Raw genomic sequence first — 72,089 nt, 5'->3', positions numbered from 1 at the left:
ATCTATACTAATATTATAAACCTGAAGAGTTTATTTGTTTGAACGCGCTAATCTCAGAAACTACTGGTCCGATTTGAAAAATTCTTTCGGTGTTAGATAGCCCATTTATCGAGGAAGGCTATAAGCTATACAACATCACGCTAAGACCAATGAAAGCGGAGCACTAATAAATAATGTTTCAAAATCGGGGTTTTAATCCCTTTTGAGAGCTTCTACTGCGTGCATTTATAAAGATACCTGGAAATCCGCTGACGGCGTCACTACTAACCAAATAGACCATGTCCTCGTTGACAATAGGCATAAAAACTGCATAATAGACGTGAGGAGTTTCAGAGGAGCTGACTGTGACAGTGACCACTATATGCTAGGAATCAAAATTAGAGCAAGAATTCAAACATGTAGAAAAGAATCCAGAACACAAAACGAAACAATAGAGCTAAAAAACCTTAAAGATAAAGAAAAGTGTAAATCTTTTCAGATTGAACTACTCAATAGATTTGATACTTTGGAAGTTTCGGATAGTATTGATGAAGAATGGAAACTTATTAGCAACACAGTTAGGGATATTGCATTGAAAACTTTAGGGAAACGAAAAAAGCGTAATAATAGGAAATGGTGGACAGATGAATGCACCAAGATGATAGAAGAAAGAAGAAAGCTAAAAATACAGGCAGAGCAAGATAGTAAGTGGAAGGATGAGTATATGGAAGCTCAAAGAAAAACCAGACAAGTTATAAGAACAGCCAAGCGAGAGCACATGAATGACATCATGAAGAATATGGAAAACCTGATAAGAATGAATGAGGCTCGAAAATTCTACCAGGAAATAAGATCGGTAAAGAAGGCATACCAACCAATCGCACAATTTCTTGAAGACGAAGACGGAAATCTTGTGACTAACATTCGTGAGATCAGTGTAATGTGGCGTCAGTACTTTCAAAACCTTCTGAATTGCCCTCCACCGACGGAAGATTTAGATGACAACCCCCAAGATCCTGCGGAGGAAGAAGAAGTGGAGCCACTGAACTTCGAAGAAATAAAAAACGCTATTATGAGGCTTAAGAACAACAAAGCGCCAGGTATTGACAACCTACCATCTGAACTGTGGAAATACGGCGGAGAAGCCTTGCAGTCCAGATTGTACAATCTTATTAAAATGATATGGGAATCTGAACAACAACCTGTCCAGTGGTATTCGGGGGTCATCTGCCCCATACACAAAAAAGGCAGCCGGAAGAAATGCAGTAACTACAGAGGAATTGCTTTACTACCTACAGCGTACAAAATACTGTCATACGTTTTACTAAGCAGGTTAGAGCCGTATTCAGACAAAATCATTGGGGATTATCAGTGCGGCTTCAGACGTAATCGTAGTACAGTCGACCAAATCTTTACTCTGAAACAGTTAATGGAGAAAAGATGGGAGTATGCACAAAGTATTCATTCGCTCTTTGTTGATTTTGCTAAGGCCTACGACAGCATAGATAGACCGACTCTATATAGAATCCTCACGCGCTTTAAAATCCCACAGAAACTTGTGAGAATGGTGGAGGTTGCTACTAGGGAAAGTAGAATGACGGTACGAGTTGGCGCTTCTCTCACTGATGAGTTTGACGTTGTGACTGGACTCAGGCAGGGGGACGCTCTGTCACCAATGCTGTTCAACCTGGCACTTGAACACGCCATACGGAAAGTGAACACACTTAGTGGCGGAGTGTGGCTCAACGGACAGCATAGGGTGATAGGATATGCCGATGACCTCGCTCTACTTGGAGAAAGAAAGCAGCACGTTATAGACGCACTCAACTGCCTCCAACAAGAAGCCTCTCGGATTGGCCTTCGCGTGAGCCACGAGAAGACAGAATATCTTCACATGCGTCGATACAAAAACGTAAGACGGAAGCGAGAAGACCTAGTGGTGGGAAATACGAGGTTCAAAGGAGTGGCTAAATTCCGGTACCTTGGCTGCACTGTAACAGACACCAATGACAGGGAAGATGAAATCGAAATTCGTATACAAAATACCCTACGATGCAGTGCAGCCCTACACCCGGTTCTCTCTTCGAAGCTACTAAGCAGGCGCACCAAGATTCGGATATACAAGACTCTAGTCAGACCGATCCTATTGTATGGATGCGAAGCATGGACGCTCACACAGAAAGAAGAGGCAAAACTTCTCGTGACGGAGCGAAAGGTATTGAGAAAAATACTAGGACCAGTTCGGAAAGAAGACGGTTCTTGGCACGTCCGGAAAAATAAGGATGTGGAGAGGCTTTTTGGTGAGCCAAATATTCTGGGGGAGATGAAGGCACGGAGGCTCGGATGGCTCGGACATGTAGTACGTATGGAGCAGGATCGGGCTGTGAAACGGGTGTACACGGGTGTACCGGAGGGACGCCGCCCCGTAGGGAGGCCCAAGTACCGCTGGTGTGACGCTGTGGAAGGAGATTTACGGGAGCTCCAAGTGTCGGACTGGCAAGGTGTTGCGCAGCGCCGGGATGAATGGCAAAGTTTATTGTCGGAGGCCAAGACCCACTTCGGGGTCATAGCGCCAGCTCAGTAGTAGTAGTAGTAGTACTGCGTGCGCTGCGGAAACGGTTAAAGTTTTGCTAAAGTAATGTATGGGAGAATTGTTCCCCTTTAAAAGATCTAAAAAAAAGTGCGCGACAACATAATTATGTCTATATAATATTAAGGTTGGCTCACTATAACGTTTCTATGTTAAGCAAATTTGTTCTAAAAAAAGCATTTTCTGTGAAGGTGTTTTCATAAAAATGATATTAATCCTTATCCAAATAAATACGTTATTTATTACAACATTGAAACACCCAAATCACTTCAAGATAGGCTTTGACAATCATAGATTTTTCTGAATTTCTCCAAGTACCCATCATCAGATCTTGATGTAAACAGGACCATTCGGGAAGTCTATCCTTTCGAACAAAAAAAAAAAATTATCAGAATCGGTTCAAGCATTCTCGAGAAATCGGTGACCATACATAGATAAAAAAATATGGTGGAATTGATAACTTCCTCTTTTGAAGTCGGTTAAAAAGCGTGATTTTGGTACCTTAAATAACTCCTTAACATTATATTATTCAAAAATATTTTCACTTTCTACGTAAATGAAGAGGCGGGTAAAATTTAGCGTTATGCCAAAGTGACTATTCCACGCGGACGAAGTCGCGGGCAAAAGCTAGTGAATAATAAAATATAACAAGACATAACATAAATATTTGTTAAAAATATTTCACAATTAAAGGCACATCATTATTAAGGGGATCTCTACCCTAAACACTTATTTCACAATATTAGAGTTTGTTCAAGCTCACTTTGAATACGTAAAACACAAACAAACCGCTTTAGTTGTTTTTAATTAATTACGCCGGAGGGTTGAAGGGTTTTGTAAAGATTCTGTGACGGGGTCAAGGTGAAACGAACTTACGGGTACAAGCAACGCGACGCTAAGCCTTGTTTTAAACGTATATTTTTGGTGACAGCCTTTGTTTTTGCTATTTCGTTATTAATTTTTATGACACTCTGATAATATAAGATTTTTAAGAAAATTAATCAATTAGATATCTATGCTTTTTTTGTAGGTGACGCATACCGATTCTAAAAAAAAAAAAACAATGATTTTTTGATTCTTTTATTGCTTAGATTGGTGGACGAGCTCACAGCCCACCTGGTGTTAAGTGGTTACTGGAGGCCATTGACATCTACGACGTAAATGCGCCACCCACCTTGAGATATAAGTTCAAAGGTCTCAGTATAGTTACAACGGCTGCCTCACCCTTCAAACCGAAACGCATTACTGCTTCACGGCAAAAATAGGCAGGGCGGTAGTACCTACCCGTGCGGACTCGCAAGAGGTCCTACCACCAGTAACATGCGGCCAAAGTCGCATTATTTCCACCGACCTCACTTCGCCTAATACGACGCTACTACAACAAAGCTGTGTACCTGTGAATTGTAATTGCCGTTATTTCAAAATACAAGTTGAAAGGAAATCGATAAAATATTCGTATTGGTACACCTTTGCTCGTCTCCTCTTCCTTAACACTATAAAGATATAATTCTGAATTACTACATTCCGAAAACCTTGTGGCTCGCTTTTTTTTTTACTAATAAATTAGATTTCATAAAATCTAGCTCCAATAAAACACTCCACGATGCCTAATAAATATACTTGATAATGGAGAAACGATGTCCATTACATCGACAGAGTTTATCTTAGAAACTGAATTTGCTGAAGGAAAATTCCCTTTTATTTTTGTTATAGTGCGGTGTATTTTTTAGATAAAGGCGGACCGTTGATTTATAGTGTATCTCTATAAAAAACGACCTCGAAACGGGATAAGCTACAGATTTCTATTAACTCAAAAGGATACCTACTTCATTTAGTAATGTACTCTTTTAAATAAACAAGTACATACAAACATCCGAAGTATTCTGCACAATTTCATGCAAATCATCTCCGAGCTCAACGTGATAAGAGAGACATACCGAATGATCGTAAATTTACATCTAACGAGGATTGCAAGAATTAATTTAGTTTCGCGTACTTCTTAAGAAAGAAATGAATGTAGCTTATCGAAATCTTTAAATATATATATTTTTTTTTCTAAAAGAAGATTGCGTTTCCTTGTTCGTGTTTCATAATTTGATATATATAACGTATTTTCCATAACTTGATACGTTTTTCTTAATATACAGGATTTATGAAGTGAAACTTCTTTAGGCGCATGAGGGTAAATTTTTTACAGATGTAACGTCACGCAGGTATGCAACGGAAGTGTCAAATTTTTTTAATACAGCGCCATCTATCAGATTTTTTAATACTAACGTGCGTATAAAACCTCTTGTAGTGAATTTCAATTTAGTATTATACGTGACGTTAAAATATCGATTCACAGAGGGCGCTACCTCATACTATAAAAGATGATTTACAATTATTTACTAATGACAAAATTTTACATATTATACTTAGACATTTAGGATAATTGTATTTTAATTTTTGACCTTTGAAGGTTTCACTTCTAACACGTGTGAATTTCACACGTTTCTTTTTCTGTTACGATTATATTAAATAACAATAATAAAAAATATTACTATTAATTCGTTTTACTGCAGGACCTATTCTTGTTTACCCTTTACACCTTATTTCTTTTCCTACCTGAGCTGATAGCCTGTGAGGCTATTTCAGCGTAACCTTAACTGGTAGGTTAGCTCAAGGGGCTCAAACCTGACGACGTTGCTAACACGAGCCCTAGCAAGAGCCGTGCTCCGCGGAATCTACCACTGGATCGGAAACGCGCCCACTGAGAAGATCCGGCGAGAAACTCAGTTGGCTGTGGGCTAATTTACTCGTCGAGCCCTTCGTCGCAAGCGACGGGTTCGATGTAAACAATGACTGGTTCTTGAGGTACCTAAAAGCACCGTTAGTGGATCGGGAGGATCCGAAATGACGTGTCCTTTACACCGCATGATGACCCTCTGCTATGATTAAGACTTTCACAATGAAATTCTTAATTTTGATTATTTAAGATTTATACTTGTTAAGATTCTGTTACTTTCAAATCAAAATATTTTCCCGAGAAGTACCAACCCGCATTTATTTTTCAAGAACTGATTTTCTCTAGTCAAGGAATAGCCGTCCAGATAGTTATTTCTTAAAGACATGAGACAAAATCTATAGACTATTCTTCGATATTTTCTGGTTTTTAAATATACCATAAACAATTTATATCAAACATACCATAAATATACCAATCATTTTTGTTTTCACTTGAACATATATAAAATAGACAGGGTATTTAGTGAAAACAAATCATCATAATCAATGTGTTAGACCACATCATGAAGACGAAAACGATTTAATGGCAACAATATTTCTTCAACGCCATTATTACCAATGCATTTTATACATTCGTCTATAACTCTGAACCTTCACAAAGAAAAACCCCTTTTTATTTATTTTAACTGATGTTAAAATAAAATAAAAACACTTTGATAAGTGAACAAGAGGTTTCCATGGCACTGAAAAGAGCAGCGTAATCCTGATGCGCCGCCTAAATCTTTCTGACACATAATGAGTAATAAATGACTTAATGTAAAGACCATCTATACTAATATTATAAAACTGAAGAGTTTGTATATTTGTTTGTTTGAACGCGCTAATCTCAGGAACTACTTGTCCGATTTGAAAAATTCTTCCGTGTTACATAGCCGATTTATTGAGGAAGGCTATATAACATCACGCCAAAACAAATACAAGTGGAGCACCAATATGTTTCAAAATCGGGGTTTTTTTCCTTTTTAAGAGCTTCCGCGCGCTGCAAATACAGTGAAAGCTTCGCTAAAATAATGTATGACAGAATTGTTTCCTTTTAAAAAGATCTAAAAAAAAGTCTACGACAGCATATGTCTATATGTTAAGGTTAGCTCACTATAACGTTTTTTATGCTAAACATATTTGTTCTAAAGTAAAGCATTATTTGTGAAGGTGTATTTATAAAGATGATATTAATGCTTATCCAAATAAATACGTTATTCACTGCAACATTGAAATACCCAAATCCCTTCAAGATAGGCTTTGACAATTATAGATTTTTCCGGATTTCTCCAGGATCCCATCATCAGATCTTGATGATTACAGAATCATTCGGGATCATTTCGAACCAAAAAAAAAGAATTATTAGAATCGGTTCAAGCATTTTCGAGAATTCGGTGAACATACATAGATAAAAAATTATGGTCGAATTGATAACTTCCTCTTCTTTTGAAGTCAGTTAAAAAGCGTGATTTTTGTACCTTAAATAGCTGCCATTCTATTATTCAAAAATATTTTCAATTTCTACGTGAGTGAAGAGGCGGCTAAAATTTAGCGTTATGCCAAAGTAACTATTCCACGCGGACGAAGTCGCGGGCAAAAGCTAGTATCTGATACATCAACAACATTTGCATTGAAGAGCTATACAAAAACACAAAGTGAGAACTATGAATAGCTCAAACAGTCTTTAGTTGATGAAACAATATTCTTCACGAGGGTCCTGTATTAGCATAACATAATAATTTAATTAAGGACAATAGAAAAAAAACGAAGATTTACCCAAATTATCTCGAAAACCAACGTTCGTAGAACATTGGCTAGCCGCCATTAACGAGAGCTTGTTAAAATAACAAATTCCGCCTTTACGCTTTAAACAGATTCCATTATCGCGGAAAAAATCTTTAACATTCTTAAGTTAACCATCTGATTTTAAGTAATTTTGATCATACCGCAACCAGATTTTCAAGGCGTAATTTCATTAAATTATGTAAAGTAACTCATTTAAAAACGTTTTGTTCTTTCATATATTTTTTTTGCATTACCTTATCGAATTATAACAAGGTAGAAACAGAAAAAGTGTTGTTTGAATTTCAGGCAATGTTTTCGCCTTAACGTATTGTATATCATGAACAGATAGCTCAATATTAAAACTCCAAAAGTTTCTGCTTCGGTTTTTACTCTGAATGGGGTTTTCAAAATAAAATATGTATAATTACATTTCAAAAGTATTCCAATTTAAGGAGTAATCGCCTAGAGCAGCCTTTCTCAAAGTGGGCGATAACGCCCCCTTGTGGGCGCTGCAGTCCTAAAGGGTAAGAAACCCAGAAAAAAAATAGAGGCGTTGTGTAGAGGCTTGCGAGGCGATTTGTAATTTCATCTAGGAGGACTCTTAGACACCGACTGAGCTCTCGCTGTAATGGTTTATAGTAGGTGAAAAAATGGGGACGCTAAAAAATAATTTATTCTCAAAGTGGGCAGCAGACAAAATAAGTTTGGGAGCCCCTGGCTTAGAGCAACGCCTTCCAGGGAACTTTTTACAGAGGACATAGTGATAATATCGATAATTGCAGTAAAACAAATATGATACGACAAATTTTTGACTGCAATGAGAGTAAAGAAATGATTGCGCGAGTCCACGACCCCATCTGTTAATTTTAAATATTTTTCTTATTGCTACAAAGGGTCATCGGAGACATCAACCACGTTAATGCCACCCTCATCTTGAGACATTAGTTGTAAGTGTAGCGGCAGAATAACCCTTCAAACCGAAACGCATTACTGCTTCGCGGAAGAAATAGGCAGGTTACTCACCCGCGCTGGCTACGAGTAATAAAGTGGACTCAATGCGGTTTTTAGTAAAACTATGAGATGAGGAACAGGAAGGGACCGTAGACTAAACTCCGTGCACCCAACAGTAAGTGCGCACACGTTCAGAACTGAGTTCGTAGTCTCAGTGACTTCGAAGCTTTACGGCCAAAATGGGACGTGATACTAACATAAAAAAATACCTCTTTACAACGTGAGCTAATAAAAACAGATACTTCATGATTTTTCCAATTCATCCGTTGAAGTCTTTCGTTACAAGGTTTCGCTTTCCGTGTTCATTATGGCCAGCACGAATGCGCTAGAAAAATAAACATGTTCCGAGTTTTAATGCAAAAGCTGTGTTTACGTCCTCAAACATTACATCCTACCCGTGGTTCTGTTGAAATTTCCTTATGACTATTCTATTCTATTTTACGCGACAAAGCAGAATTTTATGATCATAAAGTCCTCCAAGTAGCTCCGATCCATTTATATAACCTGAAAATTGGTAATTTAAAAAAAAATCCTCATGGAAATAATCTATTAATTTAAAAAAGTCTAGGTGATAATTCAAAGACCTATTTTTGGGCCGAGTACCCATTCTTCTACAAAGCTCCCGCGCCGAGAGGGCTATTGGGATTTTCAAAGGTTCTAGATTTCATGTTATCCAGTGTTTTTTAAAGATCTTTTTGTAAGGCAGCTTATCGAGCTTTTGGGCCAAATAGTATTAAGTAGCTACAAGGGATAACAGCCATTACAAGGAGAATGAACTTTGCCCCCTACCTTGAGACATGAGGTCTTACTTGTATATAACGGCTTCCTCACCTTTCAAAACGGAACGTTCGACTGTTTTTTTTTATTGCTTAGATGGGTGGACGAGCTCACAGCCCACCTGGTATTAAGTGGTTACTGGAGCCCATAGACATCTACAACGTAAATGCGCCACCCACCTTGAGATATAAGTTCTAAGGTCTCAAGTATAGTTACAACGGCTGCCCCACCCTTCAAACCGAAACGCATTAGTGCTTTACGGCAGAAATAGGCAGGGCGGTGGTACCTACCCGCGCGGACTCCCAAGTGGTCCTACCATCAGTAATTACGCAAATTATAATTATGCGGGTTTGATTTTTATTACACGATGTTATTCCTTCACCGTGGAACTCAATCGTGAATAATGTTTACGTTAGTATAATGTTCGTTGATAAACTGTGTAGAATCGGTCCCAATTTTGAAAACCTCTTTCTCCTTTTTTTTTATTGCCCTTGTAGGCAGACGAGCATACGGCCCACCTGATGGTGAGTGGTTACCGTCGCTCATGGACTTCAGCAATGCCAGGGGCAGAGCCAAGCCGCTGCCTACCGCTTAATACTCTCCATAAGCCTCGTTTGAAGAAGGACATGTCATAGCGCTCGGGAAACACCGTGGAGGGGAGCTCATTCCATAGCCGGATGGTGCGTGGCAAAAAAGATCTCTGGAAGCGCACTGTGGATGACCGCAGTGGCTCCAGGTAGTATGGATGAAGTCTACTCCGGTGGCGGGCGGTGCGGTGGTAAAAACGAGATGCCGGTATCATCTTGAATAATTCCTCAGAGCATTCCCCATGGAACATACGGTACAAAATACAGAGGGAACCGAAGTCCCTCCGCAGACCCAGAGGTTCCAAACGATCCGAGATCTCCTTCTCACAAACCGAAATTATAATGTGCGCTTGCGAATATTGACATAATTGATTACGTGCTTCTGGCAGAAAACTACATTTCTTTTTTTTACCCTCTATTTGTCTCTTGTATTGAGATTAGCTTTTAAAGAAGCAAAGTGCAGATATTGGCTATTTTGAAAAGTGTTCTTAAAATTCAATTGCTGAACTAAGTCCGAATTGTGACGATATATCTTGCGATGTGTGACTGGTATTGTCCAAAACCGTCAGAAAAAAAAATCTCACTGAAGCTGTACATGATATTTACAACAAAAAAACAACAGCAAAACATTTCCTAAAATATAATGTGATATTTAAAAGTGCTTTGTCGACTCTCCTTTCTGGCTCAGCCCATCAATCTTCCCTATTCTGACGTAATAGGTGCCAAGGTTAATACCCGCATACTGCTTTATAAATCTTCGGATGTGTTGGCCTTAGCATCCATCAATCATTTCTTAGGTTACAATATAAATTGGATGGAATATAATACACTACTGCCGTTTATTAGTAACAAATAAATTTGTGTTTTCGACATTGATAAATGATATCGTATGCTTGCAAAACTATTTTCGATATTAAATCTCACATTTTACATATTTACTTCCAAGCATCGTGTAGACATCGTGTAGATAATCACAGCTTTAAATAGCAAACTCACCTTCATGACCTCGCCAGATTCTACATGGTAGTAGCCTGTGTTTATTAATCAATAGATACGTGTGTATGTTCTTGGTCAACCTACTAATGCTACCAAATAATACCTGCTTATAAGCCGTGTGTAGTCAAAAACTTTTTTATGCCATCCTCTTCTCCTATTACTTTAAGTACTGTTAAGATTACGTTCTGACGTCGATTGATGCCACCGTATTAAGGTATGCCAGGAGTTAATCTAAAATTGCGGGTCAGTAATAATCACGCAATAATGTCTACAAAAAGTAATATTGTGGAACCTAGTCGACAAAGATCGTATCTACCTACCTATTAACGCAAATAAAAAAAAATCGGTTGTCTGTAAAGTCGGTTTAGTGACGACAGTTGAACGTGACAACGTCATAAGAAAATACTGATGGAATGGTTTCATTTTTCAATTATCGCAATTATCGTTGCTATAAACAATTGAAACCACATTCACTTTTCACTGAACTTCATACTTGACAAAAACATCTAAATGTGTTATTGTATAGCAGCTGTCCTTTTTTTTTTATGTTTGAAAGATTACTGGTGGCCCGGAGGCCTTTCCAGCTTCACCAGGACAGGTGGGCGAGCAAAGGCTCAGCCAGGAGGGGTGGGATTTGCTAACAACTGCCCGAGCGCCTCCGAAGGAGACCTAACAACTCAAGAGCAATTGCTTCGCGAATGAATCTACTACCGGATCGGAATCGCGACCCACTGAGAAGATCCGGCGAGAAACTCAGCGGGCTGATGCATGGGTTAGGTTGCACGTCGACCTCTTTGTCGAGTTCGACGAGTACGGTTACTGGGGTTCCTTAGCCTGCTCCTAGTGTTAGAGCTGAAGGTATCTAATGCAAGAGTTATTGGATCTGATGGATCCGTAAGGACGTGTCTAGGGCGACGACGGTGACTTGCTCCTGCGTGATCAGGATTCGGGGAGTAATCAGCGGCGGCAACGATAAGGCGATTATCATGACGCATAGCCTTATCGAAGTAACGTTCCGACACTGACTTCATATGTTTACGGATCGATTCGAGGCCCAGGTCGTCGTGTAGGTCGACGTTCCTCACGAACCACGGAGCCCCGACGGCTAACCTGCAAAAGCGGGATTGTAGGGATTGGAGGGTGTCTATGTGTGTGCGGGCCGCGTGAGCGAACACCACACTTGCGTAAGTCATGACGGGCCTTATGCAAGTTTTGTAAAGTGTCACCTTGTTCCGAAGGGACATTTTACTCCGCTTACAGATCATGGGATAGAGTCTACCGAGAACAAATGCGGCACGGTCACGGACTGTTTTTATATGCGGGCGGAATGTCATGGATGCATCCAGGGTGACTCCCAGGTACTTGACCTTCCTGGTCCAGGGTATAGGTTGGCCAAAGAGGGTGATCGGGGGTGTGATATTTCTCCTCCTAATGCGGGAGGAAATAAGCGGAGAGTTTCCCCTTTGAAATAACACTGCTGTGCTTTTCGCTGGGTTGATGTCTATGCGCCATTTTCGGAACCACTGTCCGAGGGCTAACGCTGCACTCTGGAGCTTACTCGCGATTAGGGACTTGTTTCTACTTGAGTAGTAAACGGTTGTGTCGTCAGCGAATAAGGCTAGCTGGGTCGGCGGCGACCGGGGAATATCATTGACAAATAAACTAAATAGGAGCGGAGAAAGAACAGAGCCTTGCGGGACTCCAGTCGAGAGTGGTCGCGGGGAGGAACGGGTTCCCTCTACTCGATATCGAAAAGAGCGGTTAGACAAGAAGTCCCGTATGATGAGCACGAGACTGTCCGGTACGCCCATGTTAAAAAGTTTGAAAATCAAACCATTGTGCCAGACTTTGTCGAACGCTTTTGCCACGTCGAAGAAGAGGGCTCCCGTGTAGATCGGTTTTGGTCGGTTAAGTCCCACGAGAATGTGCTCCGTGAGGCGGTGCACCTGTTGTACGCATGAGTGATTTGCACGGAATCCGAATTGTTCATCGATGAGAATGCCCTTTGATGAGACGAAGTCTCTGAGGCGTTTGTAGAGCAGACGCTCATACAGTTTGCCCAGAGACATGAAGAGGCTAATCGGGCGGTAACTCGTCGGATTATTTTTTGGTTTACCGGGTTTGTGTATGCCGATAACGTTCGCTTGTTTCCACACCGCGGGAAAGATACAGTTAGCCATAGCGGCATTGAAGATAGATGCTAACATCACGATGAGTTGGATGGGTAGAAGTTTAATAACGCGGTTAGATATACCGTCGGAACCGGGAGCTTTGCGAGGACGTAGGTCTTTGATCAAATCTTTAACTTCCATCGGGGTGACGGGTGGTAACGCATCCAAGGGTGGCAAGGAGGCTCTGCGTTCTACCTTACTGTCTACTAATTCTACATGAACAGGGTCCACGGATTGAGTGCTGGGCGTGCACTGTTTGTGCGTTGTGTGTTGTGCTGGTTTGCAATGTATCGGCCAGCAGCTCTGCTTTTTCATCATCATCGAACGCCGCGAGTCGGCCTGAGGGGCCTACGAGGGGGGGCATAGCTACTACCGTATCCGATTTGAGAGTACGAGCTAAGCGGTAGTAAGATCTTTGAGAGGGCGCGAGTCCTTCTAAGAAATCAGACCATCTGGCATCTCGAACTTCGGTGATGCGAGACTTTACGTCGCGTTGTAGGGCACGCATTCGAGTACGATTTTCCGCGGTAGGATACCTATCGTAGGCGCGGATCGAGGCGTTCTTAGCTCTAAGGAGTTCCCTAATATCGTCGGGCAATTTGAAGCGGTGAAGGAAGTCCTCCGCCAGAACTTGCTTCGATGACCTATCTAATGTCGAGGTGATGTGTGACGTTACGATGTCTATGGCTTCAGCGGTATCCTGAGGAGACGGGGTAGAGTCCGGGCTAAACGGGAGCGATGGTGGATCAGATTCAGCCAGGCTAATGCCCAGCGTGTGCCAATCCACCACAGTCCTCATGACGGGAACGGAATCGGGAGCGCGACCGAGCTTCATAACGACGGGACGGTGGTCTGAATCTAACTCTGAAGCTACTTCGATCGAGTGTAAGCGCAGAGTTACGTTTTTTAATAACGCTATATCGAGTATATCCGGGCGATGCGCGATATTTAGCGGGTAGTGAGTCGGGGTTAGCGGAGCCACGATATCGAAGGCGAGATCATCGACTAACGCGTCGAGCCGTCTGCCATTCGGGGTTGTGGTATGAGAGTTCCACCTGATGTGTTTACAATTTAGGTCGCCCGCTAGGATGACAGAGCTGCCCATGCCGAGCAGCGCCTCGATATCACTGCTTAGAACGATCTTATCCGGTGGAAGATAAACGGACGCGATAACGATCGGCGCGTGTCCCGTCAGTGAGATTCGGCACACTGATGCTTCGATATTAGCGAGCGCGGGAGGATCGAGCGGGACGCAATGCAGGGCTCTTCTATAGTAAATGACGGTACCACCACCACGAGCAGAGAGCCTGTCGTTCCTGACCATATTATAGTTCGCGATTTTAGGGTCACGGCGCGCGGGCTTAAGTAGGGTCTCCTGCACTAAGAAAATGTCAATTTGATGGTCACGCAAAAAATCACAAACCTGATCACGGTGATTTGCGAGACCGTAAGCGTTAAAAAATCCTATCGTTACGGATAAGGGCTTTATTCTACTAATGTACGCCATTGATTACCGGCGGAGTGAGGGGAGGACGTACGTATTTAACGACGCGTATACGTCAGCGTATTCCTGCACAACGGCGATGAAGTGTTGTGCAGTGGAGGCGGCGCGAATGGCGTCACCCAAGGCGTTAACACGATCAAAGTTGATCGACTGAAAAAAGTCGATCGCTAGAGCGAGATTATCGGACGCGGTCGGACTGTTGGTCGCGGGGGAGGAACGAATCGCGGGGGAGGAACGAATCGCGGGGGAGGGACGTATCGCGGGGGCGGGACGAATCGCGGAGGGAGGAGCTGCAGCCGTGTTCGTGTACGGCAACGGTTTAGCCCAGGCCGAGCCACTGGGCACCGGCGCCGGCACGAAGGCAGGCTTAGCCTTCGGCACAGAGGGTGCCGTGGCTTTGATGTCAGGGCCGGAAGCTCGGAGGCGGTTTTGGCGGGCGACGCGGCGATTTATTTTTGGAGCTCGGGGGCATCCACGGTAGTTCGCGGGGTGACCCTGTGTTCGGCACAGGACGCAGCTAGGCGGTTCCGTCGCGGTTTTCTGGTCGCGAGTACAAAGGGCCGTGGCGTGATCGCCCAAACACTTAACACATCGGGGGCGCGCGTGACAGTTACGAGAAGAGTGCCCGTACAGTTGGCAGTTATGGCACTGACTAGGAGTGCCTTTTTTATGGGGGACTTCGACGGCGATACCGGAGAGTTTACAGACGGTCCGTATGTTAAAAATATGCTTACCCTCGGGGGTAGGCTGGAGGGCGACTAGAACCATATTGTATGGCTCCCTACCGCGGCCGGTGTGCATGCGGTGCACGGAATTTACTGGTAGGCCTTGTTCTATCAGATCAGCCTTGACGAGATCGGCATCTAGCTCCTTCGGGATTCCACGTATGACAACGCGGAGTTCGCGCTCCTCCTGGAGCGTATAAGTGTGGAAGCTTATACGCTCCTTTCGGAGGTAACTTGAGAGGGCCCTATGTTCGTCGGGTGTCGTTACTTTTATTTGAATCCCGTTGGCGAGATTACGGGCGCTGACAAAATTAATATTTTTGGCCTTAAGGGCCAGTGAAACTCGGTCCCAAGCTGCCTTCTCTTGAAGGATTACCGGGGGAGGGGTCTGAGTTTTAGATTGTGCCACTGGACGCGGCGACGGTGTGGCACGGACAGCGGGAGCGACGGGGGTTGGAGGGCGGGGACGCGACGCGTTCGCGGCTTTGCTTACTTTAGCGGCCGCGGTAGCTCGGGCCTCCGCAGCGCGCTTTTTACCTTTTTGGACTACTGTGAATCCATCAGTCGCGGCGGCGGGGGAAGGGTCGACTTCAATGTCCGACTCTGAATCGGATGAGGAGGGCGCGGGCGACCTGCGGGTGGGTGTTTTAGCGGGAGCAGTGGACGACGCAGGCACGACGGAGGCTGTGGACGAACGCACGGATGCAACGTAGGTCGCCGACGAACGCACGGTTGGGGCGGAAGCTGCAACGGTCGACGCAGAAGTTTTGGGCGCGAGTATCGGCGACACGGGATCGGCGGGCACGACGGAGGCCGCGATGGACGACGTAGGAGCGACGGGGGCAACGGAGACCGCCGGCGAGTTCGCTGCGTGATGGGCCTTGAATTCAAAAAATTCTGCCGATAGCGTTGGGTACCTAAGGCGAAGAAATTCCGCAAACAGGTCGACCGTGGACTCCATTATAATAGACGAGTGCCCAGGGGGGGCTGCCCCGGGACTTTAAAAACACACTCGCCTTACGGCGAGGCCCCAAAAATTGTAATAATCGCAATTAATTACGGCACACAGCCGTCCGCTTGCAAACGGGCCACTAAGTTACCGAACGAATTCCTGGAATTTAGGGGTCCGCCCGCTCACAGATGGCGATGCGAAGCAATTAGCACAGGTAGTCACTTCCGAGAAAAACACTTGGACGCCAGATGTGCCCCGAACCGAGGTCGGGCAATCGAACGGTCGATGAGCACGTCAGCACGCGACGAGTGCCTGAATCGGAATGAGCAGCTGTCCACGCGGATGCATCGCTCACTCAAGTAGGAGAGAAACAGATGGCGAACGCTGCCGAACGCAGAGGCCGATTGTGCCTCTTGGTCGCTCGTTGCGCTGTAAAGGATTGATCGCCTCAGCGAATATCAAACACGTCTTCACTATTCAAATACTTATTTATTACTGTCTTATATCTTATTACACCATGCGCCCCACCAAAATAGAAAAAAATATATACATATATACATAATTTTTTTTATTTTTTATTTATTTAAATACAGTTTGGTTCTATTCTTATGTATAACTTCTTCCTTATTATTACGTAAAATTTTCACATTAGGATCCAAATCTTCTATAACGATAAAAGGAAAGTGATATACAGTGTCTAATTTATTTCCTGTTTCATTTCTTACCAATAATAAATCATCTTTCTTATATATTACGGATTTTAAATATTGGTCAAATTTATACTTTCTTATTGTTTTACTTTTAATTAAATTTTATCTTGCTTCACATTGAGCTTTGCTAGTCTGAATTTTAATTCTAACGGATAACTGTCAAAGTTGTATAAAGGTTCAATGGTACAATTTTGTATATTATTAGGTATATTAGAAATTTTTCCAAATACAAGTTCGTATGGAGTATATTTGGTTTCTGTGTGTACGGTAGTATTATATGAGAAGCACCAATATCGACTCCAATCTCTACTATTATTGTCAGTTTGTATTCTTAAGTAAGCATTAAGTGATTTATGGGAATTTTCAAGAGCCCCAATTGTTTCATGATGGTAAGCACAAGAAAATGTTTGCTTAATATTTAATAGTTTACATACCTCGGCCACGTGTCCGAAGTACTTGAGGAGACGCTGCGTACAGATTGTAGATAGACGGGTCTTGACGTTTAGCTCCTCGAGAATTGACACATTTGTTCGGCGCTCCGTCCATGATACGCCCAACATTTTGCGCCAACACCACATTTTAAATGCGTCAATTCTCGATCGGGTACGGGCCCGACAAAATCCTGAGAACTTGGAAAAATTAATAGTTGTAGGTCACGTGGAAGGAAAGAGAAGTCGAGGAAGATTGCTAACCAGGTGGACGGACATTGTCAAAGAGGCCACAAACACCAGCGTCCCGGGCGCCATTAAGCAGGCCGAATGCAGGCAATATTGGAGGAAGCTGGTGCAAAAACTGGACCAAGGTGGTCACGACCCTCAGTAATGAGGAAACGACAAAGAAGAAAAAGACATACCTCGGCCATTGTGCTTGAAATAAATTCGGTTCCCCTGTCCGTAACATCCTGGCAGGGTCGCCATATAAAGGATTGATCGCCTCAGCGAATATGAAACACGTCTTTACTATTCAAATACTTATTTATTACTGTCTTATATCTTATTACACCACAGCGCGCTCTCGCTTGCACTTCAAGCCTTAAATGGAAAGCCTCAACGAATCATGTTCTTTCGTGTGTGCAGCCGGCTCCATCGAATTATAAGACATTGTCACGTCAAAAATTTGATTTTATAATGGAAAACGAACAAATGAAGACATTATGAAGATTAAGATATTAAGGATTCCGGAATTTCGATGAAAACCATGACTAAACTTATCAAATATTGCTATAGTTTCTATTTTGGTGATGGTAGGCCGCGTTCCCCCGACCGCTCCGGGGGAAGTTGCAGCGCTACGCCATCGAGGCACCCGACCCGCTGACCGAGGGAACCGGTGGTCGTGTCGCCGGCGGTCGCTTTGTAATATGCTCTGCGTCAACGCTGTCTTGCCGTCTCAATGGCCACGACTGGAGAGGCGGGAGAGTTGAACCTCACCAAAAGTGAGGTTCAACTCCCACATACCCCACCCACCGGGTGAGTGAGGAAGTGGTGATTTTCTCCTAAAAAAAAAGAATATTTCTCTTTTGAAACAGAAAATTGAAAACCAACCTCGCTTAAATTAATTTACTTGATATTCGGATATGGTGAACCTATAATTAAAATTATTTTTACCCTCTAATCTAGAATTATATTTTGCATTATTTCTGACGTTACTTTACAGTTTTCGTAGTTACAAACTGTAAAAGTAGTTTTGTTTATATCTACGGCTCGCGAATCGAAAACGAAAGAACTATGGTGATCATAAGTCCATATTATTATAGTTCTAATGCAGTACACCAAAGTTTTTGATAAACCATTTAGGATCTAATTGAAAAACGCATTACTGTTGGTAAATATAACGTTAGCTTCTCTAAACAAAAGTCACATTACATGTCTTGTTAATAAATAATCCAACCTAAAACTCACTTAAACTGATTAAAATTAAATTGATGACGTTTATACAACCAAGTAAACTACTCGATTTTCTATCAATTAGTAAATTAATGATTTTATCACATGGAAAGTTATAACTCAATTTAATGGAAAGTTATAACTTAATTTAATGGATTGAATATTGATTAAATAAGCTATCGGAACAGTCTACCTGCCTCGGCGGTGAAGATGGCAGGTATCCGAACCATATCATCTAAAGTGAAACCTCTCGAATTACCAGATGTCAGTGAAAATAATTTTGCTGACGATGGACTGAAAATCGTACAACCATTTAAATTTTTTATTTACATACAAGCAATAACGGGAATCAATCGTTTGTATTTGCTGAAATGTAATAAATTTGTGTTAATGTTTAGCTATCTGTATGCAATATTTTTGATTTCATTTGTCGCGTTAGTTTATTGGACAACCGAACCGAAGAAAAATTCACACCTTGTCATCAGACTTTTCACATTTTTTGAATACACACTCCTGGCTTGCATATCTGTGTTTCTGAAAAAAAAGAAAATGATAAAGTTCTTTGAAAACTTGAGCTTGCTCGACAAAATGCTGAAAATTAACAAAAACGTAAACAGCACGTGTTGCATGAAACAAGTTTTCTTTTGGGTCACAGGCAGCATTGTGTATAACTTAATCGAGTTTTACGCTATGGAATTTTACGATAATACCAACAAAGGATTGAAGACTATAATCTGCACTTATGCTATTGCATTGGCTCACGATTGTGAGCAAATATTTTTCTTCACATTACAAAGGGTCGTGTACTTGAGACTTTTAGTCGTAAAGAGGCATATACAAGAGTATTTTAAAGTAGATGAAGACAGTAGCAGGAAGAAACCAAACAAATATGAGATGTTATCAAATAATGTACAGCTAAATCTCACCGCTTTGCACGAAGTGTATGCGTTACTACACAACTGCGCTGAAAAACTCAACACAGTGATGAGTATTCCGGTAAGGAAGCTTGATCTGCTTAATGAAAACGTGCATAATTATCCAAATGTTATTTAAATAAATGTTTCAGGTGCTACTCATGTTATTTACTTCCGGATTATCCACGACTATTCTTCTGAAATTTTTTGTTAGAGTCATACAATTAACGGATCCTTCAAATCCGGGTGTAAGTTTCATCTTAATTAAATATTAGCTATTGAATTAAACGTGTAATATGAACAAAAAAGAATATGGTAAAGAGCTCGTCATAACAGAAAGAGAAGTAGATGTTTTTACAGCAAAAGCCAAAGCAAGCAAAAGCCTAGAAAAGTTTTAGTGAACAGTTCATTTGAAAATAACTCAACAAGAACCTAATACTGTTTTTACTATTTTGTTTATGCTGATTTGGGATAACGACCAAAGGAATGTCTTCCACCGAGCGGATGATATTACTCGGTATATCGACGGTCTGAATGTTGTTTGTTTGGAACTTGTACATATTGCAAATATGTATGTCAAATATCTTGTGTTCTATGATCACGCGACAAAGAAAATCATAAAGAATAACTAGGTCCTTATTAAAATGCAAATATTATATTAACATGTTAATGGCACCACTGGAATTATAAGCTATCGGTTCAACTGATTAATAGATAGTAATTGAATTTAGGACGTAAATTTTAACTTCGAATTACACGAAAACACAAGTGCACTAAATTCAAGTGCAAGTGCACCAATAATGAAACATTCCAACTTATAAATTATTAATTATATTCACAGTCAGCAATCGGAGTGTGCATGTATTTAATAGTGCGTTGCATCAAATACACGTTGTTAGTTGTGATCTCGTGCTATTACTCAAGCATCACTGCAACTCAAGTTTCTCTTATTCGTATCACGATTCATGATGCCATCAACACTGTTCCACTGGGTAAGTGTATTCGAAATGTCATAGATTAAAGTACAAAAGTAATGCCTTTCCGGTGTTAGAAAAATGTTTCAATGGCATTGCTTAATTCACTTACGGAACAACAACATTCTTCACTAGAATTAGGGTGAAGAGCGGCAGTAGTTTGAGTAGACCGACGTTGTATACCTGAAGCGACATACCGGACCTTCACATTAAAATCAGCTACAATATCTACGAACGGAGAAAGGACCAACAAAAAAAATTTTTAAGCTGTCGACGTCGCCCTAATCACATCATTTCGGATCCTCCCGATCCACTAACGATGCTTTTAGGTACCTCAAGCACCGGTCACCGTCCTTGTTGAATCCGTCGCTTACGACGAAGAGTTTGGCCAGTAAATTAACTCACAAACACAGCTCACTGAGTTTCTCACCGGAGCTTCTTCTGAATGGGTCGCGTTTCCGATCCGGTGGTAGATTCTGCAAAGCACTGCTCTTGCTAGGGCTAGTGTTAGCAACGTCCTCAGGCTAGAGCCCCGTGAGCTCACCTACTCGCTCGGTTACGCTAGCATAGCCCTCTAAGGCTACAAGCATAGGTGGAAAAAAATTTATTAATTATAATATTTAGTTAGACCCGATAGGTGGTTCCAATTTTTTAGGCAATACTACATTCAAACGACCCGTCCTTGTAATTAACTTTCTAATAAGACGTGTACTCTGAGTGTGTCGCAAGACCGGCTATTGTGGCGAACGTTAGAGGAAATCTATGTCCAGCAGTGGACTTCAGTGGGCTGAGCAAAAAATATATAGATCCATATTTATAATATTTGTTTTATTCGCAGGAAAACTCCAACGTCGGAAGGTCAAAGCGTTTTACTTGATGACCAAAGAATATAGTTTCGTCTATGCTTTGGCAGGGGTCATCAAACTCAACATGTCTTTGCCACTAAGCTATATCAGTCTCTGTACGACTTACTTAGTCATTATAATACAGTTCTCAAAATTTTTAGATTAAAATATCTATCGTTTTTAATATTATTTTTAGGTAGTAAGCATTTTCTATAAACAAGGCTAATTTCACTGATTTACACGTATTAAGTTCTCAGAATAGCGAAAGATGTTTTTTTTTCATTCTCAGCTGTGTATCGAACCTGATATTTTATGAAATTAAACCTGATATTTTATTTTATTAAATTTTATGGAATTAATTGATTATCAGGAAATTACAAATATTATTTAAATAACAGTTTGATCGTGTTTTAAAGTTTTATGAGTACAGTTGTAGTTTAGTAGTATTTTCTTCTTCTTCTTCTCAGTCATTCACTCCTGGCGGAGTGGTCGTGGTTACGTAAGTCTTAATGTTTGGTTGCGGCTTTTGAGAGACTTCTCCATCTTTCTCTATTTGTGGCGGTACGTGTACACTCAGTAAAGGAACACTTCGTAGATAACTTAACCACCTTGTGGATGATCGGCCGCGAGAGCGTTGACCGTCTACTCTTCCTTGAACCACTAAACGTTCCAATGACCTTTCATTACGAATGATATGTCCAAACATATTAAGGATTCGCAATAGTATAATAATATATAATAAATTATAATAGTATATTACTGTAGACCTATTTACAATTAATTTAATGAGGTAACTATGAACCCAATATAGTACCTATATTTGTCTTGTAGTATATTATAATGCTTGAAAATATTTTTGTCGTTTTACTTAATATAACATAATCTGTTTGAGCGCTTAATTTATGTATGTTTATTAATCAATATTCATTAAATGAACCACAATCCTTAAAAAATATTATTTGTCTTCGACGTTTTTAATTTGTATTATAAAACCCAGGAAAGAATTTGGTTATCTGCAAATACTAAAATGAAAATCTATGATTAATATAATATAATTTATATCGTTTTTAACGCTCATTTACTCAGAGCAAACACGAAAGGGAAAAATAATCTTGGAGGCTTTAAAGAAAAATCGGACGAGGAGGGCTCGTTGAAACCAGGCTTAGTTCTAATCTCGGTTGAAATGTTCCATATACGCGGACTTTTTTTTTTGCGAAAATCGCCGGATCCCCACCCGCACGACAGGTGGGGTATGTGGGAGTCGAACCTCTCTAAAAACTCCTGCCGCTCACAGTCGGCGCCCTACCCCAGAACGGGCGGGAAGCCAGTCGGAGCTATTGAGACGGCGGGACAGGGTTTATGTAGAGCACATTACATCCATCCCGCCGTCCCCCAGACACCGGACCGGTGGCTGCCAGCAACATGACCGCCGGTTCCCTCGGTCGACGGGCCAAGAGCCCGACTGATAGTGCCGCGCTACACCTTCCCCCGGAGCGGTCGGAGGAACGCGACCTACCACGCCGCCCCACGCCTAATTTCCTCCCCATACAAAGCGGGTGGAGCCCGAAGCTCTTAGGGGGCCGGGTTACGGACGGGACCCCGGTCCCGACCCCCTACTCGGCGGCGGCGGGTTTCTGCGTAGTGAGGAGAGCTTTGCGTCACTCGCCCCGCCGCCTCCTTCTGCGAGATGGTGCACTCGCAGAAGTTCGAGCATAGCCTTCCAAGACTCGTCGCCGCCAAGCCTCGACGCCACGACGCTAGGCAGCGACAAGTCTGGTCCTATCTTTGCGACAAGGACACGGCGTTGCACCTCCCAAGCGGGGCAGACAGCGAGCGTATGCTCCGCCGTGTCCAGGTCGTGTCCACGATGGTGGCACCTCGTCATCGACTCAGCTCCTATCCGGTGCAGGTACTTCCCGAAGCATCCGTGCCCAGTCAGCACCTGCACCAGACGGAAGGTGAGGCATCCTCGGCCACGATTCACCCAGTCATAAAAGACTGGGTAAACCGCCTCGACGGTCCGTAGACCCCACGTGGGGTTGGCTAACCGCCTCGACCACGATTCGAGCACGGACCGCCGAGAATGGACCTTCCGCGCCCGCAGCTCACTTTTGGAGGGACGCGCCACGCCCAGAGCACGAAGCTCACTGCGCCACCGATAGTCGGCAGCGAGCGACTCCGCCTCCAGCTCTCATGGCGGCGTCCCCGCCAACACACACGCCGCCTCGAATGAGACGGTGTGATATCCACGGATGACCCTGATAGCAACGGTGCGCTGCGGCCGGCGCAGGAACCGAGCCATAGTAGCCCGATTGCGCGGCTCGGCCCATACAGGCGCACATATACGCGGACTGAAAGGATTTTGGAGTAAGACAACGACAGTGACACGACGTCCTACGCGATACGATTTTTAATACGATCTTTTTTCTGTGACGATGTTTGTTACTACCGGAAACTAAAGACCATTCATTATCATTGTGTTAAGCCTTTATAACAGAAATTAAACTTTGTAAATAATAGAAAATAATGGAAATAGTACATGAGGAAAAATCAGGTAACTCTAAGCTTTGGGATAATGAGAACAATCGGCTCATAAAAACAAAGCAGCTATGCAGCGTAAATACCGTTTTATAGTCGCCGTGGCCCAAAAGATAAAAAGCCCAGTGCATTCGTATCGAGCGATGCGACTGTGCCGGTGTTCAAATCCTGCAGGCAGGTATCAATTTTTCCAATTAAATACGTACTCAATAACTGTTCATAATTGACTTCCACGATGAAAAAATTGCGTAGTATAAGAAAAATCAAACCCGCAAAAAATACAATTTTCGTAATTACTGGTAGCTTCTCCCGCCCTGCTATTTTCTGCCGTGATGCAATAATGTGTTTCAGCTTGAAGGATGGGGTAGCCACTGTACTGTAAAAACTGAGACTTTTAACTCATGTCACAAGGCCGTGATCCCTTTACACCCGTCTAGATAATAAAAAAATTTAGTTCACGTCCACTTCAACACGCTTGTATGATTAAAATTTCATATACTATGAATAATATTATAGCTGTACACTACTCGAAAAAGGAATGAGTTCAGTAACACGAAACATTTTTTTCAAATCTAATTTAATATTCACTTTTTGATCGGATCTGTTCTATGGAGGGTCAGGTACGCTTAGCCTCTTTAATCTTTGTTACTTTTTAACAGTAAGCCCGAATTTAAGTACAGATTCTGTTGCTGTCTACATTTTATCATTATTTGAAGTCCTTCGTTACATTTTAAATCGTAGATAGCTAGTTACCCAGTGATTTAAACGTTAGTTGGGACTGAAATTCTATGTTATTGTTTATAAAGTTCTTTTTTTTCATTAGCGCTTACGTAAGATTGTACAATCAAGCCACCAACTATTTTAACTATTTTTAATTTCATTAATGTTCAAAGCGACTAAATTTGAAGAGCGTATTACTGTTCTATTATGATTGATTTAGGTGGTTAGACGCTAATGCACGATCTACTACGACACAGCATAACATGAATGTCGTTAATAATCTTCAAACATAAGTTCAAAAACCGTAATAATACCATACATAAGCTGTAGCTTAATAGCCGCTGCCCTATACGAACGGCTCCTTCGGAAACGGCTATGGGACTTCATTACCGCGAACAATATATTAATAGACGAGCAGTTTGAGTTCCGCACCAAACATTCGTGCATACATCAGGTGCACCGCCTCACGGAGCTCATCTTAATAGGGCTAAATAGGCGTAAACAAATCCTGACCGGCGCCCTCTTCTTCGATATCGCGAAGGCGTTCAACAAAGTCTGGCACAACGGTTTGATTTACAAATTTGATATCGAGTAGAGGGAACTCGTTCTCGCCCCCGTCATCTGAGAGCCAGAGTCCCGTAAGGCTCCGCGCTATCCCCGATATTATTTAGTTTGTATATCAATGATATACCCCGGTCTCCTGAGACCTATCTACTAGCGCTCTTCGTCGATGACTCGGCTATCTACTACTCGTGTAGGAAAAAGTCGCTTTTGCATAGGCGACTCCAGATCGCAGTAACCACCATGGGACAGTGGTTCCGGCGCATTTACATCAACCTCACGAAAAGCATAGCGGTGCTCTTCAAAAGGGGTCGCCTTCCGAATCCCGTCATGACGTATGCAAGCGTAGTGTTCGCTCACGCGGCCCGCGCCAACTTGAAGCCCCTTCAGGTAATTCAATCCCGATTCTGCAGGATAGCTGTCGGAGCACCATGGTTCCTGAGGAACGTGGATCTCCACGATGACCTGGAGCTCGAACGTTGCGACCCTGATTAATATTCTGTTCCATTTGTGGAACTCATTTTGCACTGGTGAAGTGTTAGTGGAGATCGCTGCAGACGATACGAAATAAGAGGATTGTCGATTCGGGTTCACATGAGATTTCATATCTGTGCAATATTAAAGGACCGTTTTATTTCAAAATTGAATGGGTTTAAGTCCACACAACGTGATAGAGGCCGCGCGGTGTGCTAACGTACTCTATTGCATCACAGAGTATGTTATTGATCAGCGAAAGGCTAGCGGCGTGTTTCATTCAGACCCGATAGGCTGGTTCTAATTCAGAGAGGTATCCCAAAATACCACAGGTATTACCTAGGTCGTTTGACTTACTGCCGACCTTGAAGGCTGTGTGGAGTAGTGTACACCCCGACTTCGTCGGCCTGGTGTCGTTGGAGTGGTGGTGCCCCTGGTTACATGTTGACAGCCATTGCTCCTCCTACCCCCCAACCCTGCCTCGAGCGGGCTCGGACGCTCATCCGAAGTGGAAGCCCAATAAAAAAATCCCTTATAAAAAATCCATTAATTTCCAACTGCGGTGATTCGTCTTTAGGGACCCCCGGTGCAATCCCCACAACACCCACGAGCCCCCTCGGCGCATTCATGGGGACCGTCGGAGATTAGACTACCTTCAGGTATGAATTAAGCTAGTGCATCAAAATAAGGAATTCGTTATTCCTCGGTACTGATCCAAAGCTTAGAGAATAGAATAATGAAACTTCCAACCTCATTAACTTTCAACAGCGAAACTGAATTTGTACAGAAAAAAAAGACGTGTGGCACTCGGAGACTGCCGCGGTAAAGCTATTGCATAGATTCATGCATAGAAGCGCGATTCAGCTTTTTCGTCAAGCGCCATCTATCGGCGACAAACGGAATTGTAAAATAGAAAATTATATCACATTACTATGCGTTGGGCGTGCCATTTTCTATCGCTTAATCGAAGAATTTTATTACTACTCCTACTACTCATTCAGTGATTGGAGTGGCATTAAGAATAAAAGTGATGAAAGGTAAAATCAAAATCCTTCAAACATTAAGAAATCCTTCCAGCTCTAAAATTCACAAAGAATTGGAAACAGCAGTGAAAGAATAAACCTAGAGCGTGATAATACACTTACTCGTTTCGAAACTGGCCCATAGACATAGATCCAGTGAAAAGCACAACGGTGTTATTTCAAAGGGGAAACTCTATACACTCTATACGGATTTCCTCCCGCATCAGGAGGAGAAATCTCATACCCTCGATCGCCCTCTTCGGCCAATTCCAATATACCCTGGGCCAGGAAGATTAAGTACCTGGGAGTCACCCCGGATACATCCATGACATTCCGCCCTCATATTAAAACAGTCCGCGACCGTACCGTGCTTATTCTCGGCAGAATTTACTCCATAATATCATTATGTAAGCGGAGTAAAATTTCCCTTCGGAACAAGACGCTCTAGACACGTCCTTACGGATCCATTCAATAACCTTTGCATTAGACGCCTTCAGCTCTAACACTAGGAGCAGGCATAGGGACCCCTACAACCGTAGGTACTCGTCGAACTCGACAAAGAGTGGTGCAACCTAACCCATGCATCAGCCCGCTGAGTTTCTCGTCGAATCCTCTCACGGGGTTGGGGTGGCCTTGGCGGTGTCGCTCGATATCGCTAATGCGCTTAACAAGAGGTTTTAGTCGGTTCGACTCCGAAATGCCCCACCCGCCATCCCCAGTAAAGGGCGGAAGTCCGGCGATTTCCTTCTGACAAAAAAAATGTTCTCTAAACAAAAATCACATTTCATGTTTAATTAATAAATATTCCATCATTTTTATTGGTGGTAGAGCGTATTGTGAGTCCGCACGGGTAAGTACCACCACCCTGCCTATTTCTGCCGTGAAGCAGTAATGCGCTTCGGTTTAAAGGGTGGAGCAGCCGCTATAACTATACTGAGACCTTAGAACTTATATCTCAAGGTGGGTAGCGCATTTACGTTGTATATGGCTATGGGCTCCAGTAACCACTTAACATCAGGTTGGCTATGAGCTCGTCCACTCATCTAATCAATAGAAAAAAAATCTCAAACCCACTTGTGTTGATGAAAATTAAATTGATGATGTTTATATAACCATGTAAACTACTCTATTTTCTATCAATTAGTAAATTAATAATTTTATCACATGGAAAGTTATAACTTAATTTAATGGATGAACATTGATTAAATAAGCTATCGGAACAGTCTACCTGTCTTGGCGGTAAAGATGGCGATGGGTATCCGAACTATATTATCTAAAGTGAAACCTCTTGAATTACCAGATGTCAGTGAAAATAATTTTGCTGACGATGGATTGAAAATCGTACAACGATTCAAATTTTTTATTTACATACAAGTATTAACGGGAATCAATCGTTTGTATCTGTTGAAATGTAATAAATTTGTGATGTTGTTCAGCTATCTGTATGCAATATTTTTGATTTCGTTTGTCGCGTCAGTTTATTGGACAAAAGAACCGATGAAAAATTCACACCTTGTCATAAGACTTTTCTCATTTATTGAATACATACTCCTGATTTGCATATCAGTGTTTTTGAAAAAGAAGAAAATGATGAAGTTCTTTGAAAACTTGAGCATGTTCGACCAAATACTGAAAATTGACAAAAACGTAAACAGCACGTTTTGCATGAAAAGAGTTTTCTTTTGGGTCACAGGCAGCATTGTGTATAACTTAATCGAGTTTTACGCTCTGGAATTTTACGATAATACCAGCAAAGGATTGATGACTATAATCTGCACTTATACTATTGCATTGACTCACGATTGTGAGCAAATATTTTTCTTCACATTACAAAGAGTCGTGTACTTGAGGCTTTTAGTCGTAAAGAGGCATATACAAGAGCATTTTAAAGTAGACGAAGACAGTAACAGGAAGAAACCAAACAAATATGAGATGTTATCAAAAAATGTACAGCTAAATCTCACCGCTTTGCACGAAGTGTATGGGTTACTACACAACTGCGCTGAAAAACTCAACAAAATTATGAGCATTCCGGTAAGAAAGCTTGATCTGATTAATGAAAACGTGCATAATTATGCAAATGTTATTTAAATTAATAAAATTTTCAGGTGCTACTCATGTTATTTACTTCCGGATTAACCACGACTATTCTTCTGAGAATTCTTGTTAGAGTCATACAATTAGCGGATCCTTCAAATCCGGGTGTAAGTTTCATCTTATTTAAATATTAGCTATTGAATTAAACGTGTAATATGAACAAAAAATAATATGGTAAAGAGCTTGTCATAACAGAAAGAGAAGTAGATGTTTTTATAGCAAAAGCCAAAGCAAGCAAAAGCCTAGAAAAGTTTTAGTGAACAGTTCATTTGAAGATATTTCAACAAGAACCTAACACTGTTTTTACTATTTTGCTTATGCTAATTTGGGATAACACCCAAAGGAATTTCTTCCACCGAGCGGATGATATTACTCGGTATATCGACGGTCTGAATGTTGTTTGTTTGAAACTTGTACATATTACAAGCTTATCTTGAAAACGCCGTAAGTGACAATCAGTCATCTGTCAAATATCTTGTGTTATATTATGATACCGCAAAACTGAAAATCATAAAGAATAAACAGGTCCTTGTTAACATTACACTACTGGAATTCGAAGCTATTGGTTCAACTGATAGATAGTGATTGAATTTGATTTAAGTTCAGTAAGAAACAAGGTTCTCATAAGACGTAAATTTTAACTTCGAATTACACAAAAACATAAGTACACTAAATTCAAGTGCAAGTGCACCAATAATGAAACAGTCCAACTTATAAATTATTGATTATATTCACAGTCAGCAATCGGATTGTGCGTGTATTTAATAGTGCGTTGCATCAAATACACGTTGTTAGTTGTGATCTCGTGCTATTACTCAAGCATCACTGCAACTCAAGTTTCTCTTATTCGTATCACGATTAATGATGCCATCAACACTATTGCATTTGGTAAGTGTATTCGAAATGTTAATGAATGATTAAAGTACAAAAGTAATTAATTGCCTTTCCAGTGTTAGAAGAATGTTCCAATGTCATTGCTTAATTCACTTACGGAACAACAACACTCTTCACTAGAATTAGGGTGAAGAGCAGCAGTAGTTTGAGCAGACCGACGTTGCATTCCTGAAGTGACATACCGGACCTTCACATTAAAATCAGCTAAAATATCTAAGAACACAGAAAGGACCAACAAATAAAAAAAATTAAACAGTCTACGTTGCCCTAAGCACATCATTTCGGATCCTCCCGATCCACTAACGGTGCTTTTAGGTACCTCAAGCACCGATCACCGTCCTTGTCGAACCCGTCGCTTGCGACGAAGAGTTTGGCCAGTAAATTAACTCACAGACACAGCCCACTGAGTTTCTCGCCGGAGCTTTTTCTCAATGCGTCGCGTTTCCGATCCGGTGGTAGATTGTACGAAGCGCTGCTCTTGTTAGGGCTAGTGTTAGCAACATCCTCAGGTTAAAGCGCCGTGAGTTCACCTACTCGCTAGGTTACGCTGGAATAGCCATCTAAGGCTGCAAGCATAGATAGGAAAAAAATGTGTTTTTGAGTGGGTTCCTAAATTAATTATATTTACTCTTAGACCCGATAGGTGGTTCCAATTTTTTAGGTAATACTACATTCAAACGGCCCGTCCTTGTAATTAACTTTCTAGTTAGACGCGTACATTAATTGTATCGCAAGACCGGCTATTGCGGCGAACCTTAGGGGAAATCTATGTCCAGCAACGGACTTCAGTGGGCTGAATAAAAAAATTATAGATCCATATTCAAATATTTGTTTTATTCGCAGGTAAACTCCAACGTCGGAAGGTCAAAGCGTTTTACTTGATGACCAAAGAATATAGTTTCGTCTATACTTTGGCAGGTGTCATCAAACTCAACATGTCTTTGCCACTAAGCTATATCAGTCTCTGTACGACTTACTTAGTCATTATAATACAGTTCTCAAAATTTTTTGATTAAAATGTCTATCGTTTTTAATATTATTTTTAGGTAGTAAGTATTTTCTGTAAACAAGGCAAATTTCACCGATTTACACATATTAAGTTCTCAGAATAGCGAAAGATGTTTTTTTTTTCATTCTCAGCTGTGTATGGAACCTGATATTTTATGAAATTAATGCATCAGGAAAATACAAATATTGTTTAAATAACAGTTTGATCGTGTTTTAAAGTTTTATGAGTATAGTAGCAGTTTAGTAGTAGTAGTCGTTTAGTAGTAGTAGTAGTTTAGTAGTATCTTACTTTAGATCTGCTTACAATTAATTTAATGAGGTAACTATGAACCCAATAAAGTACCTATATTTGTCTTGTAGTATATTATAATATAATGCTTGAAATTTTTTTTGGTGTTTTACTTAATATAACGTAATCTACTTGAGTGCTTAATTTATGTATGGTTATTATTAAAAGACCTTAAGTGAGCTACATTCTTAAAAAAAAAAACTTTTTTTTTTCGACATTTTTTATTATTATTATAAAACTCAGGAAAGAATTTGGTTATTTACCAATACTAAAATAAAAATCTATGTTAATTAATATAATTCATATCATTATTAACGCCCATTTACTCAGAGCAAACACGAAAGGGAAGAATAATCTTGGAGGATTTAAAGAAAAATCGGACGAGGAGGGCTCGTTGAAACCAGGCTTAGTTCTAATCTCGGTTGAAATGTTCTATATACGCGGACCGAAAGGATTTTGGAGTAAGACAACGACAGTGACACGACGTCCTATGCGATACGATTTTTAATACGATCTTTTTTCTGTGACGATGTTTGTTACTACTGGAAACTGAAGACCACCCATTACCATTGTGTTAAGCCTTTATAACAGAAATTAAACTTTGTAAATAATAGAAAATAATGGAAATATTACATGGGGAAAAATCAGGTAACTCTAAACTTTGGGATAATGAGAACAATCGGCTCATAAAAACAAAGCAGTTATGCAGCGTAAGTACCGTTTTATAGTCGCCGTGGCCCAGAAGATAAAAAGCCCAGTGCATTCGTATCGAGCGATGCGACTGTGCCGGTGTTCAAATCCCGCAGGCAGGTATCAATATTTCTAATTAAATACGTACTTAATAACTGGTAGCTTCTCCCGCCCTGCTTATTTCTGCCGTGATGCAATAATGTGTTTCAGCTTGAAGGATGGGGTAGCCACTGTACTGTAAAAACTGAGACTTTTAACTCATGTCACAAGGCCGTGAACTCGTACACCCGTCTAGATAATAAAAAAAATTAGTTCACGCCCACTTCAATACGCTTGTATGATTAAAATTTCATATACTATCAATAATATTATAGCTGTACACTACTCGAAAAAGGAATGAGTTCAGTAACACGAAACATTTTTTTCAAATCTAATTTAATATTCACTTTTTGATCGGATCTGTTCTATCTATGGAGAGTCAGGTACGCTTAGCCTCTTTAATCTTTGTTACTCTTTAACAGTAAGCCCGAATTTAAGTACAGATTCTGTTGTTGTCTAGATTTTATCATTATTTGAAGTCTTTCGTTACATTTTAAATCGTAGACAGCTAGTTACCCAGTGATTTAAACGTTAGTTGGGACTGAAATTCTATGTTCTTGTTTATAAAGTTCTTTTTTTTCATTAGCGCTTACGTAATTATAGTCCATCTAGACAGTACAATGAAGCCACCAACTATTTTAACTATTTTTAATTTCATTAATGTTCAAAGCGACTAAATTTGAAGAGCGTATTACTGTTCTATTATGATTGATTTAGGTGGTTAGACGCTAATGCACGATCTACCACAATATAGCATAACATGAATGTCGTTAATAATCTTCAAACATAAGTTCAAAAACCGTAATAATACCATACATAAGCTGTAGCTTAATAGCCGCTAGCCGCTGCCCTATACGAACGGCTCCTTCGGAAACGCCTATGGGACTTCATTACCGCGAACAATATATTAATAGACGAGCAGTTTGGGTTCCGCGCCAAACACTCGTGCATACATCAAGTGCACCGCCTCACGGAGCACATCTTAATAGGGCTAAATAGGCGTAAACAAATCCTGACCGGCGCGGCGCCTTCTTCTTCGATATCGCGAAGGCGTTCAACAAAGTCTGGCACAACGGTTTGATTTACAAACTGTACAACATGGGAGTGCCAGACAGACTCGTGCTCATCATACGAGACTTCTTGTCGAACCGTTCGTTTCGATATCGAGTAGAGGGAACTCGTTCTCGTCCCCGTCATCTGACAGCTGTAGTCCCGCAAGGCTCCGCGCTATCCCCGATATTATTTAGTTTGTATATATCAATAATATACCCCGGTCTCCGGAGACCTATCTACTAGCGCTCTTCGCTGATGACACGGCTATCTACTACTCGTGTAGGAAAAAGCCGCTTTTGCATAGGTGATTCCAGATCGCAGTAACCACCATGGGACAGTGGTTCCGGCGCATTGACATCAACCTCACGAAAAGCACAGCGGTGCTCTTCAAAAGGGGTCGCCTTCCGAATACCACTTCGAGGATCCCACTCCCTAATAGGCGCGGTAACACCTCCGCCGTTAGCCCCGTCACTCTCTTTGGTCAGCCCATACCGTGGGCCCCGCGGGTCAAATACCTAGGCGTCACCCTCGACAGAGGGATGACATTCCGTCCCCATATTAAAATGGTAAGCGACCGTGCCGCCTTCATATTAGGACGTCTGTACCCTATGTTTTGCAAGCGAAGCAAACTGTCCCTCCGTAATAAGGTAACTCTCTACAAAACTTGCATACGCCCCGTCATTACGTATGCAAGCGTAGTGTTCGCTCACGCGGCCCGCACCAACTTGAAGCCCCTTCAGGTAATTCAATCCCGATTCTGCAGGATAGCCGTCGGAGCACCATGGTTCCTGAGGAATGTGGATCTCCACAATGACCTGGAGCTCGAACGTTGCGACCCTGTCTAATATTTTGTTCCATTTGTGGAACTCATTTTGCACTGGTGAAGTGTTAGTGGAGATCGCTGCAGACGACACGAAGTAAGAGGATTGTCGATTCCTGTTCACATGAGATTTCATATTTCATATTTCATTCAAAGGACAGTTTTACTTCAAAATTTAATGGGTTTAAGTCCACACAACGTGATAGAGGTCGCGCGGTGTGCTAACGTACTCAATTGTATCACAGAGTATGCTATTGAACAGCGAAAGGCTAGCGGTGTGCTTCATTCCGACCCGATAGGCTGGTTCTAATTCAGAGGGGTATCCCAAAATACCACAGGTATTACCTAGCTAGCCATTGCTCCTCCTACCCCCCAACCCTCCTCGAGCGGGCTCGGACGCTCATCCGATGTGGAAGCCAAATAAAAAAATCCCTTATAAAAAATCAATTAATTTCCAACTGCGGTGATCCGTCTTTAGGGACCCCCGGTGCAATCCCCACAACACCCACGAGCCCCCTCGGCGCATTCATGGGGATCGTCAGAGATTCGACTACCTTCAGGTATGAATTAAGCTAGTGCATCAAAATAACGAATTCGTTATTCCTCGGTACTGATCCAAAGCTTAGAGAATAGAATAATGAAACTTCCAACCTCATTAACTTTCAACAGCGAAACTGAAGTTGTACAGAAAAAATAAAAGACGTGTGGCACTCGGAGACTGCCGCGGTAAAGCTATTGCATAGCATTTTTTATCAACCTATGCAATTATAAATCGACAATAATAATTTAATATTAAAACAACAATAAAATAAGATCCGGCGAGAAACTCAGTGGGCTAACTTTCAATGAATCTGCTACATTGTGAGTATTCCATTTTGACCGCGCGCTCACTAGAGGGCGCTACATGGATTAGAGACACGCCTTTGGATGCCAGTTCTAACTCTCATTCGCCCAGAATCAACGGTTTAGCTAGTTTATTTTTAATGCCACTCCAATCACTGAATGAGTTACTACTCAGTAGTAGTAATAAAATTCTTCGACTAAGCGATAGAAAATGGCACGCCCAACGCATTGAATGTGATATAATTTTCTATTTTACAATTCCGTTTGTCGCCGATAGATGGCGCTTGACGCAAAAGCTGAATCGCGCTATCGTTGTGTTACCCACGAAATTATATCACATATTTTGATAGTACATTAATCGTTGTTTATCTCTAATATATTAAGTGTATAATCTATGGTTTAGACTTCTTACTTTAAACACTACACAAGCGCAACGTAGGAATGTGTTGAACGCGAGCTACATAATAGTCGTAGTGAGGCGTGGAAGGTTTTTTTCGTTACGGAATTTCATGATTCCGCTCTCAAGCAGCGCTCAAGGCCCACGATAAATCTGTGCAATATGCAACGATAGCGCGATTCAGCTTTTGCGTCAAACGCCATCTATCGGCGACAAACGGAATTGTAAAATAGAAGATTATATCACATTCAATGCGTTGGGCGTGCCATTTTCTATCGCTTAGTCGAAGAATTTAATTCCAACTCCCCCTATGCTCATTCAGTGATTGGTGTGGCATTAAAAATAAACTAGCTAAGCCGTTGATTCTGGGCGAATGAGAGCTAGAACTAGCATCCAAAGGCGTGTCTCTAATCCATGTAGCGCCCTCTAGTGTGCGCGCGGTCAAAATGGAATACTCACAATGTAGCCGATTCATTGAAAGTTAGCCCACTGAGTTCTTATTTTATTGTTGTTTTAATATTAAATTATTATTGTCGATTTATAATTGCATAAGTTGATAAAAAATGCTACGCAATCGCTTTACCGTGGCAGTCTTCGAGTGCCACAAATTTTTTTTTATTAATTTAAACGTGATGAAAGGTAAAATCAAAATCCTTCAAACATTAAGAAATCCTTCCAGCTCTAAAATTCACAAAGAATTGGAAACAGCAGTGAAAGAATAAACCTAGAGCGTGATAATACACTTACTCGTTTCGAAACTGGCCCATAGACATAGATCCAGTGAAAAGCACAACGATGTTATTTCAAAGGAGAAACTCTATACACTCTATACGGATTTCCTCCCGCATCAGGAGAATAAATCTTACACCCCCGATGGCCCTCTTCGGCCAATTCCAATATACCCTGGGCCAGGAAGATTAAGTACCTGGGAGTCACCCCGGATGCATCCATGACATTCCGCCCGCATATTAAAACAGTCCGCGACCGTACCGTGCTTATTCTCGGCAGAATTTACCCCATAATATCATTATGTAAGCGGAGTAAAATTTCCCTTCGGAACAAGGTCACTCTAAGAACTTGCATAAGACCCGTCGGAGCACCGTGGTTCGTGAAGAACGTTGACCTACTGACCTACACGATGACCTTTTTTTTTTTTTTCGGGCCGGGGGTCGAACCTCCTACGAGGTCCCCGCGCATACAGGGCGCGCGGGGTATGTGAGACTCAACGATCTGCAGGTGTTGAGAGCAGATCGCGGGCCCAAGGATTTTAGGGCCCACCCACTAAACGACTCCCCTGCACTCTTACACCCGACGTCCGATCCTCTCCGAGGTCAGAACCCGGATGAGGTAGGGGGGTTACCACGGTCAACACTACAACCAGACGGCGCGGCTCACCCCAAGGACGCCCAGCCGACGGAGCCTTCGAGGCGAATCGAAGGCTCTGAAACGTCGGCCGTCTCGGTACGGCAGCCCGTCAGGCCGCCCAGACAGTGCCGCTGGTGTCCCGGAATACCCCGCTGGACCAGAACCAGCCTGCCGGGTCGGGACGCGATACACCGCCAACCGGTCGCTCTTTCGTAACTCCTTGGCAGCGCGCTAGAGTGCTGGTAGCGCGCCGCGCGGCCTCTACCCCCTCAGGTCGCCCCTTGACCTTCACCGGGGGGAAGCCGCCATCTACAGGGGGCGGAGTCGGGCAAAGGCCCTTCTCTGGCCCCCGGCTCGGCGGCGACGGATAGGTGCGGAGAGGGATGAGCTCTCCCTCTCTCGTTCCGCCGCCTCCTTCTGCGAGATGGTGTACTCGCAGAAGTCGAGCATCGCCTTCCAGGACTCATCGCTCGGCAATGTTCGGCAGCGATAAGTCCGGTCCTATTTGCGAGACAAGGACACGGCGTTGCTCCAGCCATGCGGGGCAATATGCGAGCGTATGCTCGACCGTGTCCTCGTCGCAGTCACAGTGGTGACACTCCATCGTGACCTACGCGACGACCTGGGCCTCGAATCAATGTGGAAATACGTGAAGTCAGAGTCGTAACGCTACTTCAATAAGGCTATGCGTCATGATAATCGCCTTATCGTTGCCACCGCTGACTACAACCCAAATCCTGATCACACAGGAGCCAGTCACCGTCCACGCCCTATACACGTCCGTACGGATCCATTCAATAACCTTTGCATCAGACACCTTCAGCTCGAACACTAGGAGCAGGCTTAGGGACCCCGATAACCGTAGGTACTCGTCGAATTCGACAAAGAGTTTGACGTACAACCTAACCCATGCATCAGCCCGCTGAGTTTCTCGTCGGATCCTCTCACGGGGGTGGGGTGGCCTTGGTGATGTCGCTCGATATCGCCAATGCGCTTAACACGAGGTTTTAGTCGGTTAGAATCCGACATGCCCCGCCCGCCATCCCCATTGAAGGGCGGAAGTCCGGCGATTTCCTCCTGACAAAAAAAAAGGTTCTCTAAACAAAAATCACATTTCATATTTAATTAATAAATATTCCATCATTTTTATTGGTGGTAGAGCGTATTGTGAGTCCGCACGGGTAAGTACCACCACCCTGCCTATTTCTGCCGTGAAGCAGTAATGCGTTTCGGTTTAAAGGGTGGAGCAGCCGCTAGAACTATACTGAGACCTTAGAACTTATATCTCAAGGTGGGTAGTGCATTTACGTTGTATATGGCTATGGGCTTCAGTAACCACTTAACATCAGGTGGGCTATGAGCTCGTCCACTCATCTAAGCAATAGAAAAAAAATCTCAAGCCCACTTGTATTGATTAAAATGAAATTAATGATGTTTGTACAACCATGTAAACTACTCGATTTTCTATCAATTAGTAAATTAATAATTTTAACACATGGAAAGTTATAACTTAATTTAATGGATGAATATTGATTAAATAAGCTTATCGGAACAGTCTACCTGTCTTGGCGGTGAAGATGGCAGGTATCCGAACCATATCATCTAAAGTGAAACCTCTTGAATTACCAGATGTCAGTGAAAATAATTTTGCTGACGATGGACTTAAAATCGTACAACGATTCAAATTTTTTATTTACATACAAGTAATAACGGGAATCAATCGTTTGTATCTGTTGAAATGTAATAAATTTGTGATGTTGTTCAGCTATCTGTATGCAATGTTTTTGATTTCATTTGTCGTGTTAGTTTATTGGACAACCGAAGCGATGAAAAATTCAAACCTTGTCATCAGAAACTTCACATGTCTTGAATACATACTCCTGATTTGCATAGCGATGTTTCTGAAAAAGAAGAAAATGATAAAGTTCTTTGAAAACTTGAGTTGTCTCGACAAAATGCTAAAAATCGACAAAAACGTAAACAGCACGTGTTGCATGAAAAGAGTTTCCTTTTGGGTCGCAGGCAGCATTGTGTATAACTTAATCGAGTTTTACGCTATAGAATTTTACGATAACACCAACAAAGGGTTGGTGACTATAATCTGCACTTATACTTTTGCATTGGCTCACGATTGTGAGCAAATATTTTTCTTCACATTACAACGAGTCGTGTACTTGAGGCTTTTAGTCGTAAAGAGACATATACAAGAGTATTTTAAAGTAGACGAAGACAGTAGCAGGAAGAAACCAAACAAATATGAGATGTTATCAAATAATGTACAGCTAAATCTCACCGCTTTGCACGAAGTGTATGCGTTACTACACAACTGCGCTGAAAAACTCAACACAGTGATGAGTATTCCGGTAAGAAAGCCTGATCTGCTTAAAAAAAGAGTGCATAATTATCCAAATGCTATTTAAATTAATAAATGTTTCAGGTGCTACTCATATTATTTACTTCCGGATTATCCACGACTATTCTTCTGAAAATTCTTGTTAGAGTCATACAATTCACGGATCCTTCAAATCCGGGCGTAAGTCTCATCTTCTATACTTATATTATTTTTAATATTATAAATCTGAAGAGTTTGTTTGTTTGAACGCGCTAATCTCAGGAACTACTGGTCCGATTTGAAATTATTTCTGTGTTAGATAGCCCATTTATTGAGGAAGGCTATAGACTATATAACATCACGCTAAGACCAGTACAAATCTTTTTTTTTTTTATCGAAAGATTACTGGTGGCCTGAAGGCCTTTCCAGTTTCACCAGGACAGGTGGGTGAGCAAAGGCTCAGCCAGGAGGGGTGGGATTTGCTAACAACTGCCCAAGCGCCTCCGAAGGAGACCTAACAACTCAAGAACAATTGCTTCGCGAATGAATCTGCTACCGGATCGGAATCGCGACCGGCTGAGAAGATCCGGCGAGAAACTCAGCGGGCTGATGCATGGATTAGGTTGCACGTCGACCTCTTTGTCGAGTTCGACGAGTATGGTTACCGGGGCTCCTAGTATTAGAGCTGAAGGCGTCTAATGCAAAGGTTATTTATTGGATCTGATGAATCCATAAGGACGTGTCTAGGGCGTCGTCGGTGACTGGCTCCTGCATGATCAGGATTCGGGGAGTAGTTAGCGGCGGCAACGATAAGGCGATTATCATGACGCATAGCCGTTCCGATGCTGACTTCATGTATTTCCGAATTGATTCGAGGACCAGGTCGTCGTGTAGGTCAACATTCCTCACGAACCACGGAGCCCCGTCAGCTAACCTGCAAAAGCGGGATTGTAGGGATAGGAGGGTGTCAAGGTGTATGCGGGCCGCGTGAGCGAACATCACACTCGCGTAAATCATGACGGGCCTTATGCGAGTTTTGTAAAGTGTCACCTTGTTCCGAAGGGACATTTTACTCCGCTTATATATCATAGGATAGAGTCTGCCGAGAATAAATGCGGCACGATCGCAGACTGTTTTATGTGCGGGCGGAATGTCATGGATACATCCAGGGTGACTCCCAGGTACTTGACCTTCCTGGCCCAGGGTATAGGTTGGCCGAAGAGGGTGATCGGGGGTGTGATGTTTCTCCTCCTAATGCGTGAGGAAATAAGCGGTGAGTTTCCCCTTTGAAATAACACTGCGGTGCTTTTCGCTGGGTTGATGTCTATGCACCATTTTCGGAACCACTGTCCTAGGGCTACGGCTGCCTTCTGAAGCTTCTTCGCAATAAGGGACTTATTTCTACTCGAATAGTAAACACTCCTGTCGTCGGCGAATAAAGCTAACTGGGTCGGCGGTGACCGGGGAATATCGATGACGAATAAGCTAAATAGGAGGGGCGAGAGGACAGAGCCTTGCGGGACTTCAGCCGTGAGAGGTCGCGGAGAGGAGCGGGTTCCCTCGACTCGATATCGAAAAGAGCGTTTCGAAAAGAAGTCCCGTATGATGAGCACGAGACTATCCGGCACACCCATGTTGAATAGTTTGAAAATCAAACCGTTGTGCCAGACTTTGTCGAACGCTTTTTCGACGTCGAAGAAGAGGGCTCCCGTGTAGATTGGTTTTGGTCGGTTAAGCCCTACGAGAATGTGCTCCGTGAGGCTTTGCACCTGTTGTACGCATGAGTAATTTGCACGGAATCCGAATTGTTCATCGATGAGAATGCCCTTGGATGAGACGAAGTCTCTGAGGCGTTTATAGAGCAGACGCTCATACAGTTTGCCTAGAGACATGAGGAGGCTAATCGGGCGGTAACTCGTCGGATTATTTTGGTTTACCGGGTTTGTGTATGCCGATAACGTCCGATTCTTTCCACACCGTGGAAAAGATACAGTTCGCCATAGCGGCATTGAAAATAGATGCCAACATCACGATGAGTTGGACGGGTAGAAGTTTAATAACGCGGTTGGATATACCGTCGGAACCGGGAGCCTTGCGAGGACGTAGGTCTTTGATCAGGTCTTTAACTTCTATCGGGGTGACGGGTGGTAACGCATCCGATGGTGGCAAGGAGGCTCTGCGTTCTACCTCACTGTCTACTAATTCTACGTGAACTGGGTCCGCGGATTGAATACTGGGCATGCACTGGGCTTGCAATGTATCGGGCAGCAGCTCTGCTTTTTTGTCATCATCGAAAGCCGCGAGTCGGCCTGAGGGGCCTACGAGGGGGGCATAGTTACTACCGTATCCGATTTGAGAGAACGAGCTGAGCGGTAGTAAGACCTTTGAAAGGGCGCGAGTCCTTCTAAGAAATCAAACCATCTGGCATCTCGGACTTCGGCGATGCGAGACTTTACGTCGCGTTGTAAGGCACGCATTCGAATGCGATTCCTCGGTAGGATACCTATCGTAGACATGGATCGAGGCGTTCTTAGCTCTAAGGAGTTCCCTAATATCGTCGAGCAATTTGAAGCGGTGAAGGAAGTCCTCCGCTACAACTTGCTTCGATGACTTATCTAATGTCAAGGTGATGTGTGACGTTACGATGTCTATGGCTTCAGCGGTATCCTGAGGAGGCAGGGTAGAGTCCGGGCTGAACGGGAGCGATGGTGGATCAGATTCAGCCAAGCTGATACCCAGCGTGTGCCAATCCACAACAGTCCTCGTGACGGGAACGGAATCGGGAGCGCGACCGAGCTTCATAACGACAGGACGGTGGTCTGAGTCTAACTCTGAAACTACTTCGATCGAGTGTAAGCGCAGAGCTACGTTTTTTAATAACGCTATGTCGAGTATATCCGGGCGATGTGCGATATTTAGCGGGTAGTGAGTCGGGGTCAGCGGAGCGACGATATCGAAGGCGAGATCATCGATTAACGTGTCGAGGCGCCTGCCATTAGGGGTTGTGGTTTGAGAGTTCCACCTGACATGCTTACAATTTAGGTCATCTGCCAGAATGACAGAGCTTCCCATGCCGAGCAGCGCCTTAATATCACTGCTTAGAACGATCTTATCCGATGGAAGATAAACGGACGCGATAACGATCGGCGCGTGTCCAGTCAGTGAGATTCGGCATATTGATGCTTCGATGTTAGAAATTGCGTGGGGGTCGAGTGGGACACAGTGCAGGGCTCTTCTATAGTAAATGACGGTACCACCACCACGAGCAGTGAGCCTGTCGTTCCTAACCATGTTATAGTTCGTAGTTTTAGGGTCGCGGCGCGCGGGCTTAAGCAGAGTCTCCTGCACCAAAAAGATGTCAATTTGATGGTCACGAAAAAATCACAAACCTGATCACGTTGATTTGCGAGACCGTAAGCGTTAAAAAATCCTATCGTTACGGATAGGGGCTTGATTCTACTTATGTACGCCATTGATTACCGGCAGAGTGAGGCGAGGACGTACGTATTTAACGACGCGTATACGGCAGCGTATTCTTGCACAACGGCAATGAAGTGTTGTGCAGTGGAGGTGGCGCAAATGGCGTCACCCAAAGCACGCTCAAAGTTGATCGACTAAAAAAAGTCGATCGCTAGAGCGAGATTGTCAGATTGAGAAAATCATAACGAATAGCCAAGTCCTTATTAAAATGTTAATATTATATTAACATGTTTATATTATGTTAATATTATATTAACATGTTAATGACACTACTGGAATTCTAAGCTATCGGTTCAACTGATTAATATATAGTGATTGAATTTGCTTTAAGCTCAACTAGATGATAACCGAACTTTGCTCGGTTTTTTTTTTGTTAACGCCATCTTGTTGTGTCTTTAAAACGGTTAGTTGCCCTCAACTAAGAAAAATAGTATTATTATTCGCCAATAGATGTCGGGAAGAGTTGATTATTGAAAACACGAAAAAGCAACATTTTCTGAAAATAAATCGTAGCTAGATATTATATACATAACTAGTCAGGTCATAAGTATTGTCACACAGTAAAAACTTTTCTTTTAGAATGCTGGCCACAAAAAAGTTTATTGAATTCGAATTTCGAAGTGTTCATGGAAATAAAAATGTATACTTTTAGAATTTTACTCATTTTTAAATATGGAGTGGACGCTTAAAGAAGACCGTGTTGCAGTTATTGCGTTGCATCGTTGCGGTTACGCGCCAATTCAAATTTTTAACATACTGAAAAATTTTAATATAACCAAAAGAATCGTTTATCGTACCATCAAACGATACAATGAAGACTCTAGTGTAGATGACAGGTCAAGAAGTGGTCGCCCTCGGTCTGTTAGGACTCCAGCAGTGATAAAAGCTGTGAAGGCGCGAATTCAAAGAAATCCCAAACGTAAGCAGAAACTGTTGGCCCTTCAGATGGGGTTAAGCAGAACCACGGTGAAAAGGGTGTTAAATGAAGGGCTTCGGGCATATCGAAGAAAAACAGGACATCGTTTGAATGCTCGTCTAATGGACCTGAGACTGAAGAGATGCCGCGCTTTGTTGAAGCGGTACACGGGGAAAAAATATCGGGAAATTCTTTTTTCGGATGAAAAAATGTTTACCGTAGAAGAGAGCTACAACAAACAAAATGATAAGGTGTACGCACACAGTAGTGAAGAAGCAAGCAACCGTATTCCGCGTGTCCAACGAGGTCATAATCCATCCTCGCTCATGGTATGGTTGGGAGTTTCTTATTGGGGCTTAACAGAGGTACATTTTTGTGAGAAAGGTGTAAAAACGAATGCAGTTGTGTATCAAAATACAGCCCTGACGAACCTTGTGAAACCTGTTTCTCATACCATGTCCAATAACAGGCACTGGATATTCCAACAAGATTCGGCGCCAGCTCATAGAGCGAAGAGCACATAAGACTGGCTGGCGGCGCATGAAATCGACTTCATCCGGCACGAAGACTGGCCCTCCTCCAGTCCAGATTTGAATCCATTAGATTACAAGATATGGCAACACTTGGAGTAAAAGGCGTGCCAAAGCCTCATCCCAATTTGGAGTCACTCGAGACATCCTTGATTAAGGCAGCCGCCGATATTGACATGGACCTCGTTCGTGCTGCGATAGACCACTGGCCGCGCAGATTGAAGGCCTATATTCAAAATCACGGAGGTCATTTTGAATAAACTTTAGTGTCATAAGAATCTATGTTTTGTTAAGTTCATTTTGGTATATGAATAGGTACATAATGAATAAACTTGTTTCAATTATTTTACATTAAACATGTGACAGAATTTATGACCTGACTAGGTATATATTAATATACAAGAATTGCTCGTTTAACGGTATAAGATAAGAAACAAGGTTCCCTTAGGACGTAAATTTTAACTTCGAATTACACGAAAACGCAAGTGCACTAACTTCAAGTGCAAGTGCACCAATAATGAAACAGTCCAACTTATGAATGATTGATTATATTCACAGTCAACAATCGGAGTGTGCGTGTATTTAATAGTGCGTTGCATCAAATACACGTTGTTAGTTGTGATCCCGTGCTATTACTCAAGCATCACTGCAACTCAAGTTTCTCTTATTCGTATCACACTTCATGATGCCATCAACACTATTCCACTGGGTAAGTGTATTTGAAATGTCATAGATCAAAGTACAAAAGTCATTGCCTATCCGGTGTTAGAAAAATGTTTCAATGGCATTCCTTAATTCACTTACGGAACAACAACATTCTTCACTAAAATTAGGGTGAAGCGCGGCAGTAGTTGGAGTAGACGGACGTTCCATACCTGAAGTGACATACCGGACCTTCACATTAAAATCAGCTAAAATATCTAAGAAGGCAGAAAGGACCAACAAAAACAATTTTTTGTAAACAGTCGACGTCGCCCTAAGCACATCATTTCGGATCCTGCCAATCCACTAACGGTGCTTTTAAGTACCTCAAGCACCGGTCACCGTCCTCGTCGAACCCGTCGCTTGCGACGAAGAGCTTGGCCAGTAAATTAACCCACAGACACAGCCCACTGAGTTTCTTGCCGGAACTTTTTCTAAATGGGTCGCGTTTCCGATCCGGGGGTAGATTTTGCGAAGCGCTGCTCTTTCTAGGGCTAGTGTTAGCAACGTCCTTAAGTTAGAGTCCCATGAGCTCACCTACTCGCTTGGTTACGCTGAAATAGCCCTCTAAGGCTACAAGCATAGGTAGGAAGAAAAATGTATTTTTGAGTGGGTTAGACCCGATAGGTGGTTCCAATTTTTTAGGCAATAATAAATTCCAACGACCCGTCTTTGTAATTAACTTTCTAATAAGACGTGTACATTGAGTGCATCGCAAGACCGGCTATTGTGGCGAACCTTAGGGGAAATCTATGTCCAGCAGCGGACTTCAGTAGGCTGAACAAAAAAATTATAGATCCATATTCAAATATTTGTTTTATTCGCAGGCAAACTCCAACGTCGGAAGGTCAAAGCGTTTTACTTGATGACTAAAGAATATAGTTTCGTCTATGATTTGGGGGGAGTCATCAAACTCAACATGTCTTTACCACTAAGCTATATCAGTCTCTGTATAAGTTACTTGGTCATTATAATACAGTTCTCAAAATTTTTAGATTAAAATGTCTATCGTTTTTAATATTATTTTTAGGTAGTAAGCATTTTCTTAAACATGGCTAATATCACTGATTTACACATATTAAGTTCTCAAAACAGCGAAAAATGTTTTTTTTATTCTCAGCTGTCTATTGAAGCTGATATTTTATGAAATGAATACATGAGGAAAATACAAATATTGTATAAATAACAGTTGATCGTGTGAAGTTTTATGCGGTAGTATTTTACTGTTGACTTATTTACAATTAATTTAATGAGGTAACGTATAAAACGATAACATTACTTGTTTATTACAATAGTACATTGTGCACCAATGGAGAAAAGTTGCCAAACACGCTGGAGGAAATGTCCAACTTTTCTCCCGCGGTGCACATACAATTTTTTTCCTACCAGGCCGAAAGTTCGTGGAGTACTGAGCCGGGGTTCAGGGGCGAAGCCCTGGCCGGGTTAAAGGGGCGGAGCCCCCCCTTACTCATAAAAAAAACAATTTAATTGTTTTTTAATTTTTAAATAAACTACTACTAATTGAATAAGAACTGTCTGATGGACTCATCTTTGTTTAATACTTCACTTTTAAATTTTATTGCATTTTGTTTATTTCACTTTTACACTAAACACAATATTGCAAATTACCCGAGCACAACAATGGCGGAGAATATTAGATGCGTGAGAGCAGACGCACACACTAACGCGCATGCGCACTTGTACCCAGGGAGATAAAACTTACCCTTTCTTCCCTGTACAGCGGGAGGAAAAGTTACGCTTTCTTCTCCGTACAGCGGGACGAAAACCGAACTTTCGGTGTAGGTAGGAGAAAAAAAGCCTTGTCTTAGCTTACACAATTTGTCATTTTATGATGGTTCTAGCAACTACAACTTATTTTATACAAACAAACGTAATTACTGCAAAAAACAATTCACATAATATGGCTTAATATTCACAATACATATTTAGTGATTGATAATGACTTAAAATACTTTTAACTAACATAAACTAACATTATTATTATCCAGCCTAATAATAGATAGCGTCAACAACATGATTTGCATAATAATTACAATACCTAATTAAATTATTAATGTTATTTATCACATAATGTATTATTAATACCTATGTTTAATTAATATTTAATTATTTATACAGTCATGTGTGTTTTAAATAATAATATAATCATTTAACAAATTCTGAACATTTTCACTTCAACATAATGTCTACTAAATATTAAACATGGTAGAATAACAGTTTCATTTTGCTAATAATAAATAAATAATAACGTAGAATAAACTAAACTATATTATATATCATGTTAATTATTGCTAATAGTGGCGTTTGCGCCCATATAGATTAAAACGCTTGGAAATATTTTTGGTGTTTTTAAATTCTTAATATAACGTAATTTAATTGAGCCCTTAATTTATATATGGGCTTATGTAATTATAGTCCATCTAATGTTAAGCCCACAGAAAATACAATGAAGCCACCAACTATTTTGAAACATGACTATGTGTTCTAGATTTTACTGTACAACGGCTATCCACTCTTTCAGACTACATACAGCTCATTGCGGTTTTCTGCCAGAAAATTATCCATGTGGTCTCAGAATATTCCCTACAGTAAAATATTAGATTTTTATTTCACGATCCTATTAGCTTCGTAGGCATATGTAAATGTGGATTTCTTTTTTCTAGTTTCTTCTAGTTTCGATATGAAGTGCGTTCCAGATGTTTCGAGAATACATGAAATGTTGACAATAGACTAATGCGATATTTGGTGGTTTTAAATGCTTTCATTTTATTAACAAAACGTATAATCAATCAGTGTTTTGCTCGTGCAGTAATAGCAGCAATAAAAGTTAATTTATTAAAAACTTTTCTTTTGGTAAGGTCTGTAAGAAGGTAACAACGAACTAAAAAGAGTTGGTAGTTTAACATTTATGAGTGTTTATCGCGGTAGGAATATCAGATTGAAGGGTATGAAGCAATCACAAGATCATCCAGTAATCATGAGATGAATATTGCTTACTGCGTTTTGTATTTTGTCCGCTGTCTAGTCTAGTGATTGGTCACTTTGAAGATTGTTTCTGGATTCCGTTTTAGGGCGAATTCAGTATATTTAACAAATATTGGATATTTTCCTTCTACACATACAGACTTACATATGTGGTGGATACATTTTTAAATCTTGAAACAAACAACCTATCAAACCAAAGCTCGCAATTAAAATACGAAACCATTACTGTAAAAATACACAAACTCTTCTACGGAGTGTACTCGCATATACCGCTCGTACAAATGCAGTTGATATTCGTATCTTTGTGCTGATTCTCGATACTGTTGCGTCTCGGTCGATTTCACAGGGTTTCCAAGATAAGGAGTTCATATGATATTTAGGGTTGCTAAATTTCACTTTAATTAACTTTCGAAGCGACTAAATCTGAAGAGCGCTTTACTGTTCTATTATGGTTGAATTAGGTGGGTAGACGCTAATGCACGATCTACCAACAGCATAACATGAATGTCGTTAATAATCTTCAAACATAAGGTCAAAAGTCCTAATAATACAAAACATAAGTTGTAACTTAGTAACCACTGTCCTACTCTTTGCGCCAGACCTATAACCTATGTTGGCTCAATCAGTAACTTTTCACAACAAGTTTATTGCTTTATTGCTTTACAGTATATTTTACGTCTAAAAACGTAAATGACAGTAATAACATAATTTATTTTAACACACTAAATTGTTTAAACTAGCAAGGTATTGATGTTTTGATTACTTTTTTTATAGTAACGATACTCAAAAAGTTGCAACCCTGAGTAATATTTTCATCCATTTGTCGAATCAATCTTGCACTAGTGAAGTGTTAGTAGGGATCGCTGCAGATGACACGAAATAAGAGGATTGTCGATTCCTGTTCACATGAGATTTCAGATCTGTGCAATATTAAAGGACCGTTTTACTTCAAAATTTAATGGGTTTAACATACAAACACAACGTGATAAAGGCCGCGCAGTGTGCTAGCGTACTCTATTGCATTACAGAGTATGATATTGAACAGCCAAGCTAGCGGTGTTTCATTCAGACCCGATAGGCTGATTCTAATTGAGAAAGGTATCCCAAAATACCACAGGTATTACCTAGACCGTTTCACTTACTGCTGACCGTAAAAGCTGTGTGGAGTCGTGTACACCCCGACATCGTCGGTCAGGTGTCCTTGGAGTGGTGGTGCTTCTGGTTGCATGTTGACAGCAATTGCTCCTGCTACCCCCCAACCCTGCCTCGAGCGCGCTTGGACGCTCATCCGAAGTGGAAGCCAAATAAAATAATCCATTAATTTCCAACTGTGGTGATCCGTGCTTTAGAGACCTCCGGTGCAATCCCCACAACACCCACGGTGCATTCATGGCGATCGTCGGAGACTCGACTACCTTCAGGTATGAATTAAGCCAGTGCATCAAAATATGAAATTTGTTATTCCTCAGTACAGATCCACAGCTCAGGGAATAGAATAATGAAACTTCCAACCTCATTAACTTTCAATAGCAAAACTGAATTTATTCAGAAATAAATATTTACAGTATGCAGTTGTTGTGTTCACTCGAATATATGAGGAGTTCCCAAGGTGTTGACTTCAACGGGGCGGCAATAAAATGGAATGAATATCAGACCTTATCTCTACAAGATGAGAATCTCGATGTTAATTCGATTTGAACGAGTTTTGCTCTATCAAGTGAAGTGAGTTTTACACTTATCTGTGTATACTAACTTTTCTTTGCTGACTTTACTTTTAAGTGAAGTTTTCTATGAATATTATTTTTATTTTTTTTAAGTTTAAAATTTTAGTTTTTAAAAACGTGGTTATTTTTATTGAAAAGCTGCACTTTTTTTTATTAATTTAAAAGTGATGAAAGGTAACATCAACACCCTTCAAGCACTAAGAACTCCAGCTCTAAAATTCATAAAGCCTTGGAAACAACAGTGAAATAATAAACCTAGAGCGTGATAATACACTTACACGTTTTGAAAATGGCGCAAAAACATCGATCCAGTGAAAAGCACAACGATGCTATTTCAAAGGGGAAACTCTATACACTCTATACGGATTTCCATTCGCATCAGGAGGAGAAATCTCACACCCCCGATCGCCCTTTTCGGCCAACTTATTCCCTGGGCCAGGAAGGTTAAGTACCTAAGAGTCACCCTGGATGGATCCAAGACATTCCGCCCGCATATTAAAACAGTCCGCGACCGTACCGTGTTTATTCTTGGCAGAATTTACCCCATGATATGTAAGCAAAGTAAAATTTCCCTTCGCAACAAGGTGACACTCTACAAAACTTGTATAAGACCAGCCATGACTTACACGAGTGTGGTGGTCGCTCACGTAGCCACCCACATAGACACCCTCCAATCCCTAGAATCCCGCTTTTGCAGATTAGCCGTCGAAGCTCCGTGCTACGTGAGCAATGTTGAACTACACGACGACCTGGGCCTCGAATCAATCTGGAAATCCATGAAGTCAGCTACGAACCGGTGCTTTGATAAGGCTATGCGTCATGAAAATCGCCTTATCGTTGCCACCACTGACTACAACCCGAATCCTGATCACACAGGAGCCAGTCACCGTCGACGCCCTATACACGTCCGTACGGATCCATTCAATAACCTTTGCATCAGACACCTTCAGCTCGAACACTAGGAGCAGGCTTAGAGACCCCGATAACCGTAGGTACTCGTCGAATTCGACAAAGAGTTTGACGTGCAACCTAACCCATGCATCAGCCCGCTGAGTTTCTCATCGGATCCTCTCACGGGGGTGGGGTGGCCTTGGTGGTGTCGCTCGATATCGCCAATGCGTTTAACAGGAGGTTTTAGTCGGTTAGAATCCGACATGCCCCGCCCGCCATCCCCATTGAAGGGCGGAAGTCCGGCGATATCCTCCTGACAAAAAAAAAAAAGTTCTCTAAACAAAAATCACATTTCATGTTTAATTAATAAATATTCCATAATTTTTATTGGTGGTTGCACGTATTGTGAGTCCGTACGGGTAAGTACCAACACCCTGCCTACCTGCCTATTTCTGCCGTGAAGCAGTAATGCGTTTCGGTGTGAAGGGTGGGGCAGCCGTTATAACTATACTGAGACCTTAGAACTTATATCTCAAGGTGGGTAGCGCATTTGTTGTAAGCGCGATTGTAGTAACGTTGTAGATATCTATTGGCTCCAGTAACCACTTAACATCAGGTGGGCTATGAGCTCGTCCACTCATTTATTTATTTATTTGGGAAACAAACAGTACAATACAGACATATAATATTTTGAAATATATAGCTAAAACAATAACTAAATATGTTTTCACAATCAAAATCACCTATAAGTAGTAAGTGAACAGAGAAGAGAAATTTAGAAATTTAAATTACAAAAAAACATAAGCAACACAATACAATACGCACATATTATTTTATACCTTAACTATATCATCTAAGCAATATATTTTTTTTATCTCAAACCCACTTGTCTTGATTAAAATGAAATTGATGATGTTTATACAACCATGTAAACTACTCGATTTTCTATCAATTAGTAAATTAATAATTTTAACACATGGAAAGCTATAACTTAATTTAATGGATGAATATTGATTAAATAAGCTATCGGAACAGTCTACCTGCCTCGGCGGTGAAGATGGCAGGTATCCGAACCATATCATTTAAAGTGAAACCTCTTGAATTACCAGATGTCAGTGAAAATAATTTTGCTGACGATGGACTTAAAATCGTACAACGATTCAAATTTTTTATTTACATACAAGTAATAACGGGAATCAATCGTTTGTATCTGTTGAAATGTAATAAATTTGTGATGTTGTTCAGCTATCTGTATGCAATATTTTTGATTTCGTTTGTCGCGTCAGTTTATTGGACAAAAGAACCGATGAAAAATTCACACCTTGTCATAAGACTTTTCTCATTTATTGAATACATACTCCTGATTTGCATATCAGTGTTTTTGAAAAAGAAGAAAATGATGAAGTTCTTTGAAAACTTGAGCATGTTCGACCAAATACTGAAAATTGACAAAAACGTAAACAGCACGTTTTGCATGAAAAGAGTTTTCTTTTGGGTCACAGGCAGCATTGTGTATAACTTAATCGAGTTTTACGCTCTGGAATTTTACGATAATACCAGCAAAGGATTGATGACTATAATCTGCACTTATACTATTGCATTGACTCACGATTGTGAGCAAATATTTTTCTTCACATTACAAAGAGTCGTGTACTTGAGGCTTTTAGTCGTAAAGAGGCATATACAAGAGCATTTTAAAGTAGACGAAGACAGTAACAGGAAGAAACCAAACAAATATGAGATGTTATCAAAAAATGTACAGCTAAATCTCACCGCTTTGCACGAAGTGTATGGGTTACTACACAACTGCGCTGAAAAACTCAACAAAATTATGAGCATTCCGGTAAGAAAGCTTGATCTGATTAATGAAAACGTGCATAATTATGCAAATGTTATTTAAATTAATAAAATTTTCAGGTGCTACTCATGTTATTTACTTCCGGATTATCCACGACTATTCTTCTGAAAATTCTTGTTAGAGTCATACAATTCACGGATCCTTCAAATCCGGGTGTAAGTTTTATCTTCTATACTTATATTATTTTTAATATTGTAAAGCTGAAGAGTTTGTTTGTTGGAACGCGCTAATCTCAGGAGCTAATGGTCCGATTTGAAATTATTTCAGTGTTAGGTAACCCATTTATTGAGGAAGGCTATAGGCTATATAACATCACGCTATAACCAATACAGCACCAATAAAGAATCAAAATAGGGGTTTCAATAGCTCCTTAACATTCTATAATTCAAAAATATTTTCACTGTCTACGTAAATGGAATGGGGGGTAAAATTTAGCGTTATGCCAAAGTAACTATTCTACGCGGACGGAGTCGCGGGCAAAAGCTAGTAATTAAATATTAACTATTGAATTAAACGTGTAATATGAACAAAAAAGAATATGGTAAAGAGCTCGTCATAACAGAAAGAGAAGTAGATGTTTTTATAGCAAAAGCCTAGAAAAATTTTAGTGAACAGTTCATTTGAAAATATCTCAACAAGAACCTAATACTGTTTTTACAATTTTGTTTATGCTGATTTGGGATAACACCCAAAGGAATGTCTTTCACCGAGCGGATGATATTACTCGGTATATCGACGGTCTGAATGTTGTTTGTTTGGAACTTGTACATATTGCAAGCTTATCTTGAAAACGCCGTAAGCGACAATCAGTCATCTGTCAAATATCTTGTGTTATATGATCTCGCAAAACTGAAAATCATAAAGAATAACTAGGTCCTTATTAAAATGCAAATATTATATTAACCTGTTAATGACACCACTGGAATTATAAGCTATCGGTTCAACTGATTAATAGATAGTAATTGAATTTGATTTAAGCTCAATAAGAAACAAGGTTCCCTTAGGACGTAAATTTTAACTTCGAATTACACGAAAACACAAGTGCACTAAATTCAAGTGCAAGTGCACCAATAATGAAACATTCCAACTTATAAATTATTAATTATATTCAGCCAGCAGCAATCGGAGTGTGCGTGTATTTAATAGTGCATTGCATCAAATACACGTTGTTAGTTGTGATCCCGTGCTATTACTCAAGCATCACTGCAACTCAAGTTTCTCTTATTCGTATCACGCTTCATGATGCCATCAACACTATTCCACTGGGTAAGTGTATTCGAAATGTCATAGATTAAAGTACAAAAGTCATTGCCTATCCGGTGCTAGAAAAATGTTTCAATGTCATTGCTTAATTCACTTACGGAACAACAACATTCTTCACTAGAATTAGGGTGAAGAGCGGCAGTAGTTTGAGCAGACCGACGTTGCATTCCTGAAGTGACATACCAGACCTTCACATTAAAATCAGCTAAAATATTTAAGAACACAGAAAGGACCAACAAATAAAAAAAATTAAACAGTCTACGTTGCCCTAAGCACATCATTTCGGATCCTCCCAATCCACTAACGGTGCTTTTAGGTACCTCAAGCACCGATCACCGTCCTTGTCGAACCCGTCGCTTGCGACGAAGAGTTTGGCCAGTAAATTGAGTTTCTCGCCGGAGCTTTTTCTCAATGCGTCGCGTTTCCGATCCGGTGGTAGATTCTACGAAGCGCTGCTCTTGTTAGGGCTAGTGTTAGCAACATCCTCATGTTAAAGCGCCGTGAGTTCACCTACTCGCTAGGTTACGCTGGAATAGCCATCTAAGGCTGCAAGCATAGATAGGAAAAAAATGTGTTTTTGAGTGGGTTCCTAAATTAATTATATTTACTCTTAGACCCGATAGGTGGTTCCAATTTTTTAGGCAATAATAAATTCAAACGGCCCGTCCTTGTAATTAACTTTCTAGTAAGACGCGTACATTGAGTGTATCGCAAGACCGGCTATTGCGGCGAACCTTAGGGGAAATCTATGCCCAGCAACGGACTTCAGAGGGCTGAATAAAAAAATTATAGATCCATATTCAAATATTTGTTTTATTCGCAGGCAAACTCCAACGTCGGAAGGTCAAAGCGTTTTACTTGATGACCAAAGAATATAGTTTCGTCTATACTTTGGCAGGGGTCATCAAACTCAACATGTCTTTGCCACTAAGCTATATCAGTCTCTGTACGACTTACTTAGTCATTATAATACAGTTCTCAAAATTTTTAGATTAAAATGTCTATCGTTTTTAATATTATTTTTAGGTAGTAAGGCATTTTCTGTAAGCAAGGCTAATTTCACTGATTTACACATATTAAGTTCTCAGAATAGCGAAAAATGTTTTTTTCATTCTCAGCTGTGTATCGAACCTGATATTTTACGAAATTAATGCATCAGAAAATACAAATATTGTTTAAATAACAGTTTGATCGTGTTTTAAAGTTTTATGAGTATAGTAGTAGTAGTTTAGTAGTAGTAGTCGTTTAGTAGTAGTAGTAGTTTAGTAGTATTTTACTTTAGATCTGCTTACAATAAATTTAATGAGGTAACTATGAACCCAATATAGTACCTATATTTGTCTTGTAGTATATTATAATGCTTGAAAATATTTTTGGTGTTTTACTTAATATAACATATTCTATTTGAGCGCTTAATTTATGTATGTTTATTAATCAATATTCATTAAATGAACCACAATCCTTAAAAAAATATTATTTGTCTTCGACGTTTTTAATTTGTATTATAAAACCCAGGAAAGAATTTGGTTATCTTCCAATACTAAAACGAAAATCTAAATTTATATAATTACTTTATTAACGCTCATTTACTCAGAGCAAACACGAAAGGGAAGAATAATCTTGGAGGCTGTAAAGAAAAATCGGACGAGGAGGGCTCGTTGAAACCAGGCTTAGTTCTAATCTCGGTTGAAATGTTCCATATACGCGGACCGAAAGGATTTTGGAGTAAGACAACGACAGTGACACGACGTCCTATGCGATACGATTTTTAATACTATCTTTTTTCTGTGACGATGTTTGGTACTACTGGAAACTGAAGACCACCCATTACCATTGTGTTAAGCCTTTATAACAGAAATTAAACTTTGTAAATAATAGAAAATAATGCAAAGAGTACATGAGGAACCATCGGGTAAAACTTTCGGCTAATGAGAACAATCGGATCATAAAAATAACGCAGCTATTTTTTTTTCCTACCTATGATGATAGCCTTTCAGCTTCGCCTTGGCGTGTAGGTGAACTCACGGGGCTCAAACCAGAGTGTTGCTAACACCGGCCCTAGCAAGAGCAGTGCTTCGCAGAATCTACCACCGGATCGAAAACGCGACCCACTCAGAAGATTCGACGAGAAACTCAGTGGGCTGTATCTGTGGGTTAATTTAGTCGTCGAGCCCTTCGTCGTCAGGGACGGGTTTGGCGAGGATGGCGATCGGTGCTTGAGGTACTTAGAAGCATCGTTAATGGATCGGGAGGATGTAAATATGTATATACCTAGTCAGGTCATAAATTCTGTCACATGTTTAATGTAAAATAATTGAAACAAGTTTATTCATTACGTAACCATTCATATACCAAAATGAACTTAACAAAACATAGATTCTTATGACACTAAAGTTTATTCAAAATGACCTCCGTGATTTTGAATACAGGCCTTCAATCTGCGCGGCCAGTCATCTATCGCAGCACGAACGAGGTCCATGTCAATATCGGCGGCTGCCTTAATCAAGGATGTCTCGAGTGACTCCAAATTGGGATGAGGCTTTGGCACGCCTTTTACTCCAAGTGTTGCCATATCTTGTAATCTAATGGATTCAAATCTGGACTGGAGGAGGGCCAGTCTTCGTGCCGGATGAAGTCGATTTCACGCGCCGCCAGCCAGTCTTGTGTGCTCTTCGCTCTATGAGCTGGCGCCGAATCTTGTTGGAATACCCAGTGCCTGTTATTGAACATGGTATGAGAAACAGGTTTCACAAGGTTCGTCAGGACTGTATTTTGATACACAACTGCATTCGTTTTTACACCTTTCTCACAAAAATGTACCTCTGTTAAGCCCCAATAAGAAACTCCCAACCATACCATGAGCGAGGATGGAAAATGACCTCGTTGGACACGCGGAATACGGTTGCTCGCTTCTTCACTACTGTGTGCGTACACCTTATCATTTTGTTTGTTGTAGCTCTCTTCTACGGTAAAAATTTATTCATCCGAAAAAAGAATTTCCCGATATTTTTTTCCCGCGTACAGCTTCAACAAAGCGCGGCATCTCTTCAGTCTCAGGTCCATTAGACGAGCATTCAAACGATGTCCTGTTTTTCTTCGATATGCCCGAAGCCCTGTCTTCATTTAACACCCTTTTCACCGTGGTTCTGCTTAACCCCATCTGAAGGGCCAACAGTTTCTGCTTACGTTTGGGATTTCTTTGAATTCGCGCCTTCACAGCTTTTATCACTGCTGGAGTCCTAACAGACCGAGGGCGACCACTTCTTGACCTGTCATCTACACTAGAGTCTTCATTGTATCGTTTGATGGTACGATAAACGAATCTTTTGGTTATATTCAAATTTTTCAGTATGTTAAAAATTTGAATTGGCGCGTAACCGCAACGATGCAACGCAATAACTGCAACACGGTCTTCTTTAAGCGTCCACTCCATATTTAAAAATGAGTAAAATTCTAAAAGTTATACATTTTTATTTTCATGAACAATGCGAAATTCGAATTCAATAAACTTTTTTGTGGCCAGCATTCTAAAAGAAAAGTTTTTACTCTGTGACAATACTTATGACCTGACTAGTTACTTATTCTGGCCATAAATACTGTTACAAAGGAAAACAAAAAAAAATCTATGGCAAATAACATTTATTACTTTTACAGTGTGTTAGTTTAATACAAAAATATAAAACACTTTAAAGTATAAAAAGCTTATTCGAAGTGGTCTCCATTGGCTGCAATACAGTCCTATAAACGTTGGGACCAGTTATCAATAGAAGCACGTACTCTTTCCATGGGAAATTTTTTCACTGCCAATTGAACGGATTGTTTTAGGGACTCCAAATTATCATGGCGTTTAGAGCAAGCCGTACTCTCTAAAACTGATCATTAATCTTAATCCAGCGGATTAAGATCGGGACTAGACGACGGCCAGTCTTCAGCTCTGATGAAGTCCGAAAAGTTCGTTTCCATCCAAGACTGCGTAGACCGAGCTTTATGACCTGGCGCCGAGTCTTACTGGAAGGACCATTCTTGATTATTGAACATGGTGTTGTTAAGGGGCTTCACTACCTTCTCAAGGATGGTATCTTGATACACTTGTGCCGGCCGATGTTTTGATACCTTTTTCACAAAAGTATGGCCCAGTCACTCCTTCATAGCTAATACCCCCCAAACCATCACTGAAGTCGGATAGTGCCCACGTTGCACTCTGTCGACTAATTGGGAAGCTTCCTTAGAGCTTTGAGCATAAATACGGTCATTTTGTTTGTTTAAATGTTGCTCAATTGTAAAAATTTTCTCATCCGTAAACAAAAATTTTCTATGACCTCCCTTTCTTTGCGTACCGCTTCAGTAGTTGTTTCGATTTTACCACCGTATTCTCTTTAAAATTATCAGTTCAGAAATGACCAGTACGTCTCCTATAGGCTGCAAGTCCTAAGTCATCTTTTAAAATACGCGACATGGGTCTAGGTGCTATCTTCATCTCCCGAGATAAAATCTTTTGCTTTCGGACAGGATTTCTTCGAATTCTTTCCCTTACTGCTTTGACCACCTTTTTTTGTACGAGCACTACGTGGACGGCCAGATCTTTTTCTGTCACAAACAGAGAAGGTCTCATAGCACCTATTAATAGCCCGGTACACAAACATTTTACTAATACCGAGCGTATGGAGAGTTTAAAAAATAGCATTTGGCTCCATACCTACTTTGTGTAATGCAATCACAGCGATTCGGTTCTCTTTATCACCCCACTCCATTTTAATATCGCAAAATATTGTACAATGTATTGGCGCCAAAATGAGAAAACTCAATGAGCAATCATATAAAAATGACAGATTCCAAATTCAAATGTAATATTTTTATTATTTTTAATTGTAACAGTATTTATGGCCAGACTAAGTATATTTATGCAACGTACATAATTATCGTTTTATACGCGCCGTGGCCTAAAAGATAAAAAGCCCAGTGCATTCATACCGAGCGATGCGGCTGTGCCAGTGTTCAAATCCCGCAGGCAGGTTTTTCTAATGAAATACGCACTTAAGAACCGTTAATGATTGACTTCCACGGTGAAAAAATAACGTCGTGTAAGAAAAATCAAACCCGCAAAAAATACAATTTTCGTAAGTACTGGTAGCTTCTCCCGCCCTGCTTATTTCTGCTGTGATACAGTCTTGTGTTTCAGCTTGAATGATGGGGTAGCCGCTGTACTGTAAAAGCTGAGACTTTGAACTCATGTCACAAGGTGAGTAGCAGCCTTTACGTTGTTGATATCTATGGGCTCCGGCAATCACTTAACACCAAGTGGGCCATGAACTCGTACCTCATCTAGATAATAAAAAAATATATAGTTCACGCCCACTTCAATACACTTATATGATTAAAATTTTATATACTATTCAATTCATATACTATTCAATAATATTATAGCTGTCTGTACACTACTCGAAAAAGTAATAAGTTCAGTAACACGAAACGTCTTTTCAAATCTAATTTAATATTCACTTTTTGATCGGATCTGTTCTATCTATAGAGGGTCAGGTACGCCTCTCAGCCCCTTTAATCTTTGTTACTTTTTAACAGTAAGCCCGAATTTAAGTACAGATTCTGTTGCTGTCTGGATTTTATCATTATTTGAAGTCCTTCGTTACATTTTAAATCATAGATAGTTAGTTACTCGATAAATTAAATGTTAGTTGGAACTGAAATTCTGTGTTATTGTTTTTTTATCATTTGGGTTTACTTAATTACAGTCCGTCTAATGTTAAGCCCATAGACAGTACAATGAAGCCACCAACTATTTTAAAACGTGACTATGAGTTCTGGATTTTACTTTACAACGGCTATCCTCTCTTTCCGGCTACAGTTCATTACGCTTTTCCAGTACAAGAATATCCACGTGGTCTCAGAATATTCCCTACAGCCAAATATCAGATTTTTATTTCATTTTATTAGGGTCGTAAGCATAATATGTGAATGTGGCTTTCTTAATAACATGAAATTTTAGCTTCTATATGAAGTGTGTTCCAGATGTTTCGAGAATATATGAAATTTTGACAATTGACTAAATCGATGTTTAATACGTATAATCAATCAGTATTTGGTACCTAGGTGGCACTGAAAATTTCGGGAATTAACGAAGTGACACAACATTACTATTTAAAATGTATTTATTGCTTTTCGAAGTATTCTCCGCGAAATTTGACACATTTTTCCATACGATGGAACCAATCATTGAAGCAACCATTCCATTCGGAAGTTGGGGTCTCCAAAATGGCCGTTTTGTAGGCGTCCACAGCTTCTTCAGGTGATGAAAATCTCTGTCCACGCAATTTATTCTTTATTTTAGGGAAAGTATAGAAATCATTAGGGCTTAGGTCGGGGCTGTACGGCGGATGGTCTAATAATTCTATGTTTTCTTGCTCTATAAAATCTCTTGTTCTATGCGCGGTGTGAGAACTCGCATTGTCATGATGAAGGATGATGCGGCGGTTGCAGTTCTCTTTACGGAGTTCAGAAACGACCTGTGGCAAACAAATGCTAACATACCATTCTGCATTAACCGTTCTTTGTCCCTCAAGAGGAATAGTCGTAATATGGCCGGTTTTGGAGACAAACGTGGCCACCATTTTTTTTGCAACACTCCGTGAACGAACAATTTTTGTTGGCTTTAACTCATTTTCGAACACCCAAACTCGTGACTGGTTTTTTGTTTCGGGTTCGTACGCGTATATCCAGGATTCGTCACCTGATACAATGTTGTATACAGCATTTGAGGATCCTGCGTGGAATCTTTCGAGAGTTCTGACACACCAAGTAACGCGAGCCGCTTTTTGCTCTTCACAGAGCGAATGCGATATCCATCGGGAAAACAACTTTTTTACACCTAATTGTTCACGCAACATTATTTGTATTTGACTCATGCTAATGTCTAAAGTTGCCTGAATTTCGCGGTATGTCACATGTCAATCTTCCTCAATCAGCTTACGCACAGCATCAACGTTTTCTTGGGTGACTGCAGTTTTTGGACGACCTTGACGGGGATCATCACTGAGCTTGACACGTTCACGTTGAAACTCAGCAAACCCGCGATAAATTGTGGTTTTGGATGGGGCTTCATCACCAAATGCAGAAATCATCCGGTCAACACACTGTTTTTGTGTTAAACCACTTCGAAAGTCATAATAAATCATCGCTCTTGAATTTTCTCGAGTCAATTCCATTTTCTCAACGACTAAACAAGTTTGACAAAACCTCGTGACAAGACCGAGAATATTTTTTTTAAATAAATAAATGGTATTCGATTTTTAAAACCAAGGAGTTTTCAATTAAAAAGATTTTAATATGACAGGAACAGTGGAAATATTCCATTCCCGATACCTTTAGTGCAGCCCGTAATGTCCGTATTTGTAAGTAGGTAACAGCGAACTAAACAGGTTTGGTAGTTTAACATTTATAAGCATAGATAAGTTTATAAGTGTTTATAGCGTTAGAAATATTAGATTGACGGGTATCAAGCAATCACAAGATCATCCAGTAATCATCAGATTAATATTGCTTACCGCGTTTTGTATTTTGTCCAGTGTATAGTCTAGTGATTGGTCATTTTGAATTTTGTTTCTGAATTCCGTTTTAGATCGAATTCAGTATCTTTAAGAAATATTGTATAATTTCCTTCTACACATACATAAGTACATAATAATATGTGGTGGGTACATTTTTAAATCTTGAAACAAACAACCTATGAAACCAAAGTTCGCAATTAAAATACGAAACCCTTACTGTAAAAATACACGAACTCTTCTACGGAGTGGACTCGCATATACCACTCATACAAATGCAGTTGATATTCGTATCTTTGTGCTGATTCTCGATACTGTTGCGTCTCGGTCGATTTCACAGGGTTTCCAAGATAAGGAGTTCATATGATATTTAGGGTTGCTAAGTTTCAATTTAATTAACTTTCGAAGCGACTAAATCTGAAGAGCGCTTTACTGTTCTATTATGGTTGAATTAGGTGGGTAGACGCTAATGCACGATCTACTAACAGCATAACATGAATGTCATAAATAAGGTCAAAAGTCGTAATAATACCATAAATAAGCTCTAGCTTAGTAACCGCTGTCCTATTCTTTGTGCTCTACCTATAACCTATGTTGGCTCAATCAAATAACTCTTCAGAACAAGTTTATTGCTTTATAGTTGCTTTACAGTGTATTTTACGTCTAAAAACGTAATTGATGCGTTAGACAATAATTAAATAAATAATTCATTTTAACACATTAATTTGTAATCAGAACCTCAATACATTTCTAGTCAAAGTAGGAATGTATAAATTTTCTGATTACTTTTTTTATAGTAGTGTTACTCAAAACGTTGCAACCCTGAGTAATATTTTGTTCCATTTGTGGAACCCATTTTGCACTGGTGAAGTGTTAGTGGAGATCGCTGCAGACGACACGAAATAAGAGGATTGTCGATTCCTGTTCACATGAGATTTCAGATCTGTGCAATATTAAAGGACGGTTTTACTTCAAAACTTAATGGGTTTAAGTCCACACAACGTGATAGAGGCCGCGCGGTGTGCTAACGTACTCTTGTATCACAGAGTATGTTATTGAACAGCGAAAAGCCAGCGTTGTTCCATTCAGACCCGAATCCAGAACTCATAGTCACGTTTTAAAATAGTTGGTGGCTTCATTGTACTGTCTATGTATGGGCTTAACATTAGATGGACTGTAATTAAGTAAGCCCAAATAATAAAAAAGTTGATTCTAATTCAGAGAGGTATCCCAAAATACCACAATTATTTCCTAGCCCACTGCCGACCGTGAAGACTGTGTGGAGTCGTGTACACCCCGACTTCGTCGGTCAGGTATCCTTGGAGTAGTGGTGCCTCTGGTTGCATGTTGACAGCATTTGCTCCTCCTACCCCCCAACCCTGCCTCGAGCGGGCTTGGACGCTCATCCGAAGTGGAAGCCAAGTAAAAAAAATCCCTTATATCATTAAGTTCCAATTGCAGTGACCCGTGCTTTAGGGACCCCCGGTGCAATCCCTACAACACCCATGAGCCCCTACGGCGCATTCGTAGGGATCGTCGGAGATTCGACTACCTTCAGGTATGAATTAAGTCAGTGCATCAGAATAAGGAATTCGTTATTCCTCAGTACAGATCCACAGCTCAGGGAATAGAATAATGAAACTTCCAACCTCATTAACTTTCAACAGCGAAACTGAATTTGTTCAGAAATAAATATTTACAGAATGCAGTTGTTGTGTTCACTCGATTATATGAAGAGTCCCCAAAGTGTTGACTTCAACGGGGCGGCAATAAAATGGAATGAATATCAGACCTTATTTCTACAAGATGAGAATCTCGATGTTAATTCGATTTGAACGAGTTGTGCTCTATCAAGTGAAATGAGCTTTACACATACCTGTGTATAGGTACTAGCTTTTCTTTACTGGCTTCACTTTTAAGTGAAGCTTTCTATAAATATTATTATTTTTTATAATTTATCTATACTAATATATAAATCTACAGTGGTTTTTACGGATGTTCCGTTACAACTACTGAACCATACATCCGATTGACTTGAAACTTAGTATCCATGTAAAAAATACATGTACTTAATGGACAGGCTAATATTTATTTGAATGTTGGACTCCCTACACCAGTTGCGGGGGAGTTAATCATGAGAATCTTTGTGAGGGTGAGAAATAATAATGTTCATTTTAAATTCCAAGCGAAGCGGACGGGTACAGCTAGTATATTTATAATTTAAAAAAAGTGGTTATTTTTATTGAAAAGCTGCACTTTTTTTATTAATTTTAAAGTGATGAAAGGTAAAATCACAATCGAAAGAATAAAACTAGAGCGTGACTTACTCGTTTTGAAAACGGCGTATATACATCAATCCAGTGAAAAGCACAACGGTGCTATTTTAAAGGAGAAACTCTATACACTCTACACGGATTTCCACGCGCATCAGGACGAGAAATCTCACACCCCCGATCGCCTTCTTCGGCCAACTTATTCCTTGGGTCAAGAAGGTTAAGTACCTGAGAGTCACCCTGGATGGATCCAAGACATTCCGCCCGCATATTAAAACAGTCTGCGACCGTACCGTGTTTATTCTCGGAAGAATTTACCCCATGCTATGTAAGCGGAGTAAAATTTCCCTTCAGAACAAGGTTACTCTAAAAAACTTGCATAAGACCCGGCATGACTTACGCGAGTGTGGTGTTCGCTCACGTAGCTACACACATAGACACCCTCCAATCCCTAGAATCCCGCTTTTGCAGATTAGCCGTCGGAGCTCCATGAGGAATGTTGACCTGGGCCTCGAATCAATCCGGATATCCATGAAGTCAGCTTCGAAACGGTACTTCGATTGGCATCATTATAATTGCCGAATTCTGATCACGCAGGAGTCAGTCACCGTCGACGCCCTAGACACGTCCTTACGGATCCATCCAATAAACTTTGCAACACGACAAAGAGTCGACGTGTAACCTAACTATTGCATCAGCCCGCTGAGTCTCTCGCCGGATATTCTCAACGGGTCACTAGATTCATTCGCGAAGCAGCTACTCTTGAGTTGTTAGGTCTCCTTCGGAGGCGCTCGGGCTGTTGTTAGCAAATTTCACCTCTCCTGGCTGAGTTTTTACTCGCCCACTTGTCTTGGTGAAACTGGAGAGAACTCCGGGCCTCCAGTAATCCTTCATTCATAAAAAAAATACACTTACACAAATTTGGTTGGAATAGCACTCCAAATTTGTCAATATGACAAACCACATACTGTAGATATATGAAAGGTCTCAATAATTAAATTACCATTATCTATACATCTATACATATAAAAAAATTGGAGTGTCTGTTTCTAATATTGAAATAACTGCTTTTTACTACATGCATATGAATATATATACGGTAGGTACATACACCCAAATAGCATTTTTTACAATTTTTGTCTGTCTGTCTGTTTGTTCCGGCCAATCTCTGGAACGGCTGGACCGATTTTGACGAGACTTTCACCGATAGGTAGCTGATGATATACGGAGTAACTTAGGCTACTTTCTTTAGACTAGCTTTGCCCCGCGGCCTCACCCGTGGTACGACAATAACCGCGGGTAACATCGCGGGACTCAGCTATCAATAATAAATTTTAATGTTTCCGAAGCGAAGCGAGGGCGGGTCGCTAGTAAATATTAAAAATTACAAAAAAAAAACCATATGGTGAAATTAAGAACGAGATACACTACATAACGCTAATCAGTATGAAACAGAAAAGAAATATATTATGTAGTAGAATAAAAACTATGATGAATTAATAAAACGGCGTGAAAAAGTAGATCAGTTTAACTGGAGTTAAGCGGTAACTGGGACACGTTTTAACATGATCAACTTTGGGAGGTCATTTGGAAGTTGAAATTGAATTGCAATAACGAAATCCGAAACGCATCACTGATGTCTGTTCTGACAAGATAGAAACTGAAATTACGAAATTAGAAATTCAAATACACGAAAGATTACACTTTAATTACACTGTTTATAATGTTTTGTGAACATTCTGTAATATTCATAAGCTATTTAAAAAAAGGGTGCGTGTACTTATGTACGCGCGTAAAAAGTTATACTTTATTTTTATTAAATTTATTTCTTTTTTTTTATTTAAATTTTAATCAATTTGAAAAAAATCGATTAAACATCATCCTCAAACACGCATATTGGCGTCGTTCTTGACATCGTATAAATTCGGTTCACCTGCGGCTATATTCAGACTCGCCAAGTTACGTCGGTCGTACTGTAATGAGCGATTTAGTGGGCAACTTCATTCTGTTAATTTTGTGTCACGGTGCGCGCGCATCGTAAAATTTCCCTCTCATCAATTTTTCATAACGCGCCTAAAGAAGTATAACTTCAAAAAAAACCGATTTAATTTCAAACGTTAACTCACAAAAGTTATATGTAGAAATATATGACAGCGTGATGCCTTAACATATCGTGGAGGCATCGTTAACGCACCACGCTGCGTATATTTTTATTTTGTTAAATCCAAGAACGATAAGAGTCCGTATATTATGATGAAGCTCGACATGCCTACCGTGTGAATGAATAAATTTTAATAATGTCCCGTAATCACTCAAAAGTCGCGAGGTTCGTTCATAGTTATCGATTGGCCTTATTTTAACTTATTTTTCTCATTTAATTATTACAAAACTTAAAGCCAAAATTAAATAAGACAATAACGCAATTACAAATCTTTTCAAATATTTATAGCCTTTTGAACAGGTACCGTAATTGTGTAGCCATTTTGTAAATTTATTACTTGGAGTGGGTTTCGAAAACAAAAGAAAAAAATATTATTTCTCTAGATTAACAAATAAGTACCTACATGGCCTACCAAGTGTTAAGTGGTTACCGGAGCTCATAAATACCCCAACATGAAGACCGCCTTGGGAGAAGTGGTTCAATTCTTAATTACCGTGTTTAGGAGCAGTCGACGACAAAAACACTTTCAAGGAAAATATTATTATAATTATCACCGCGCGATCTGAACTGACCTCGGTGTGCCTATAACAAAGTATTTTTATGAAACCTAATGGTTCGTGACGTCACAGCTCAACATGAAAAACATATCTGACGATGTAAATGATAGGATCACCAGAATCCACTATATCATAAGCAGAAGCGGTATGAATTTTCATAGATCATGTTTTCAGAGCCTCGATTTTACGTAACTATTATTTTTACTTAGTAGACGCACAGATTTTGTTACCACAGACTGACAGCTTGATGGATTGTGTTATAATTTTGAAACAAACTCACAGGGTGAATCTTAGGCTTTTTTCTCTACTTATTCGTTGGTAGCATAAGAGGCTATTCCAGCTACGCCCGGACGTGTAGGTGAGCAGACGGGCTCAACTTGAGATAATTTGCTAACACTAACTCTAACACTACCCACCTATCAAAGAGAGCATTGACCTGGAAAGTGTCTGGAAAAAGGAGGAAAAATTTGATTCGAGCCCTACACCCCAGCACAGGGTAATAGGAAATAATGATGATGATGATGATGATGAGCTCTAGCAAGAGTAGAGCTACACGGTGGACTATCTTAGGCTTTATCGAATTTATTTTGCTTGATAAAATCATATTGCCAAAACACATTCGAAAAAAGTTTAAATAAATATAAAATTCATTAAAACGGTTAGCAAATGTTTGCTTAGCTATCTAAATAATTAGTCCGTAACCATGTCTAGAACACTCGTGGTCGAGTTCAAAGACTGTCTGCCGCTTTGTGACACTCACGGGAGAGCTAGTCCTGTACAGCTGACACTGTCTTTTCAGTCGAGTTAATTTTAATTGAAGTAAGTACAAAGTAAAGAGGGCATAAAGGAAATGTCAAAATAAAGATAGATTAATATAAAGAAGCATTTACTGGTGGTAGGATCTCTTGTGAGTGAGTCCGCGCGGTTAAGTACCACAGCCACGCCTATTTCTGCCGTAAAGCAGTAATGCGTTTCGGTTTGAAGGGTGGGGTAGCCGTTGTAACTATACTGAGACCTTAGAGCTTATATCTCAAGGTGTGTGGCGCATTTACGTTGTAGATGTCTATGGATTCCAGTAACCACTTAACACCTGCTGGGCTGTGAGCTCGTCCACACATCTAGGCAACAAATAAAATAATAATAATAATAATATAAAAGCTATTAAGAGATATAAATTGTGTAAAAGTTGATAGTATTTGGTAGTATTTTGTTGTAATTGTATAACAGAGATATTATAACAGTTGTATATAATACCCGCACAATGTAATTCGATCTTTGTGTCTGAATAGAGGCTTAGTTTTAACAAAAAAGTCAATAAACTACTATGGTTTACTACCACGCACTTTCTTATTAATATGCATTCTTCCTTTTTTAAATAGAGCCAAAAATTATGACCACTATTTTATTTGTGCAGAAACGTTTGATAAAATTTATTTATAAATCAAACGGTCAAAATTTTAAATTTCATATAATTTTTCATTTCGGATTCATCGACTAACTTCACACACTGTTTCACTTCACTACAGTGTTATAACGCGACCGGATATGGCGATGCACTTAACCTCCTTCACGATGTTCCTTAAGCTGCTTTTGCATGTGTTAGTCAGAAAGTTACTTTAAAAAGATTTGAAAAGTTACAAGAATTTGAACAAAGTGAAAATTTATCTCTTCACCGATTCGACGAGAACGGTGGCTGGTGCTTGGAATGCTTAAAGGCCTCAAAAGTAGATCAGGAGGATCTAGCATGACATGCTTAGGATGACGGCGGTTGTGAGTTGCCGCGTGGTCTAGGTCGGGTACGTAACTCGAGACGGCGACGATAAGTTAAGTTATCGTGCCTTGTCGCTTTCTCGAAGTAGCGTTCTGACGCTGTGTTCAGATACTTGTCAATTCTAATTCTAAATCGTCGTGAAGATCTACATTTCTCACATACCACTGTGATCCGACGGCTATCGTGCAAAAGCGACACAAAATAAGCTGGAGGGTGTTGAACACTACACTTGCATAAGTCATGACCTTGCGTTTGCAAGTTTTGTAGAGTGTTACGTTCTTACGAAGAAGGGACAATTTACTTTGGTTGCAGATCATGGAGCAGAGAAAATTATTGTATAATTTGTTGTCAATTAAGATTCGAACTCTTAAGAGCCCTGAAGTCACAATCTATTGAAAAGATCCTGCTTATAGTCGGCCTTTAAAATACATTCAATTATCATATTAGAAGTAACTACTAAGAAATATTATGTAGCAAGACTAGCATTTGTTTATTTGCATATATAAAAGCATGCATCGAAAAAATAAATATCATAAATTAAGGGATTAATTAAGGGATTCACGAATTACGTATATTTTTTACCATAGTTTTCTCACCATAAGAATAATCTTACCATTTAAATACTACCTTGTATTGAGCGGTATTCAAAGCCATGTCACGTGCACCTAGTATATGATATCAGAGCTTTGTATAGGCTCAAATCGAAATTTCAACTAAATTTGAACAACGTGTATACATAATCTTCAAATCATAATCCGTGATTGTTATCGAACAGATTAAGTGAGGTTTGTGGTATCTATCCGTGCGGACAAAATTACGCACTAGTCATTGCCAAAATGTATCTCTGTTTATCTTAAAAACAAAAAGACCCCTATTCGGACTTAAAGTTTTTTAAGATATTGCACATTCTTTTAGCGCGGGCTTTGAGCGCCGCGACCGAATCAAGAAATTCCGTAACGAAAATAAAACCTAATATCCCTACTCCGCCTACCATGTAGCTCCCGTTCAACACATTCACACGTTGCGCTTGTGTAGTGTTTGTGAATAAGCGCGCGGCGTGATGTCGCCCTGCATGCGCATCATGAAAAGTCTGCCCATCTCTCTCTCGCGCGGTCTAGCTTATGAGTGTGAAGGGGACTGTCAATGTTTTGCTTTTGTTAATGTTTATAAATATGTATAGCTTGATCTTATTTTATTATTGTTTTAAAATTAAATTATTATTGAGTAGTTATAATTGCATAAGTTGATAAAAAATGCTATGCAATAACTTAACCGCGGCAGTCTCCGAGTGCCACACGTGTTTTTTTTTTGTACACGTAATTTGATCAGGATATACATTATATTTATTACTTGAAGTATTTTTTTTTGTTGTTATCGGTCTTAGATACTTGTGAATATTTTTAAGTTATTTGGATGGCTCGAATTTGGGGAAAATTAAATTTAAAGATACCGTTACAGAGATAGATCAAGTCAAACGAATCAAATTAATAAAATCATTTTAAAAGAAAAATTTCAGTATCTTAACTTTTCTACCAGCAGCCTAGTTATATATGTATCTTGTGTTTGTATAGCTATGGAGTGTGTACGTACATACATGAGAGGGTACGAACGCTTTTTGCATATTTCATAGCAGATTTCATGACGAAAGGCCTGGAAAATGTTTAGGGCGTTTGTTTGTTAGCATTTTTCGGGTACCGCTGCGGTGATAACGCCAAAACAAAAGTGAATATTTTATAGTTTAATTAAATCATTTTTCATATTTATATTGATTCATACCGCTTGAAATGAGTACACAGTAGATTTTATTAACAGAACACGATCACTTTTGAAGCATGATACGACATGAAAGGTCATTAGTTAATACATTATAATTAAATTCTCGACCTGGTGTCTCAAGGTGGATAGCTGTATATAGTCTGTTAAGTAGTTACAACTTAACATCAGATGATATATGAGTTTTTTACCAGTCTTAGCAAAAAAGTTGATGGTCGTGGTGTAGGTTAAGCCGTAAAGTTATTTTAAATTATCTTCATTGACCGACACGAAAAATACAAGGAAACAATAATATTCGAAGCGAAAGACCGTAATTAGATGAAAAACATACATGTTTCTTGATCATCACAATGTCATTAATATACGGGTAAATATATTATGTATGTTTCACAGTGCTCGTTCGGAATCAATTATGTTCCCCTTAGTACATAAATATCGCATTTAATACACTTATTTTTACATTCTCGCTCACGACTCGGTCGTGCGCGGACGTGCTTTCCGATCCGTGGCCCGCTTGCAAGCTGCGTCTCTGAACTCACAGTTGTGCTCGACAGTGTAGTGACCGTGAATACATCGTGCTTACAATTCAGTAGTGCGGACGTGCCGATCCGTTGGTCGCTTGCGATTTGCGTCTCGGAGTCCATTTTTGTGCGCTAAAGTGTTGTAACCGCGAACCCACCTTTACCAACTGCCTTTTTCAAGGCAAAACCAATCGCTACGATCAGGCTTCCTGTGGCACTCACAGGCTAGCGATTTCCTAACCCTTCCCAAAACAACAGTATTTTTCAAGACTAGACCCCCGCTCGCGATTCTGCCTGCTGTAGCACTATACAGCCCGAGCGGGCTCCTTTCCTTTTCCCCGCCGATTGCCGTTTTCACGGCATAGGCATTCCCCCCCCCTGCTCCTTGCTGTCCTGCAGCACAGGGGAGTTACAAATCCTATCCGGGGCCTCGCCTTTCGGCGAGTTCAACAAAAGTCCCGGGGCCGCCCCCCCCGGGCAAGAAGACCGAAGATGAGCGAAGATTTTGTGTGTGACAGTGAAAGTGCTAGGGACATTGTCGGGTTCCTCCGGGATAGGTACCCGTCAATTAGGGCCGAGTATCTCAGCTATAGGGCCGCTCGTGGCAATCCCTCCCCCCCCGCGTCCGTCGCCGCGTTTCTCAACCGTGCCTCGGAGGCACGCCGCGCGCCCCCCGCCGCCGCGTCAAGTTCGAGCGCACGTTCCCACGATGCGACTCACGAAGCGCCTAGCGCTACCCCCACCCCCGCGCCCGCGTCGGTTACGTCATCACGCGCTACGTCCGCCGCGACCTCGATCGTTTCAAGTTCAGGCTCCGATACCGAATCGGAGATGGATTTCGAATCCGCGTCAAGCCCTCAGCCTGGAACTTCGGATGGGTTCCAAACCGTAACGCGCGGTAAAAAGCGTACTCGCGCCGTGGAGTCCCGGAGCTCCACGACGAAGCAGACTAAATCCGCGACCGCCTCCCGCCCGCAGGTAGTCGTGACACCGGAGTCGGACTCCGCTCGCCGCGTAACCCCACCGCCGCGCCCCAAACCCGCGCCCGCTCCTAAAGTAGCTGCCCCGCCCCCGCTGATACTTCAAGAGAAGACAGCGTGGAATCGCGTGTCTCAGGCCCTTCAGGCCAACAAAATTAATTACTCTTCATACCTCCGAAAGGAGAACATAGGTTTTCACACCTATGCTCTTCAGGAGAACCGCGAGCTCCGCGTAGTGATACGCGGAGTCCCCAAGGAGTTAGACATCGATTACATAAAGGAGGATCTGACCGCTCAGTCCCTCCCGTTAGTTAGCGTGCACCGGATGCACAGTGGGCGGGGCAAGCAGCCCTACAACATGATCCTGGTAGCTCTAGAACCCACCCCGGAGGCCAAAAAGAAGATCGCATGTCTCACGACAATTTGCGGCCTATCCGGGATCTCAATCGAAGCCCCCCATAAACGTGGTACTCCCGGGCAGTGCTACAGATGCCAGCTTTACGGCCACTCGGCTCGTAATTGCCACGCGCGCCCCCGCTGCGTAAAGTGCCTCGGCGATCACGCCACATTAGATTGCTCGCGAGTTAGGGAAACCGCGACCGAACCTCCAAGCTGTGTCCTATGCCTTAAGCAAGGGCACCCCGCGAACTACCGTGGATGTCCTAGGGCTCCGCGAAAACGTCCAACCCACCCGGCTCCGCGAACCGTCGGCCCAAAGACTTCGGCACCTTCAGTGCCGAAACCCGCCTTCGTGCCGGCTGCAGTTCCCACGGTCTCGGCGTGGAAAAAACCGCTGCCGTATACTAAGGCGGGAACGGAAACCGCACCCCCGCCCCCGCTCGTGACACGCCCCGCGCCCCAGCCTCTGCTCGCACCTCGCCCCGCGCCCGCGTTCCGGCCCCCGCAACCCTCTGCCGTCAACGACTTCGCCCTCGTGCGCGACTTCGTCACCGCGGTGAACTTCGACCGTCTGCGATCGTTCGCTGACGCTATCCGTAGGTCGGTAACCCCCGAACAGCGGCTCGCGGCCGCCTTCGATCACATGGACGTTTACGAGTCCGTGTCGCGTACGTTATAAAATCTTTACCGGTAATCAATGGCGCAAAAAGGTAGAGAAAAACCGTATTCCCTTACGTTAGCATTCTACAATGCTAACGGACTCGCGCGGCAACGCGATCAAATCTTCGAATTCCTCCGCGACAATCTTATAGATATCTTGTTAGTGCAGGAGACCTGTCTGAAGCCCTCGCGTCGCGACCCGAAAGTCGCGAACTACGTCATGGTTAGGAATGACAGACTCACCGCCTCGAAAGGCGGGACTGCCATTTACTATAGACGGGCCCTGCACGTTGTCCCTCTCGATACTCCCTCGCTCTTACATATCGAGGCGTCAGTGTGCCGTATCTCGCTGACGGGACACCAGCCGATCGTCATCGCATCCGTTTATCTCCCCCCGGACAAGCCCCTCCTGAGCAGTGACATCGAGTCACTGTTCGGCATGGGAGACTCCGTCATCCTGGCAGGCGATTTAAATTGCCACCACACTAGGTGGAACTGCCATCGTACAAACGTTAACGGTAGGCGTCTCGACGCGTTTATAGACGACCTCACCTTTGAAATAGTCGGTCCCCCAACTCCAACATGTTATCCGTATAACATCGCGCTCCGTCCGAGCACTATAGACCTGGCATTGCTTAGGAACGTAACTCTGCGCTTGCGTTCCATCGAAGCAATGTCAGAGCTCGACTCAGACCAC

The 72,089-nt window shown here is 41.1% G+C and overlaps 2 protein-coding genes across 2 annotated transcripts; both read left to right on the top strand.

The window, feature by feature from the left end:
• Nucleotides 1-18,779: 18,779 nt before the first annotated feature.
• Nucleotides 18,780-22,125, top strand: LOC119628637 (uncharacterized). The gene is made up of 4 exons (XM_038011721.2): nt 18,780-19,432; nt 19,503-19,598; nt 20,192-20,342; nt 21,163-22,125. The coding sequence occupies exons 1-4, from the start codon at nt 18,827-18,829 to the stop codon at nt 21,333-21,335; spliced, it is 1,026 nt and encodes a 341-aa protein (XP_037867649.2). The 5' UTR covers nt 18,780-18,826; the 3' UTR covers nt 21,336-22,125.
• Nucleotides 22,126-37,616: 15,491 nt separating this feature from the next.
• On the top strand, nt 37,617-53,837 carry LOC119628659 (uncharacterized). The gene is made up of 9 exons (XM_062669234.1): nt 37,617-38,402; nt 38,477-38,572; nt 43,856-44,006; nt 44,827-44,996; nt 49,314-49,510; nt 50,656-51,463; nt 51,538-51,637; nt 52,595-52,744; nt 53,565-53,837. Exons 1-9 carry the CDS (start codon nt 37,617-37,619, stop codon nt 53,735-53,737), a joined length of 2,631 nt encoding a protein of 876 aa, XP_062525218.1. The 3' UTR covers nt 53,738-53,837.
• The last annotated feature ends 18,252 nt before the right edge of the window (nt 53,838-72,089 follow it).

The sequence above is a fragment of the Bombyx mori genome, chromosome 6, assembly GCF_030269925.1.
Source record: "Bombyx mori chromosome 6, ASM3026992v2".
Taxonomy (NCBI): domain Eukaryota; kingdom Metazoa; phylum Arthropoda; class Insecta; order Lepidoptera; family Bombycidae; genus Bombyx; species Bombyx mori.
The sequence above is the reverse complement of the archived record's forward strand: the minus strand, read 5'-3'. Positions and strand labels throughout refer to the sequence as shown.

Excerpts from the sequence above, each read along its gene's own strand:
- LOC119628637 (XM_038011721.2), top strand. The coding sequence starts at position 18,827 with ATGTTTAGCTATCTGTATGCAATATTTTTGATTTCATTTGTCGCGTTA. Across the intron at positions 19,599-20,191 it reads CGGATCCTTCAAATCCGGGT|TCAGCAATCGGAGTGTGCAT; the intron begins GTAAGTTTCATC and ends TTATATTCACAG. Across the intron at positions 20,343-21,162 it reads CATCAACACTGTTCCACTGG|GAAAACTCCAACGTCGGAAG; the intron begins GTAAGTGTATTC and ends TTTTATTCGCAG.
- LOC119628659 (XM_062669234.1), top strand. The coding sequence starts at position 37,617 with ATGGCAGGTATCCGAACCATATCATCTAAAGTGAAACCTCTTGAATTA. Across the intron at positions 49,511-50,655 it reads TCAATCTGGAAATCCATGAA|TCTACCTGCCTCGGCGGTGA; the intron begins GTCAGCTACGAA and ends CTATCGGAACAG. Across the intron at positions 52,745-53,564 it reads CATCAACACTATTCCACTGG|GCAAACTCCAACGTCGGAAG; the intron begins GTAAGTGTATTC and ends TTTTATTCGCAG.